This window comes from Uloborus diversus, unplaced genomic scaffold (assembly GCF_026930045.1).
Source record: "Uloborus diversus isolate 005 unplaced genomic scaffold, Udiv.v.3.1 scaffold_16, whole genome shotgun sequence".
In the NCBI taxonomy this organism is placed as follows: domain Eukaryota; kingdom Metazoa; phylum Arthropoda; class Arachnida; order Araneae; family Uloboridae; genus Uloborus; species Uloborus diversus.
Window position 1 is genome coordinate 811478 of NW_026558307.1, and position 60948 is coordinate 872425.

At 33.6% G+C, this 60948-nt stretch overlaps 1 protein-coding gene across 1 annotated transcript; it reads left to right on the forward strand.

Moving 5' to 3' along the window:
• Window positions 1–31370: 31370 nt before the first annotated feature.
• Window positions 31371–59211, forward strand: LOC129233085 (protein enabled homolog). The gene is made up of 12 exons (XM_054867150.1): window positions 31371–31388; window positions 32056–32122; window positions 36847–36915; window positions 38824–38865; window positions 40559–40627; window positions 42024–42092; window positions 43407–43454; window positions 46476–46568; window positions 49192–49344; window positions 52870–52923; window positions 54473–54523; window positions 58811–59211. The coding sequence occupies exons 1-12, from the start codon at window positions 31371–31373 to the stop codon at window positions 59209–59211; spliced, it is 1134 nt and encodes a 377-aa protein (XP_054723125.1).
• The last annotated feature ends 1737 nt before the right edge of the window (window positions 59212–60948 follow it).

The following is a 60948-nucleotide window of genomic DNA, read 5'->3' on the forward strand; positions in this document are numbered from 1 at the left end:
TTGGCATTCCAACTGTCCTCGAGTAAATTTAAAAATTAGTAAATATGAAAAGCTAATGAAAGTTCACAGTCCAGTCTGCACACCTCAAAATATACAGAAGCTGCATAGTGAAGGCTTCCACTTATCCCCTTTATAGCGAAAATTTACGGGGTAAGTAGGACCCCTCCTCTTAGACAGGTAATAATATTTTATTCAAAAATTCTTTTTGTATTATGCACTTCAGGTTAAACTATACATGAAGCATGGACGGAGTTAAGGAGGGGGGGGGGACTTACGGAGGGAAAGCCCCCTTGACAACTATCTAGCCGCCTTAATGAAAAAGTACAAACAAGGTTTAAAAGCTTCTTTCTACACAGTTTTTTTTTACAAAAAATAACTCTCCCAGCTATTTCAAAAGAATAAGATGACTAAAAATTACCTTTCTTGATATTACCAAGGAGAACTTTTAACATGTGTTATCAGGATTAGTGCTTTTAGAGCTTCAGAATCTACCGCCCCCGAAGACAGCTTTAGAATTGGATTTTTAGAGCCTCAAATTCCAAAAAACTTCTGGAGAGATCTCCTATCTCTGATCATGGTCCATTCCCTAAAAGTAAAGCTCTAGTCTTGGAATTCTGAATAGTAGCCAGTGACTACCTGAGTCACAAAAACTGGTAGCTACTTTTAACTTTTGGTAGCTTTTTTTTAATATATTCAGCGCAAGAAAATTACCTTAAGGGAATTTGTACGGATTTCCGTTGCTAAGGTGGAGTCAGCTAACATACTGAGCGTTTCAGGAATTTCCTAAACTACTTACATTTTTTGTATTGATACATTGCCTTTACAATGGGTGACAGACATCAAGAAGGTGTCATACTAGCCCATGTAGAAGAGAACATACGCCCTTCTTTTAGTACAGAAAAGATTTGTGCTTGGTTGCACAAACCGGGATTTGCATCGAATAGAGGAAGAATGATCTGGACGGGCAAAATAGTTTTCTGTAAACAATGTGACAGCAAGTCAAACGGAGTAGAAAGTCTGTTGGGAATAAGAGTGTATTGGAATGCTCATTCTTATCTCGCGGCAACTCAAAAAGATAGTCTTCATTCGCCATCTGATTTTAACTTTCTGACGGTGAAAATCTACTTAAATTTCAATCATGTTTAAATAGGGAACCGAACAAAACGTGCAGATCCATAACGTCCACGGACATAACATCCATGACCAAAACATCCGACGGACAAAAGGTCCAACGGACACAATGTCCGACGGACAAAAGGTCCAAGGACAGAACGTCCACATTTTTGGACAGCTAGGACATAACGTCCAGTTTTCTGAGCAGGCTGGACAAAACGTCCGGATTTTAAAGTTTTTCCTTTGTCTCAACCAATTTTGTTGAATACATTTGTGTTTGTGAGATACGTGATGCAATACGTGATGCAATCACCAGAAAAAAAAATACTAGTTTTTAATATAGAATGAGTCTGTATAGCCCCCCCCTCCCCCACACACTGACATGATGGAAAAACGAAGTTTATGTATTAGGTTCCCCCTTTTTTTCGTGAACTACATCGAAACCCATTAGAAAACCATTTCAAAAAGAACGAATGTTAATTTACTTGTGTATTGGACTTATGACTATTTTTAATGACCTCCGTTACATCGCGCTTTCGGATATATCGCTCTTTTTCTTTGTCCTCCGAAAAGCGCAAACTAACGAGGGGTTACTGTACGTGCAAAACCAACCAATCACTGTGAGGAACTATGATCAGTGTAAAAAAAAGTATAAAAACCATATGCATATTTCCGTTTTAGGGGGATGACCCACTTCCCCTAACCAACTCTATTAAAAATTAAAAAAATAAATGTAATTTGGAAAGTATCAAATTATTATTACTTGTCTAAATTGGTTTAATTTCATCTTTAAAAGCTAGGGGGGGGGGAAGCACACCCCCTTGCAACCCATTGCCGGCACTCAAGTTTATAAACGTGAGATCAATATTTTCAGAGGTTGTATTTTCTAAATTTCAAGTATTTTGTAGTTGATCGTTGTCAAATTTTATTTTTAAAAACCAAAGAGGTTTAAGCCACATCATTGCAACCCCTTACCGGCGCTCGTCATTATAAGCATGGGATTAATAATTTCAGGGATGTATATTGCGAATGTCGGATCAGTCATACCGTATGTATGTTTTTTTTTTTGTTTGTCCACTCATAGCGTCCCACCTAGTGAACCGATTTTGATGATTCTTTTTTTAATGGATAGAGGATGGCTCAACTTAGGTCCCATTACTTCGTTTGACCATATTTGTTCTTTAGAAAAAAAGTTATGGGCAAAAAACAGTAAATTTCCCTATTAAATGATTAAAATGATATTGTAGCGAAGTTCGCACTTTTCATCCGTGGATAACGGTGGCTCAGTGGTAGAATTCTCGTCTCCCACACGAGCGACCCGGGTTCAAATCTCGACTAGGACAAAGTGAATTTTACAAAAATTTCGTTTCTACTGTTTCCCGTATTTTCTCGAATGTTCTATTAATTTCTGTATTTTTTCAAGTCTGGAAAGTTCCAGCACTTTTTCAAGTTGTATATAAGGAGATGTAACGTTCATTCGTAGTTCTGAATAAAGATCTCGAGTTGAGACTAACGAGTATTCGCTTCATTTGGCTTTCACATTGTCTTCGCTATCTTCATCTACGCGGCAATATGAAACTCATTGTTATAAAAGTTTGGTGCCATATAACTGTAACATTAATAGTAATTGTAATGATAATTTTGAATAAAGGCTTTTCTAAAGCAATACAGTGATATAGAGCCGCACTTCTTACTAGGTAACTTCTTACTTTTACTGAAATATCTACATTTACACTAAAAAGAATGAAATAAAAAAATTTTGAAAAAAAAAATAGAACCGACTTCAAAATTGCTCTAAAAAGTGAAAAATAATTTTATTCTTTAAACACCATCGATAATACTTTTAAACATAATTTTTGAAGTTGGCGCAAAAACAAAAAGTAAAATCCATTGTAACCATGCTTCGTTCATATTTTTATCAAAAAATCATCCAAACTTAGGAACGGAACATTTATATCGTTACTCAAATATGCTGTCATCAATGCGTAATGCATGTGGTAGTGAAGAAACTGGACGTGGTTAAATTTATACTTGTAGTTGAGTTATGGCTGTGAATGATTTTATCAATCGTTTTTGCGCCAACTTCAAAAATTATGTTTAAAAGTATTATCGATGGTGTTTAAAGAATAAAATTATTTTTCACTTTTTAGAGCAATTTTGAAGTCGGTTCTATTTTTTTTCTCAATTTTTTTTAGCGATGTCAGCTTTTGCAGAAGCAGTCTCATTCAAAATGTGCAGAATACGCGCCTCAAATTTTTAATTTTCCCACTCATTCAGGTAGATTTGTCTTATCTGGACGTTTGAAAATTCCATGCAATCCGTGGTTGGACACAGGGTGGCGACATGTCAGGGAAATCAGGGAGATCAGGGAAAAGTCAGGGAAATTTATTAATCAGGGAAAAGTCAGGGAAATATCAGGGAATTTCGAAAAAATAACAAAAAATCAGGGAAATTTGATTTTATGAAGATTTTTTTTTTGCTTTACAAAATTAAGTATCTTAATTCCCTATGCATTTTGGGCCAATTATCTGTTCAAAAAAAAAGTTAAATTAATGAGGTGCGATTATACACTGCCGCATATTTGTGCATCTTTTTTCCTCAACGTCAAAGTATTGAATCTTACTTATTAACCACAGGATGAACTTCCTAAGATTGTTTTTGTGTCTGTTAGGTGGTTTATTTTGCCTAGCTTGAAATTTTCTTTCACGCTTTCAATGCAAGGTAAAATAAACAACCATACAGGCAAAGAGGAAGCCTTCATTAATGCCTTAGCTCCTTTGCCTTTATTCCACTGTCTCAAAGTACTGTAATCACAATTTCAAGAAAAAATCTTTGGTTTTTGAATTAATGCTGGTAAAAGCTTAAAAGTTTTTACTTCTTCGTTTTTTAAATTTAATCGCTGAAATTGAACTTTCAATCAAAAAAACTTCGTTTGAAATGGAGTTAACTTTTGTACTTAAGTAAATATATTTTTTATCGTTAAAATGCTGTATTCATTCATTAAAACCTTTGTTCTTGATTAGAGAAAAGCTCCCTATGAATGGATGTCAAAAAGTTTCATCTGTTTTGCATGAATATGTCAGTTATATTAGAATAACTACATTACTTCTATTCTTTCACTATTACTTGTTATTCTTGCAACAATAGGGAAGTTGCCACGTATTAAATGTTCATATTTTGGCTATTGGATATTGTTAATTGACCCTCAAAACTAAAAAATTCCCCATCGCCGAATTTTAAAACACCGTGGTTGATTTTTTAAAAATCCACGCGCAAAAGTGCGCGCTTCTGAAACGTCACTAGCCTACGTCACAGGGCGCAAATGGGCAGCCTTCCGCCGAAGATCCCTTGTTTTCGCCAGGGACATTTTGAGTGCGCTGATATTTTTATTTTTTAGAAATTCAATAATCCTTTTGAACACACTATGGAGACCGGATTCGTTAAAGCACAATCTAAATAATCTTCCTCATGTAACATCAATGAGGATATTCGAATATTTCCGAGAGGATGAGAGGTTTAATGTTCCAGAAACGCGAGGAGTTAAATGCGAGGAGATAAGCCTTTTACGTTTCGTCTGCGAAGTCGAATGCGTGACCTTCGGCTTCTGCCCTACCGGAAAGCGCATGTCGCCACTTCCTATGCCATCTGACGTCACAGGCGCTTGAACTTTAAAAATTAATTTAAAAAAAACTACTTATCGTATCGCAAAAATTTTTTCACCTATGATGTTCATACATGTTACTCTATCATATAAAAATAAAATTGAAAAATCGAAAACTTCCCTTTTATTATACTGTTTGAAAATTTGGTTCAAAATAATTTCAATTACTTTTCAGTTCTACCATAAATACACATATGTTTTTAAGAGTGATGTTAATAGTGTCTTAAAATTCTTATGCTAAGTGGTTTCTGGAAGTAAAGTATCTTTCCATGTAGAAAAATTTAATATACTGTTTTGTAGTTTTTTTTTTCGAAAAAAAAAAGTCTTTTTTGTTTTTTTGCCATTTTATGATAAAAGTAGCATCTTTTTTAAAATATATCTTTAGTTCATCAACTTTAACACAACTTAAAACGTTTAAAATACTACATTTTATACAAACATGCAATGGATTTCAAGTAAAGCAAAGAAAGGAAACCATTACCATTGGTAACGTAAATCAGGGAAATTTGGTGAACTTCATCAGGGAAAAGTCAGGGAACTTTTTTCATAGTTCCTGTCGCCACCCTGGGACAGCACTGAGACAAAGAACAACATTAATGAAGCAATAAAGGCATTACCAATGCAAGTTAAATTGGATACATTAAAACACATATCCAACAGTCATCGTTTTGGTCCTAAATTTGCAGTTCTTGAGCAAAAACCCAGCATAAAAAAAAAAAAATCTATTTCAGAAGGTGGTAAAGTTAATGCGGATCTTTTTCTAAATCTCCACAATTATATTTAATTTTAGTAATATCATAGCTGCCAACCTCAAGATACAAAAAATAGGAGCACTTAAGGGAAAAAATAGGAGCACTGAGGGCTAAAATAGGAGCATGAAATCGTGGCCTGCGCAAAACCTTCCTTCTTTACCATAAGTTTCCATAAATTCTAAGCACTTATAAAATGCTTTTCTAAATTTTCATGTTAGATTTTCAACAAAACTACAACCAAGTTTAAAACAAAATTATTTTACATTAAAAAAGCAACATTACATAGATACATATTGAAAAGTTCTAAAAAAACATGATTACTGTTTAATTTAATAAAACTGCAATCCTTTTTTAAAATATGCTTTTATACATATCCTACATGCATAAGAACATATTGAAGATTAAAAAAAAACAATTATTTCTTTTACTTGTAAGTAAAGCAACTTCATAGTAAAGGTCAAGACTCTGAAATTTTGAAAGTGGCCAGTGGCACTCGACTCCAAAAACTTAGTGGTCACCAATGTCATTAAGTTTTGAAATACAAACTGGAGAGGGGGAGGCAGTTTTTACAACTTCCCTTAAAAAAAAAAAAAGATAAAATTTCCCCTTCAAGAAAATTATTTAAAAAAAAACATAACTTTTTGCCTTCTGTTATTTTTAATAGTTTGTATTGAGACAAACAACTAATTCTGTTTTCGGGAACTTAGGCTATTAATAGTCTTGTCTACTTCATGTTGCAAATGACAAAACATGGGAACAACGCGAAAAAGTCAAGACAATAGATTTTTGAGTTTGTTGCATTAAAAGTAATTATAAATAATTATTGAGCCTTAAAAAAACTAAAATTTAGCGAAATAGCGAGTTTTTAGCACATTAGAGTCTAAACCAATGAGGATAGAATAATCTGAAGAAAAAATTTTGCATTTTTCAAGAAAAAAATTTAGAATTTTCCGAAAAAAAAAGCCTATTTTGCATTATTTTCAATAGTTTGCATTCCAATAAACAACTAATTCCAATTATGAAAACTTGGCCACTTAAGAGTCTTGTGTACTAAAATCTCGCAAATGACCAAATATGGCGACTAAGTCAAAAATTCAGATATAAAATTTTGAATTTATAGCATGAAAAACAATTATAAATAATTAATGACCCTTAAAAAACTAAAATTTAGACGAAATAGCGAGTTTTTAGCACATTAGTCTAAACCAATGAGGATAAAATAGTATTCTGAAGAAAAAATTTTGCATTTTTCAAGAAAAAAATTTAGAATTTTCCCAAAAAAAAAGCCTATTTTGCATTATTTTCAATAGTTTGCATTCCAATAAACAACTAATTCCAATTATGAAAACTTGGCCACTTAAGAGTCTTGTGTACTAAAATCTCGCAAATGACCAAATATGGCGACTAAGTCAAAAATTCAGATATAAAATTTTGAATTTATAGCATGAAAAACAATTATAAATAATTAATGACTCTTAAAAAACTAAAATTTAGACGAAATAGCGAGTTTTTAGCACATTAGTCTAAACCAATGAGGATAAAATAATATTCTGAAGGAAAAATTTTGCATTTTTCAAGAAAAAAATTTAGAATTTTCCGGGGAAAAAAAAACAGCCCATTTTGCATTATTTTCAATAGTTTGCATTGCAATAAACATCTAATTCCGATTTTGAAAACTTGGCCACTTAAGAGTCTTGTGTACTAAAATCTCGCAAGTGACCAAATATGGCGACTAAGTCAAACATTCAGATGTAAAATTTTGAATTTATAGCATGAAAATAATTCAAAAATAAAAAATCCCCATGAAACTACAATTTAATTGCGAATTTTTAGCACATTCGTGTCCAAAGCAATAAGGATAAAATGAAATTTTAAATGGTATAACTGTCTTCATATTTCTCAATAAAATTATTTAAAATAACCAAAAAAAAAAAAACATTTTGCAGCACATTTTGCTTATTTTCATTAGTTTGCAGTTAAAAGAAACACCCAATTCTGCTTTGTCTTTGAAAACGAAGGCGCTTAAGTATCGTCTGCTAACTTCCATCTTGTGAATGACCAAACATGGCGGCTACGGTATTACACGTAGCTGAAATGCTCGATGAAAAAACGACGATCTCCAATCGGCGCTCCCCCTCAGTGTTTATCCTGACACTAAGCTTCCAAAGCATCAAATTGTCTTCTCTTTTGTTGAGTTTGCGCACAATTCCTGCCTTAGAGGATAAGGAAATCTCTTCTTTTCCTCAAAAATCGAAAAGTGTACAAGCAAAGTAAAAAAAACGGAGTTTTTTGGAAAAAATCGGATTTTCGGAGTACGCAATAAAAATCGGAGAAACTCCGGGAAAAACGGAGCACTTGGCAGCTATGTAATATCAATTGCAGTGGAGCGAGCCACAGCACGTGTTTTCATCGTGCACATTATTTTTAGAGTAAAAATCCATTACCATCCCATACGAACGGGGTATTCAAGTAATAGAAACAGTCCTTCTTAAAAAGCACAACTTTTTCTCTCAGTCATAAAAAAATAATTTTTAGAAGAATCTCGTCGATCCCTGCATCCCGCGTTATTGATTGGAAACCCTAGTCCAAAACGTCCACGGACAGAACGCCCACGTCCGAAAGGTCCAACGGACATAAGATCCGAGTGGCAGAAGGTCTGGCGGACATAACGTCCAGCCAAGGCCCGATTAAGATAACAGGGGGCCCTAGGCCATATCCTTTTTCGGGACCCCTGTGTAGTCAACCCTTACAATTTTAGCCATTGGCGAAAACATTTTTAGCTTTTGGTTTACAAAAATAGCCACTTGAAGGGCACTAAAAAGTGGGGGGGGGGGGGGGGGCTAGGCCATGGCCTAGTAGACCTATTCTGTAATCAGGCCCTGCGTGCAGCAGACATAAGGTCCGACGGACAAGAGGTCCACGGACAAAAAGTCCACATTTTTAGACGGCTAGGACATAACGTCCAGTTTTGGAAGTTTATTTCTTAAACTCTTCGTGCTCAATTAATTACATGGTTTACCATTGAACAAAATGTTTTGCTGAAATAATATTCTTAGCGCAGGGGCGGACGCGGGCCAATGCACCCTCCCGCCTATGCGCCCTCACGAGCCCGAACACCTTTTTTTTTATTCAAAAAAAGTTTTTTTTTTAAATTTATTTATTGTTTTAGTATATTGGTGTAATTTCCTTTTTTTTCCGCTAACAAATTTGCGACTTGCCTTCGCTTTTTTCCTTTTCTTTAAACTCGTAAACCTGTGTACCATCGTTTTTTCTTTTTGTACCTTTTGTTGACGCCTTCTTGCGGATCCTAGTCGTGTGTGTGTGCGATGTGGGGAGCTGCTCCTAATCTTAAAGTGAACTGATTAAAAATTGTCTTATAAAATCATAGCTTTGAAATAACTTTTCATTACATATCGGATGGTTATGATCTATATGAGTAGTTTATAAGCATCCTCCCCCCTCCTTTTTTTTTTTTTCGTCGTCGTCGAATTAACCTTGTACTACTTGTTTCGGTGTCTCAAACTATCATTTCAACTTGCAGTTCTTGCAGCATTTTTAAGTTAGTCCTTTCTTAATTAACTAAATTTTATTTTAAAGGCCTGGACGTGAGAGCGCACTCTCATTCGTCTGTCATTGCTTAAAATAAAATAATTTTTCCGTTTATTTTTAAAAATTTATTTTTAATCCTTATTTTTTTATAGGTTTTTTTCAAAACAAAGGGGTGCAAGTGCACCCACCATGGCAAGTGATCCTTCCAACCACGGCTGTCCGCGATTGGCTGCCCTACGCAGATAGCCATGTTCCAACAATCTCAAAAAACACGTTTAGCGGTAATTCTGGAGTTGCGACTTCAAATTAGGATTTGACACTTGTCAAAGTCATACTAGTTCAGCTCAACGCTGGCATTGTCTGCGGAACTGGGTCACGATTCCATCGAATCCAGCAAAATGCCCTCTAGAGAATGTGTGGGACCCTTTGCTGATTAACGTTTACTTTTTACAACCCAAAAAGCATAGGATCGCGCTTTCTCCCTTTCATTTACAGGCTGCCCTCTGGGATTCCCAGTGTGAGCTCATTCAAGCTGACCGTCTCTGGATTTCCGGCGCCAGCATTTGAAAAAGGAAAATCTCATTTACAATCCATCCCATTCAACCTATGATCAGCATGTCATGGAAGCGGTTGCATTTGTAGAGGGCGCCGCTTTTGGCAACCACCTTGTTAGCACCGACTGACCAAGAAGGTGGCTTTTTTTTTGTTATAGATTTGTTTTATGAAAGGAAAGAAAATTCTGTTTGGGGCAAATCTGTGGAGGAGTGAAATGTAAGGTGGTTTGGAATTGGAAAAGTAGTAATAATTTTCTGAGGATGAAATGGGATACGGAAGAGAAAGAAGAAATATTACTATTTTGTTTTCTTGTGTTTGAAATAATGTTTTTAAGAAAATAATAAAGGGGATCCAGATAGAAGGTCCAAACTTTTGTTTCGCAAAGTGCTAGGCGCATAAATACATCTGCTTAAATTTCTTGGGGCGTATTTCCGATTCCCAATGCCTGAACTACACTGCTCACCAAAATTAAAATGCCCCGTGTCACCCAACTCAAAACATCAGCATAGACAGAAATGGAGGTGTGAAGCTTGCTTCAGAATCCTGACCTTTTGTCCGACCTACAGAGATCTGCCTGTGGACCTCTCGACTATGGAATGAATGTCGGACATAACGTCCAGGGTCCTCCCCTAAAAACGTAGTCGCTTGCTGTCCGTTTTACCGACTTCTTTTGTAAAATATGCAGCTATGTTGAAAAAAAAAAAGATTCTATTAGTCAATTTCAATCGTCAGCAAAATAAACGAGAAGGCATGAAATCCCACCTCCACAATTTTTGTCCAATTTTTTTTCCTGCCGGGAAGCATCACGCGAATCTGCCGCCCCCCCCCCCAAATTGCCGCCTAAGGCAAGAACCCCGGCTTGCCCCCCCCCCCCCCCCCGCCGTAGATCCAGCTCTGGGTAAAAGGCAGTGATGTTCCCGTCCATTTTTCTGAGTGTATACTCTCAGTAATCCATCGTACACAATGTGTCCAGAAATTCTAGAGGATAGTTTCGGCTTTTCCAGGGAGAGGAAAAAAAATTGGAAAATGAAAGCTTCATATTTTCCTCATGTTTCGAAAATTAACTTAAGTACCGCTGTAACGACTCATAACAGTGCAGCTGTAAGGGTCCTCTGGTAAAAATTGTTATCGGTAGCTAAATCATTTCGTTGCTTCAAGAATTTTTTTAAAATGCGATGATAGAATCTGAAAATTTGTGAAGCTTGAGGATATACGCTACATGTCTTGTTGGGAATTCCAAATAATATTATCAATTATTCACGTTTATTTTGATATACTTGGGTTTAACTAAATCCCTATTTTCTTTTATCTTGCAAAGTCACAAATGCTAATTTCAATGTTTGTAACGTATTTCCCGATCTTAGACCCGTGCGTGCCTTACGTCATGAAATGACGAAGTTCCTTTTCCATATTTGATTGTCCGCCGTTCTAACATCGGGAAATGCGCATTTCAAATGCATAACTTGAAATCCATGCAAATGACTCTGGTGACTATATATGTTGCTTCGGTAGCTCAGTTGCTCTCTTTTAAGGCGCCGTATTTTAGTTTCATGGTCAGCCAAGTCGGCTGTTTGCCGTCATGCTCTCGATTAGGCATTTTGTAGTTGTAAACTATGTCTGCAAACCTTGAGTTCAAATTACTGAAATCTGGATAACATAAATGATTCTTTATTAGTCATATTAAATTTATCAATAATGGTTTTGCATGTTTTCCTAAATTATCTATGCTTCGAGAGAACTTATTTTGCAATTTCATATTTCATATGTAAATAGCTCGCCAAGGATATCACTGTATTATATCACCATGGAGGAAATAAAAAGAAATAATTTCTACAACAGGTATTGTTTTCTGAAAAGGACTCCAATTACACTCTGCAATTCAAAAGGGCACTAATTAAATGAGTCATCTGTGCGATAACTTCGTTGGTAAAACTTCATTGCACAATATGTCTGAAGAATATTTGAGAGTATACGGCGCATGTGGAGGCAGAAAATGCGGGTACCCCCTTTGTGTTTACTTCATCTGTCGGCAATCGCTGATTGGATTTAGCAACCTTTTCCCGTATCAATCAACATGTGTGGCATTCATTGCTTTCTTGTTTACAAGTCTGACGACTCAGGGCAATAACAAAAGATAAAAGCTATGCTGACGATTTGTGTTTGGCGGCTCTTGAAAAGGAATTAGCTGTCCCATCAGCTAATGGCTGCACAGTTCCGCAAAACAGCGCTTTTAAAATGTTTTTTAAACCTCTCTCGTTTATTGTTTGACTGCACAGGCACGCAATTAGCGAATTTTTTCCATTTTTTTGGGCTCAGGGTCTTTAGTTCGCAAGTTCACGCAGCAATGGGGTTGTTACCTCCAGTCAAAAGTACTACTTTTTGTCACTGAAATTGATAGAACAAGCAAAAAAAAAATAAATAACATGGACCCAGAAAATACTTTCATTTTCCCAACAGTAATTTTATTATTTTTTTAAAATGTCCGATTTTTCGAACAAGGCGTGGTCTTGATGGCGTCCCAAATGATGCATTTTGGCGCATCTCTCTGCAGCGATTCCACGTTACGATAATCAAGAAGCGAATTAAAATGGCGCTCTACGCTTGCAATCAACCCTATCGTTGCCAATACACGTGAGTAAAGATACGAATTAAATATTTTGCTCCGTGTATGGCAACACTCAATGGCATTTCATCATTTGTGATGTCACTGGCAGAAGCGTGAACAATGAAAGCGCACTGATTTAAGTAATTTTTTTTTAAAAATATTAAACTCAAATAAATGATTTGAAAAATGGTCAGATCCTATCTTTTTTAAGCATGCTCTTTCAGAGAAAAAAATACTTTTAAAATTTTGAAACGACCCCCTTCCCTTTCAGGGTTACAAACCATTGATGACCAAGTTCAAAACATGAGATTAGCTATGAGCATGTGGAATCATCAGTGCATCACGCGCTTGAACGCGTACTAGCATTTTCTACATATATTAATGAACTGAACAATCATCATAATACAAATTAAAACACAAGCAATGAATCTGTTTCTAATGTTTGTGAAACATGAATACCCAAACACTTTTCGAAGAATAGAAATGTTAAAAATCAAAATATTTATCCGTAAAATGCCGAATTAGTTACTCATATGTATCAAACTAAGAACACGAATGAATAATTTGCCGATTATGAGTAGAAAACGTATTTATCAAAGTAAATGACATAAAAATTGAATGTACAAAAAATACATCGGGTGTCATTACAATTCTCTACTAATCCAAAAAGTAATTCATTTGTACTAGTAATGAAATCCACTATAATATTAAAATCTGTTCGCGTCCGTCTGTCTGTCTGAAGATCGATCTTCTCGAGAACCACTGCGAATCGGGAGTCAAACGAGATACCGGTCAATTCGAAATTTTCCAAAGAAAACAATAGGACCAATCTCATAATTGTACGACTTTAATTAGCGGAGATATTAATTAAAACGTTAATTAACATAACGCTATTCAGGAATTTTTATTTCTTTCCTGTTGCCATTTTGCATATGGTTGAGCAAATAAAATTTTAATAATTGTGTCAAAAGAGATTTTTTTGGCTGCTGTCCAAATCTTAAAACAACGTTTCCATCTAGAATTTCATTTTTAATTAGTTTAAAATTGGTTGCTCTATTCGGACATTTATCGTCTGTCCTTTCTTATTTTTTCACATTCAACGTTCTTAACTCTTTTCAGCATATGAAAAATGTTTCTTTAGAAATGTTTATTGATTGAAGTGTAAGTTTATCATTCACCGGCCTCATATTTGGGTACATTTAGGATGTGCGACTAATTATGTTTATTTTGTTGGACTTTTTTCCGTCACATGGCACATGGGTGAGTTTTCGAATTGTAATAAATCTCTTTTTCCTTCCTGTTTCGATTTTTGCAATACAGGTTGTATCGTCAAAAGAACACGTTAAATTAAGATTGTTTGGATTTCTTTAAGTGAAACAGAGTTGAACAAAAAAGATTGTTTTTAAGGATTTTAACTAAAGCTATCTTGGAATCTGATGGCTTGATATTAAATCAATGCTTATTGGTATTTAATAAGTCTTGGTGCTTTAGTTTCACGTAATCAACAAAAAAGTGTGTGTCATTTTATGTAAAAAGCTGATTGTAATTGTACATAAATATTTCAGATATATTCTATTAGATTTAATTCAGTTTAAAGTGAGTACATATTATAGTTGAGAATGCATATATTTTCATCTTTTGTGCTAATTGAAAATACTCATAACTTGTATTATTGATAAATATGATTAACGTTAAAGGGGTTTTTGCCAAAAATTTGCTCTACTGGTGTTTTGCAAACCTTGCATTACGCGTAATTATTTACTCTTTAGCGCTTTAGAAACTGATGTCAGAATAATACAAAAACATCAATTGAACAGCTCTTTCATTTTTTAAGTAGCCCGTGCAATGCCGGGCACGCAGGCTAGTATGTAATAAAATTTGTCATTATTTGTAGCTTGAATTTTGTAATTTTTTAACTTAAATTTTTGGCTGCTAGGATAATCCAGTGATGGATAATGGGAAGTACGGTGTGCGGAAATGAGCCCTTTTTGAAATGCAATCGTTGGAGTGGCTTCGAGAACTCGTTTTGCAAAATACATTTTTTAAATTATTATTTGGCTGTCTTATGTGAATATTGCACTTGTGACGGAATTTAGTTTTATGAAATGAGTTGATAATTTGATTTTATTCAAATAGATTCCAAGAAAGGGAAAGGCAAAGCTGATAAGAAGGAAGAGGTGAAAGTGAGTGCATCTTTTTTTAATACTAGTTAGTGTTGGTTGGGGGAAAACTGAAATACGGATATTGTGCTTTTGAACCGCTTTTACAGTGATCACGTTAAATTTCATCACAGTCATTCATTTTGGTGAAACATGGGTTTCACGTATTTTCTTTGTAGGTCATAGCATATATGCGTACAGTAAAACCTGTAAAGTTGACCACCCTTGTAAGTTGACCACCTGTCTATGTTGACCGCTTTTGTCGGGAACGGAATTAGTCCTATCTCATATAATGAAGGAAAACCTCTGTAAGTTGACCACCTCTCTATCTTGACCACTAATGTTCGCCAAATTTGGTCTGGAGTATTGTAAAAAACCCTTTGTAAGTTGACCACTTGGTTTATTTTTTTAACTTTCTTCAGCAAATTATTTTATTTTATTAGTTATTTTTTAAAATAATTATTTTTTTTCATAGCTTTCCAAGAATGTTTTTAATGCTTTGATGACAGAACAGCATTTTACTAACTAAACAGCAGCATAAAGCTGAATGCTGCTCTTTATTCTCCAAACTTGTTTTTCATTTGTTGTTCTATTTGAGATATAACTTTTTGTACTCTGTTCAATGAAAATAGATGTCAGTAGAAAAGTTCAAAGTCTTTCCTTTCCGTTGCAATATGTTGTGACACAGGAATTGTGCTAAAAAGAGCAGGCCTGATCTATACATTTTGATTCTCCTGCAACAAAATATGTAGGGGCCCTCCCTACTGGCCAGCAGTGTCTATTAGTAAAGTAAGCCTTAATGCTAGATTTTTTTTTCTATTTTTCTTCAATTTCTACTGCCGTTAGCCCCTTTTAGGACGCGGGCCCCTTGCACTGCGGGTACACAGATCTGGGCTGCTAATGAGTAAAGTTACATGTTTCTGGTGCAAGGGATTAAGAGATAGGACATTTTGATTTGGCCTGACAGTTACAGTAAAACCTGTAAAGTTGACCACCTTTGTAAGTTGACCACCTGTCTATGTTGACCGCTTTTGTCAGGAACGGAATTTGTCCTATCTTATATAATGAAGGAAAACCTGTGTAACTTGACCACCTCTCTACTTTGACCACCTGTCTATCTTGACCACTAATGAACACCAAATTTGGTTTGGAGTATTGTAAAAAACCCTTTGTAAGTTGACCACTTGGTTTATTTTTTTAAGTTTTATTTAGCAAATTTTTTTATTATTATTATTATTTTTTTATAGCTTTCCAAGAATATTTTTGATGTCAGAATAGCATTTTACCAACTAAATGAAACAGCACCATAACTAAACCTCCTTTTGAGTTTGAGTAGATCATCATGGGGTTATAAATGTATATGAGAAAAAAATAAAGCGGAAAATTTGTAATTTTTGATTAGGTATGAATTTTTAGGAACTATTAATATCAAATGAGTAACTTTTTATAAACAATGATTTTTTTTTAAAAATCAATTTACTGAAATTTTAAATTTGCATGACACATTATATGTCATTCTGTGAAAATAATCTCTAAAAATATTTAAATAACATTTTAAATTATTGTTTCAAAGTAATGCTCAACAATGAAAGTGAGTTGAACGGAAAGAATAAGTGTCAATTAGTCAAAAAATGAATATATGGTGCAAGAAATGATAAAGAAAAAAAAATCATTACCCCCTTTATAAGTTGACCACCTGTCTAAGTTGACCACCAAAGTACTGCACCGCAAGTGGTCAACTTACACAGGTTTCACTGTATATGTATGTCGCATAACTCAAGAACGGTATGTCCTAGAAAGTTGAAATTTGGTACTTATACTCCTAGTGGGGTTTAGTTGTGCACCTCCCTTTTTGGTTACATTCGGATGCTCCAAAGGGGATCTTTTGCCCCTTTTTGGCGGGAAATCATTGTTAATTTCGATGTAAACTCAAGTGGTGTTATAATTTGGCGATATATTGCCAGTCTTTTAGTCGCCAACTTGACGACAAATTTGGCGATTTTTTTTTTTTAAACAGGGTGGCGACAGATCAGGGAGATCAGGGAAAAATCAGGGAACTTTATTAATCAGGGAAAAGTCAGGGAAATATCAGGGAATTTTGAAAAAATTACAAAAAATCAGGGAAAATTAATTTTAAGAAGAAAAAAAATTTTTTTTTTGCTTTACAAAATTAAGTACTCTAATTCCCTACGTATTTCCCGCCAATTATATGTTCAAAAAAAAAAAAAAAATAAAATAAAATTAATGAGGAGCGATTATACACTGCCGCATATTTGTGCATCTTTTTTCCTCAACGTCAAAGTATTGAATCTTACTTATTAACCACAGGATGAACTTCCTAAGTTTGCTTCTGTGTCTGTTAGGTTGTTTATTTTACCTAGCTTGAAATTTCCTTTTACGCTTTCAATTCTACATAAAATAAACAACCATACAGGCAAAGAGGAAGCCTTCATTAATGCCTGAGCTCCTTTGCCTTTATTCCATTCTCTCGAAGTAATTAGCGTATTGTAATCACGATTTCAAGAAGAAATCTTTGGTTTTTGAATTAATGCTATAAAAGCTTAAAAGTCATTACTTCTTCGCTTTTTAATTTAATTGCTAAAATTGAACTTTCAATAAAAAAAACTTTGTATTTTTGCTGTTATACTATTTGTTGTCATCCGCAGATTATAAAGGTTTTTTTTTCTTCAGACTTAAGTGATTCTTTAATTTTATAACTGAGTTGTATTCTTCTTTTATATATTTTGACATTAACTAATTGCTTTTTTTTTTCTTTTTCCCCCCCATGCATTTCAAAGTTGTTTGTTACAAAAGCTATCTAAGATTTTTTTTCCGTTTCATAAATCATTTGAAATAGAGTTAACTTGTGTACTAAGGTAAATATCTTTATTTTTAATTGTTAAAATGCTGTATTCATTCATTAAAACCTATGTTCTTGATTAGAGAAAAGCTCCCTATGAACGGATGTCAATGGTTTCATCTGTTTTGCATAAATATGTCAATTAGTTATATAAGAATAACTACATTACTTCTATTCTTTCACTGTTACTAGTTATTCTTGCAACAATTATTATACTGTTTGAAAATTTAGTTCAAAATAATTTCAATTACTTTTTAGTTCTATCATAAATACGCATATGTTTTTAAGAGTAATTTTAATAGTTTCTTAAAATTCTTATGCTAAGTGGTTTCTGGAAGTAAAGTTTTTTTTTTTTTAAATTTTCTCTAATCTTTTCATATAGAAAAACTTAATATACTGTTTTGTAGGGATTTTTTTCCCAAAAAAATTGACTTGATATGTTTTTTTAACCATTTTATTAAAAAAGTAGCATCTTTTTAAAATATATCTTTCGTTCAACAACTTTACACAACTTAAAACGTTTAAAATACTGCATTTTATACAAACATACAATGGATTTAAAGTAGAGCAAAGAAAGGAAACCATTATTATTGGTAACGTAAATCAGGGAAATTTGGTGAACTAAATCAGGGAAAAGTCAGGGAACTTTTTTTCACAGTTCCTGTCGCCACACTGTTAAGTTTTTAAATGTGGTTTTAATTTGTCTACTGTTGGTGATATTTGGAAAGTAAACTATTGAACCACATTAAAAGTGATAATAATGAGAAAATGACATTAAATTGGAGTAAAATTAAGTCATGTGAACTCGTTTCCTATAGATGTGCACTAGCAAATAACTTTGTTTTCCTGGACGTAATCTTTTTTTCCTACTTTGAAGTTTTAATTTCTTGTGAAAACCGTTTCTTGTCAAATGTGCATGGTTAGATAGATATTTTTACTTTGTAACAACTACGCAAATAACTTGAAAATGCTAAAATCGCTTTTACCCCAAGAGCTATGGGATTTTTCTAGCTCGAGTATTCGAACATAGATGACAGCACTCCTCTGCCGAGTCTCGTGATAATCACATCTCGAGTTCTCGATTATCACATCTCGAAAATCACTTTCCGAGTCCTCGGACGATCAACTGCTCCAGTTCTCGCTCCTAGTGATGTTGAGTTCTCGATGTCTATCACTCAAGTGGTGGATTTCCCTGGGGCCTGGGGTTCTCACCTGGGGGGGGGGGGGGACATGGAGAAAACATGTTTGGGGAAGGGGGGTTGATGAGCACTTTCCCATTTTTAGCAGGGCTCTTTTGTTTTTTCTGGGGGGGGGGGGGTGTCTTCGCGATATTGAGAGATGTTTTCACCCTTGCTCTTAGGGGGTGGGTGGGCAGTTCTGTCTTTCTCGATCGATTTCATAATCGAATAAATGTTTCGATACTTGACTTCTGAAGCAGAGTTTGTTCATTTAAATAAGCTTGATTAAAGTCATGATTTAAATCAAATGATTTTTTAAAAAAATCATTGATTTAAATCAATTGACTTGAAGTAAGTGATTTATTTAACAAAATCATTAGTTAAAATCAGTTGATTATTTCTTTTATAAATTAATTGGCATTTTTAGAATGTGTTGCTCCAAAATTAATTTAGAACAAAATAAAAATTTGGAGTTTTATACACCCCCTTATGAAAATGGTCTATAGAATTCTATAAAAAAATTCTTTAGAAATACCTATATAGAGTCTTATAGAATTATGGCCCAATTTTCTATAGGCAGTTTTCTATAGAATTCTATAGTGAAAAATTCTATAGGTTTCTATAAAATTAGTGTTATATAATTTCTATATACTTATAGAATTCTATAGTTATTTTTATAGAATCCTATAGAAATGTCTTATATAAAATTGGGCCATAATTCTATAAAACTCTATACAGGTATTTCTTATAGAGCCTCTATAGATCTTGCTATACAGCCTCTAGATCTTATTAAGAGTCTCATAAAACACAATAACAATGCTTTACATAATTAATATACTTTTGACAAAACCAAATCATGCCTAAAAATATTAGGTGCAGCAATTTATTACAACGATTACACATTATTGTTAGATAAAGACACTTTATAACACTGAACAGCGGTACTATTTGGGAGTGCTAATTAAATATTAAAACCCCTATCAGTATAAAAAACAATGTTAACGCGTCCAAACTTTCGGTTATTGTTAATTACATATAAATTTACAACGCAAAAATCACTAGTAAATTAATGACATCACTCAGTCATGAGTTTTATTTATTTAGTAAAATCAAATGCTATTTCCGATGCATAATCAAGTTCATTTTGGATTTAAAATTCAAGTTTTGTTTTATAACTATACTATTTATAAGTTTTTTCATTCACAATTTGTTTAATATAACAATAAAAATATAAATATCACAAAAGAACACAAAAATAATTCGTACTTATATTTTATTTACTAAACAATGACAAATATTTATACCATTTCTCACTCACTTAGAATTAATTTCAATGTTTAGAAGTTTTATTTTTACTATGAAATAACTTAAACATTGTAAATAATAAATAATTTTTATCTTTTATGAGTATATTTTTTTATTTAATTAAATTTACTACATACTACAATCCTGGCCATTGTAATAAAAAATATGACCTTAACAAATAATTAATTGTTAAAATAATTATTCTTAAAATTAAATAGATTAATTAGGAAACCTCATCTTTAAGCAAAGCATGAAACAAAACCACATCTTATCTCAGCATTATAATGAATTTATAAATCTTAAAGTATTACTGTGAATAGTTAAGAGAATTCATCTTAATTTTAAAAGTAAGTTGAATGGATTCATCTATTGTATGAAATATATTATGTTTATAAATGTAAAATAATTTATATCAACATAATGTTTGAACATTTTAAAAAAGTCAAAAATCTGATTTAAATTTAAAAAAATCAGACTTATTTGATTAAAAAAAATGAAAAAAAAAAATCACCAACCCTATTCTGAAGTGGATTAGTTGCAGGGGCCGGTCTGTCGATTTAGGGGGTTACAGCACTCGCTTTGAAAAAAAAATGTTTTTACATGCGAATGGGCGTGGTTTTTGTTGTCCCCCCCGAAAAAATTTGCATTCTTCGACTCCTCCCTCAGAAAAATTTGAACTGACAGGCTGCGGTGAGGGCCCACAGGGGAAGGGGGTCATGATGCAGCGCGAAATTAAGAATTTCTACCCCTTTCACGTAAACTAAGCAGGGTTGCCAGGGGTTGAAAGGTGCCTGAAAATAAGTAATTTACCTTCATCTAGTTTCCGAAAATTGATATCATAATTGAAGAGTAAAAAAAGTGAAACGCTCGGGTAAGGTTACCTACCTTTTTCGATCAGAGTTGTCGGGGGCTAAAAGGTGCCCAAAGAGGGAAGTAATTCATCCCTCTTCGAGTTTCGGGAGATTGTTGCCATAAATGAAGAGTAAGAACTAGAAATAAAAATGCTAAAGCTAGGTTGTCTACCTTTTTCTGGTTCCTACTGCCTAATGAAGTTTGCCAGAGGCTGAAGAGTGACCAAAAATGAGTCATTTAACAATTTTGTAAATGAAATGAAGTTATCTTTATGAAGGTGACGGTGTTTCTTTCTTTGTTTCACTGTACCTGACAGACAGTAGGCCCCATAGCTCCTACAGCCCTGAAACTTAGCATAAAATTCAATCGTGCCCCGGGGTCTGCACCCCAAAGCCCAAATTCTAAGTTTCGAACCAGTTTTTATTCAATCAACTAATTAAGTTAAAATTTAACATATTTTCCTTGATTGTGAGGGGGGGATCCTCCCACTCCCTAGCATTCGACGTCAAACATGTTCATTCTAACTAATTCGAGGTAATAGTAAAGCGGGAATTGAAATGGAATGGTTCTAAAGACACGTCGGGTTAAAAATCAATCAACTGGTTACTGATTAATGTACTGCCTCGGGCAGCAGGAAGGGGGGTGGGGAAGTACATTGCCATAGGCGGGTTGCACTAGCCGTTGTAGGTGGCTAGACTCAAATTAATAAATATTGCAGTGTATGACTATTTCTGTCATGGCTAGTCCTGATGAACGACAGAAAATTGAGCATCGAACTAGGCATCCATAGATTCGTTATTTTCCTGGCTACATGTCTAGTTATGTGGCATATCTGTTAATTAGCGGTGATATCAATTAAAAACCTAACATTCTCTCCTATCAGTTCTATGTTCGGAAGTTTCCATTTCTTTTCCTCAAGGCCACGACATTCTGAGCTCATAGTTATGCTCATAGTTATTGAATCGTTCAGAATGGAATGATTCTAGAGCTGCTCCGCGAAAACAAAATAACACAAAAAAATAACAATTAACACAGCAGCGTTTATTAATGGGTGTACTGACCCTGGCAATGTGTCTGGCATACTTTTTACATTAATATTGTAATGACTTATAAAAATGTCGAACGAACTACAGCCAGCAAATTTTATTGATTTCAAAAGAAGTCCTCCTCCCGTCGTTGAAAAAAAAAGAAAATGTAAAAGTTTTCTTCCCTTATTGACCACTTTTGGGTTAGGAATGAGACTCATAGACTCTCCAATCCATTTTTTGAAAAACAGATAGAAATATGTACCCCCTCCCCTCCCCACCTCTAACTTCTCATAATTGAAGTTTCAAAAATGCTACGGAGGACAATTTTTGATGCTAGTACCGGACGGGGTGTTCTGGAGCTCTCCCCTGGAAAATTTTCGAAATTGAAGGCCTAAAAATGAAGTTCTTCTGCAATAATCCATGGTATTAAAAAAAAAAGGATTCTCCGGCTTAAATATTTCGAAGAAGATGGTTTGCCTTGTACATGGCCATCTCCAAAAACGGAACTTATGTTTTATGAATTTCAATTATAGCGTTGGCAAACTTTTTTCAGCATTTAATCATGGGTAAGGATGATGTTTATAGTTCTGAATTCTTGTACACGTGTCAAGTTATTAGATAAGTCTTCCAGGCAGCTAATCTAACCGCCTTGGAGACTAGTAAATGAGTGTTAAGTATTTAATTCTGTTTATTTAAATCAAAAGTTCTTAAAAATTTGAGAAAACTAAAGCGGGAGAAAGAATGGGGTTTTTGAATGGCTTTTTTTGTAAAAACCCATTGGGTTAAAAAGAGTCAACATTGCTCTTGTTCGCTCAAATTCTGATCATTCATGCATTTTACTTTCAGGATTTATTTGATGATGGCTGGAGAAAAAAGAGAGAGGATCAATGGAAAAGGTTTTTTGCCAAGGTAAGATGTTTTTATTTTCATCTGAAATTCTTTGATAAAACTTGGGGCTGTGGTGTCAATCCAATCCGCAGGCTCATAGCAGGGTATTGTTGATCTAAGGTCTTGACTTCCATGGCAGGTCACTCCAAAAATTTTCACGGGGAAGTGGCTAGTAGCCTACTCAGGGGTCTGTCCAGGATTTTTCGCAGGGTCCGTTTTTTGTGAAAAATCAAATAATTTTGTGAAAAATCAAATAATTTTGTGAAAAATCAAATAATTTTGTGAAAAATCGAGTAATTTTGCAAAAAAATTTTTTTTTTTTTTTTTTTGCAAAAACGAAAGTTTAGACTCTTGAGATGGTGGAAACTGCATCATTGACACTTAAAGTTGAGTGTTTTCCCTCTTTTCTGTTGAGAATATCATTCTTTAGTGCTTTTCTAGTATTTGGGGGGGGGAGGCATCGCTCACTGGGGGGGAGACGGGCACCCGTCAAGTATCAATATTTATCTACCATTCTACATCATGTTAAATTATACTAGAAATGTTATTTGTATAGTATTTAAAACAACTGTAAGAAAAAAAAATCAGTCCGGGGTTCAGCATTTAAATTTTTAACCCAAGACACTGTTTAAGAGCACAAAGTTTCGTTTAAAACTTATAAATTCCGTGATTTTTATTTGTTTACTTCTTAATATCAGATTCCCATAGCGGATGCAAAGAGATTGCAATCCTCAAAGTGAAGGCATCAAAAGTATAAAAACGGCTTTTAAAATAAATATTTTGGATAAAATTATTTTAGAATTGCATTTTAGAGCCCTATGATAAACATATCATTAATATCTGGACACAGTTGAAGCAAAAAAAAAAAAAAAAAAAAATAATAATAATAAATAAATAAAATAAAAAATAAATGATCGATTCAGCATTTTAATTATTGACTCATAAAAGAAAATGGAATTCTGCTTTAAAAACCTGAAATAAGCTTTGTTACAAAAGCTTAGCTTGAAAAAAGAATGAAATATGATTCTCATATTGGATGTAAAAGATTTGGTTTTTCAAAATGTAGGCATCTATAGAAAAAAAAGGTAAATAAAAGTTTATTTTAAGTTAATTATCCTTTTTAGCATCGAAAAATCAAACCCAAAATAAGTTTAACATCGCACTGCCAGACGCTGACGCTAAGTGGTGATTAATTTGAATTTGGTAACTCTATCTGAAGCAATCACATCCCCCCCCCTACTACCCTTTGCAGTTCTTCATTTCGCTGTATATTATTGACTAGACCCCACTAGAAGTCTACGTACCAAATTTCAACTTTCTAGGACATTTCGTTCTTGAGTTATGCGACATACATACACACATACGCACATACATACATACCTACATACAGACGTCACGAAAAAAGTCCTTGTAATTAACTCGAGGATTGTCAAAATGGATATTTCGGTTATCTGTACGTTCCTAGGCATATATCCACGTGTGTTGGGGTTGAAAAATAAACTCAACATTCATTCCGGGGTGAGCAAAGTGGAAATTAAGGCCGATTTTTGAGCGAAATTTTTTTCGCTAATATAATACTTTTTTTTTGTAAAAGGAAGTTAAAAAAAAAAAAACATGGAGCGAAAAAAACTTTTATTTTCCTAACGCTTACTCTTAAATTAATTTTTGAAGCGTCCGATTTTGAAAATAAGGCGTGGTCCTTATGACATCACAAATGATGTACTTGGGCGCATCCGTGTACCACGTTATATGGTCATCAGAGAAGCGAATTGAAATAGCGCTCTGCGCTTGCTACCAACCCCATCGTTGCCAGTACACGTGAGTCAGACTTAGATAAAATGAAAAGCTTTCTGCAAACACGAATCCTAACTGTAAAATTTTCTGCAAATAATTCTTTTGCCTAATTCATTCTTAATTTATATTAAAATCTGAAAAGAGCAAGGAGAAAAAACTTTTAAAATAATTTACATTTTTTTTTTGCAATAACATATAGTTAACATTTGCTTTTCACCAACTGAAGAAAACTGCCTTAACCATTCTTTCTTGCCCAATATCAATCACCAAACGCAGATAAAATGAAACGCTCTCTGTGAACACAAATCCTAACTAGAAAATTTTTGGAAATAGTTATTTTGCCCAATTCACCCTTGAATAAAGAATTAAATGCATATTTAAAAACGAAGAGAAAAAGAAAAGAGTGCTTCAAATCATTTTTTTTACAATAATTATATAGTTTGCTTATTTTCACCAACTGAAGAAAACTTCCAATACGATTATTTTTTTCACACATGTGCTTTAAAAGGCTGGTAGAAATAAACTAGGTTTTTTTAATTTTATTTCCTTTTTTTTTTTTAACTACTAATATTAGCAGATTAAAAAAATTTTCTGCAGAGCCAAAAATTTTCTGCAAACGCCGTTTGCGCGTTCGTCTATATTATGCAAGACTGACGTGAGTAAAGATGCGAATTAAATATTGAGCTCTGCGATCGGCATCAGTGAATGGCATTTCATTCATTTAACAATGTAAGTGCACCGATTAAAAATTTTTTTAAAAATATTAAACTTAGTCAAATTATTTAAAAAATGGTCAGATCCTAAGTTTTTAAGCGTGCTCTTTCAGAAAGAAATACTTTTAAAGTTTCGGAAACACGACCCCATCCTTCACTTTTTATAAAAAAGACTAGATTGCACAAAAAAATGTACACTATATAATTCGCAACCATTGGGCGAGAAAAACAACATACATACCAGGGTTGCCAGGCGAAAATTTAAGAAAAGAGCCAATTTTGGCATGAAATTAGCCAAAAATAGCCAACCTGCAAAAAACCACTCTCCCTTCTAGATACAGCGGCTCCCAAAAGTGTTCGTTCACTTACCATTTTCAATGAAATAGGCCCCTATCCATTAGTTAAATTAATATTGCCTCCCTAAATAAAACAAAAAAAGGAAAGAAAAAAAGCAAGCGCTGCCGGAAAAACACGTGGTTATCACGTCATAAAATGTGGACGTAAGCTAGAGTAAAAAAAAAAAAAAGATTCAACATTGCTTGCGATTAAGATTCCATCGTAATTATCGAATCGAAATCCAAGTAGTGACGTCACAAGCATAAAAGATTGAAGAACGCTTTTTTTCGACCGATGCGTGGAAAGACGTAATGTGTTCAGCATTAAAAAAATTGTAAAAAAAAAAAAAAACTATTACGTATTTTTAAGAACTTTTTTCTCCTCAAAGGGCGAAATGTTTTCACTATTACCAACTTAAAATTCTAGAAATGAGGCTTTGATACTTCTTGCAGGATGATATTAGAAAAAAATAAAACCCAGAAAAAAATGAAAATTAAAGGTTTTTTCAAAAATTCATAAAAATTACAAAAATTGCTCTATCTTCAAAATTTTTTCATTTATCGTATTTAAAATTAAATTTCCTACACTATAGTACAAAATATATTTGTGTGGTGCGATTGATTCGGGATCTCTGAGGTAAAAAGGACTGAAAAGTGCAAAAAAACACACAAAACATTAAATAACTTTTTTTTCAAACTAAAATATCAAAAATTGAAGCCCGAGGTGCACATCTTTCGGCAAAAACTGCACCTGTATACCAAATTTCATCCTTCAGGCCTTACCGTTTTCTCGGGAAGTGCGCCACACACACACAAACATCTTATTTTATTATATGTATAGATTATTAAATCATGAGTGGAGAGAAAAGTGCTTACTACGCCTATTCAGAGAATCTTGACGCTTTTTCAAAGAAGTTTACAACAACACCGCTGCATAAAACAGTGCCGATTTTTTTTTTCTTTTACGAAATTAGCCGAATTTGTATAGGTTGATTCCTCTAATTTAACTTTAAAAAAGGTTTCAGCCATTATCGTTTTTATACAGGAAATATGCTGTATTATTTTAATCTGAGATTTGCTCTTTCAATAAACAATTTGTGAAAGATCCGTTTTTTGTTTATCAAAATTTTGTGAAGGGTCCGTTTTGGTTGATCGGCATTTTGTGAAAGGTCCGTTTTGGTTGATTGGATTTTTGTGAAAGATCCGTTTTGGTTGATCGGATTTTTGTGAAGGGTCCGTTAACGGACCTAGATTTGCTCTGGCCAGAACCCTGCTACTAAGGCTCTTGTACCAAAAACCCCAATATAACTAACCAACAAAAAAAGCTATAAAAACTACAAAATACAAATCAAGTTGTTCTATGAGTTTCCGACGTACTGTCTCTAGGGCAGTCTCCTGTGAAAGGCATGTTTTTTTTTTTGTCTGAACATGAAAGAAATTTTTTAACAAAAATATTTGAAAATAAATAAATAAAAAAGTTGGAGCAGTTGTGAAATGGAGAGGAATAATAGGGGGAATAAATATTGCAGGGGGGAATTTTTGCGAAAAAAAATTGATATTTTGTGAGGGGGGTGTTAAGTCCATTCGGGTGCACTCCCTCCCTTCCCAGTGATGCTACTGAGTTTCATGAATTAAATATTACTTGAAACATTGGGGGGAGGGATTTTAGAATTGAAGTAATTATATTTTTCATCAACTCTTAGATCCATATGTGTTGCCCCTCAAAAGAGTGTCGCCCGACACAAATGGTTTTGTAGTGATGTTACCGAGTTTGTTAGATTAAATATAGTTTAAAATATAGTCTCTGAGCTCCCTTATGTCAATAAATATTACCTATAAAAGCATTTTTAAGGTTTCAATATCTAGACATTTTCTGCTGAAACCCCTACACCTTTTTTCCCCTTCGCATCTGCAAAGAAAATTTAAAATTGCGTTTTTAACACTAAGGCGATCTTGGTATACCTAGCAATTCGTAACTTCAACAAACTATAGGGGCACTGCAGCCGTCGTCTAATGGCGGATGAGAAATGTAAAACAAATGCATGCTGTAGCGTATAAAATGGTATTAAGCCTGGTAATTTTTGTTTTTATGCCTAGTTATTTTTTTTTTTGTTTCATTTTTTTAACGTAATTTTTTAAGTCTTGTGGATATTCTGCTCTACGTAGAAAGCAGCCATTTCCACGATGTTGAATTCCATATTTATCAATTCTTGATAGAAATACATTTTCACTGGGGCCATAAGACTGACAAGAATAACATTTAATGCTAGATAATTTAAATATATGACATTACAATTTATTATCAAAAGAGGACGACAATGCTTCTTTGTTTTGTTTGGCTAGCGCTAATTATTTAAGATTTGTAGCCGAGTTATTTCTCAAACTGCCAAATCATTTAATATTAATTTTCTCTCTTTCATATGTTTCTAATTTCTGTATTATGATATTATTCTATAATGCTATGCAAATCATCAATAAAATTCTCATGGAGATATGATGGTAGTTTTCTTATAAACTTATTGAATTCTGTTATCTTTCTATCGTTTTAATTCACACATCATGTAAACGGTTCAAAATAACTGCTGAATCTCGCTAAGGGTTTTTTGCTCGCACAATACTAAAACTATAACCCTAAAGAAATTGTTGGCGAGAATTATTCAGCCAATAATGTAGGCAATAAAGTTAAGTTAGCACACTATTTTAGCAATTAAAATTCAACTTTTGTTTTCACTAGTTCAAATTCTAAACGTTCTTTCTCAGTTAAACATTTTTCATTTCGTTATGCGATAATATTTTTAAGAAAATATTTTGCATACTATCCATTCTAACTAAATGCTGCAATAAAACATGGTTAGTTAGATTAATTGTTAATTTTAGTTAACTTTAGTTAGTAGATATCTTTAATTAAAGCTGAAATTCTTCATCCTGCCATGCCTAGTGCTACGAATATAATCCCTCACAAGATTTTCAGTCGTATAAGAATATGTGATCATAGAAACGCAGTAGATCCTCGTGTTATGCTCCACGGAAATGCCGCTTAAATTAAGACTGTAGTAGTATTGAATAGGATTTAGGTTCCGTAGATGACGTGAAAGTACAATTTTTCCAAAACTTTTGATGACTGAATTACTCAGATTTCAATAATAACAATAACTGTTTCATTTAGACTTAGATGATTATGACTCACCTTAATTTTAAACAGCATTTAGAAAGTAAGGAAAATGGTACTTTCCCTCTAAGTAAAAATATTCAATTAATCAGAACGTTCAAATAACTGAAATTTATTCAGTTTGCGATAGTATTTACTTTTCTTTCTCAAAAAAAAAAAAAAAAAAAAAAGCTGAAAATTTTCCAAGCGCATGAAGTACAGTTCTAAATATTAGTTTCATATATACAATTTTTTTCCTTTAAAAAACAAAGAAAACACAGTTAGAAAAACATTTCATCAGGTAATAATGCGATCTTACGAGAATTGTGCAAAGCTTTCGTGCCGGAAATGTATCTCCCTCACTTTTTCTTTTATTCAGACGTTTTCCTTACAATGTATGATTCTGGAAAATCAGAAATTTAGTTTTGAACTGCTAGGGATTCCTATTTTTTTCCCCTAATAAATTAACGCATTGTTTACAGTGATTTTACGTTCTGTTTGTTCAATGGTTGGACAATTTTTCTAGTCTTTTGTTTCATTGTTATCTACATTCGTTGAGTATGGTGTAAACTGTTACATTTGATAGTATTTTGCTGTACAAAAACCTTTTAACTATGCACTTCTTTTGTAATAGCATACATTTCATATCAGTCGATTTCATTTGAACGTGTGATACCAGAAGGTTCTTCAAAATCTTTCGTCTGTAACAACCCAAAACATCTAGTTTTTGAAATCGTGCAAATTGAGAATAAGCCTTCTGAAAAGAGAGAAAACAAATCGTAGCGAGTAGATTGTTCTGTTAGCGCAAATTGAGGAAGGGGGAGGGAGGGTCCCAAACGTCAATTATTATAAGTGTTGCAGCTGAATGCATAGCTCGTTTCGCCTATATTTTCATTCATATACTTGCCCAAATGGTTTTCAGTCCAAAATAGTGAATTTAGACCAATTTTCAGTATCCCAGGGACAGCTGTACTATTTGTACTTAATGTTTGATTTTTTTCTTTTCTCTTTTCAGAAAAGAACATTCGCTATTCTCTTCGCTTTCATTGAACTATTCAAAAAAGAAAAAAATCATGATTTTTTTTGTTATAAGATTTTGGAAGATAAGTTGTTACTATATGGATTCCTCTCAAAATGGGGAGCATTGCACTTTTTGCCTCCTCCCTATAAATCCACCCATGCTCTTCTGAACTATTCAAAAACAAAAAAAATATGATTTTTTTAAAAACATTTTTGGAAGATGTGTTGTTACTACATTAAGTCCTCCCAAAACTGGGGGGCATTGCCCCCCTCTGCCCCCCATAAATCCGCCCATGATAAGTCCATCTGGGTGATACCCCCTCCTCCCCTCCCAGTGACTCTACAGAGTTTCATGAATTAAATATAATGAAAAACATTGCGGGGGGGGGGGGGGTTGGAATTGAACTATTAATATTTTTTTATCAACTCTTAGATCCATATCATCATCAAAAGAGTGTCGCCCGGCACTAACACTCCGTAGTGATGTTACTGCGTTTGTTAAGTTAAATATTGTTAAAAATAATAGAAATTTTTCAAAAGTGAAGTATGTACTTTCCATTAAAACTCGAAAATTCATTTTGTGTGTCACCCTAAAGTGCGCTGTCTCCCCCAGGGCCAATTTTGATACATTAATTTTTAAGGAAAATTGCAAAAATAATTTTTTTCATACATTTTGGGTGTCACCCAGGGCGAACTGCCCCCCCATTAGCGGATGCCACTGCTGTAAAGATATTATTTATATAATCTCATTTTTAAAATTCTACTTAAAAAGCTTTCTTGGGGGGGGGGGTTCTGCACAAGTTTTTCAGTTAGTGGCTTTAGTGTAAAATGATTAGATACCAATTTATATGGGTTACATAGAAACCTTTATACGCCTTACTGTATTCAGGGGCAAATCCAGGATTTTTTTCTCGCTACCTATTTTTGTGAAAGTATTGTATCAATATTCTATTTTTGTGAAAGTTTTTTTTTATCAGCATTGATTTTGTGATCTTTTAAAGGCACATTCTAATTTTTGTCTCAGAAAATTAGAGCAGTTTAAACGTTAGTTTGAAAAGTGCAAATGTCATTAACTAATATTTCGAACGTTTTTTTTTTTGGGGGGGGGGGGGGCGTAAGAGATAGGAAAAATATCATTGTATCTTAGCTCAATAAGCTTTGTACTGTGTACAATTCAGGAGATCACCATCCCCTAAAACTGATGCTAAAAGATTGCTTAAAAGCAATTGGGCGAAAAACAGTGAAACTTGAGTTTAATACTATGAAAAAGTTGTTACCTAAGCGATTGTTCATATAAACCATCTTAGCATTTTACTTTATGAGTAAACTATGTTTTAAACGGAAAAAAAACATGTTTTCTATTTTAAAACACGGGTTTTTGTGAAACTTTCGTTTTTTTTTTATTATTGTTTCTAGAATGTGTCGATTTTCAAAGTTAGTTTTGTAAAGCTGCTGATTTTATAACTTGATTTCTGTGAAAGTACTGATTTTAAAATAAGATTTTTGTGAAAGTACCGAAAAGGTGTAGTAAAATCAATCTGTATTGGGCCCTGGTATTAATCTCCTAATGCTGAAAACGTGTAGAGCAGGGATTCTCAAACTTTTAGATATTGTGACCCCCTTTTCAGACTTGAGTATTTTGGCACCCCCGAAGTTATAATTCTGTCTAAATTCTAAAACAGTAACTAAAAACTAAACAAACGGTTAAGTTTTATCCTTAGAAACACAAGAAGCTAGTATAAGTTTGGATTTAAATAAGATTTTTAGGATGGTGAAACGGATGTTGCCGTGGTCCATGAATACGGTGCAACCAACTAGTGTTATCAGAGTGAATTTCATGAGCCAACTGATATTCATGAGGCAGTGGTGGAAGGTTATGAACAGCCACCACGAGGTCAGCCGGTGTTTCATGTCCATGAGGGTTCAGATGCCAAAATAAAGAACGTTTGCATACTTTGAAGAGAAAAATTGAATTTTGTCCATGACTCATCCTTCCCTCACCCTTCCTGTTGCTGGATGTCTCAGAATTGTCGGTGTCTGTTACTGGGGTCGGACCTTTTTTCGAAATTGAGCAACTAAAAATCAAATTAACTCATTCAGAGGATCCAGAAGCAGCCAAATGTTAGATGAGATGTAGTTGCATGAGACCCCGAGTTAGATCGATGTCTTAAGCATGTCTGTTACCTTAGCAGACTTAACTGATTTTAAAATGTTGCAGTAGTTTTATGAGAGTTATTGACCTTGAGCTCCTTCAAGTTCTATCATTGCAGGCAGGTACGAAAAACACAGAAACATATTAATTTTCTTTAAAATTTTCTTCCACATCTCGCAACCCCCTGAACATCCCCCCCCCCGAAGTTGCAACTCACCATTTAAGAAGCCCTGATGTGGAGGAATGAAATACATTTTGTGTGTGTGTGTGTTTGTATGAGGCAGCTGTACTGTACTATCAATTGTTGATGCTAGATATATTTTTTCTAGCATCAACAATTGATCTAATAAACAACAACCTAAAAATGGTTGTATTTTTCATGTTCTAGTATGGCCGCAAGTTCAAGAAGGACGATGTCATTGACCTTGAGACCATGACCATCGTCGAGGACCACGGTGAGAAAATTTTCCTTTTCATTACTTAAAATATTTAAAAATGTACATTACTTAAAAAGTTCAATGCCTTATTTGAAAGTACAAATTTCTCATTTTTAAAAGTACCTTCTATTTTTTTTTTTTTACTTTTCTGAAAGTAGATTTAGAAGCGTCTTTTTAGCACTTATACTCAGATCAATTTAGGGATACTTTATTTATACAAATACAAATGTGACGACCAGCAAATGGGTCTGGGCCCAGGTAGGCTGGTCCTAGTCAAGTTATTAATCCCCAATGGTCAACAATGCCCGCCACCTACTGGAGTAAGGGTTAAAATTTTTGACTATCAAAATATCACCTAACAGGTAATTGATTCGTTAAAATGTGGAAGAATAGAAGCAATTTTCACCTGTCAAATCGAACCTTGATGGGCGACTTCCTAGTCCAATAATAGTCCATATTTCACAAATATTTTTTATTATAAATTAAGAATAATTATTGGTGTAAAAATATAAAGTAATATTTTTTGCCGACAACATTCATATTTCATCAAAACGTTTCCACTATTCTATAGTTTCTTTTATCTTTGCCATTACAAAAAAAATAGCGCAGTCGATAATTGAATTAACACAAAGAAATATACACATTTTAGACGATAAGTTGATAAATATTTATTGTAAAACACAGCAGACAAGGAGGGGGGGGGGCAGAAATATATTCCGAAAAGACCTTGAGCAAGCAACCCGATGTAATAGAATTTTTCAAAAAATAATATGCTGAAGAAAGGTGCTAAAACTAAGATTTCATAACTCAAGTTTAAAGTTACTTATTATGATTTTATACACACTTGTAATATATATATTAATTATAAACTATCTTGTTAACTTAGCTTATTTTAGGAACTTTTTGCCAATAACATTAATTCATTTATATAGCTATTGCTTTATTATTATTACGAAGATAAATGTTGTCATTTTAGAAAGGTGAAGAAAATTTCCCCGCTTAATTGAATAATATTTCTTGGAACAGACAATATTCGATTAAGCGAGGCGGACAGTATTTTCAAGGATTTAGAGCACTTGAAAAATAAAATTGTTTTCAAGCGTGTTTTTTTTTATTCAAAGGAGGGAATCATGCATTTTTTTGGGAGTTGGTGGCCCTTAACAAAGCTAGGACCATTGCTTGTTTAGCTTTTAGGTAAATCCAACACTAAACATCTCATAAGGAAATTCAATTTTTATTAAAAAAAAAAGTGCCTTTTAATAGCAGGGTTGGCAACTACGGTAAGAACCACGGTAATTACCATGGTTTTTACCACCCTGTCCGAAAGTGTAAAAAGCTACATTTTCAGAGGAACTGTATTTTTTGAGAAAATATCAAAAACAGAACAAATTGTGTACGTGTTATGTTAAATATTGGTGAACATTCAAGAATAAATATGACTCATTGTACAGGTGATTCTAATCTAGTTACATAGAAGTTGAATTCTTCCTTAAAAATTTCAATTGTATGCATGAATTTTTTTTTCTATAATAGTAGTAATTTTTCTATAAATTTTTCGACTTTTATGCATGTGTGCAAATGAAAGTGTTTAAAATATAGTGCAATCATTGACTTAAATGTAATAAATGACAGTTTTTGAACTGAAGGAAAAAATACAAATGAGGCAAAATTAAATATGCTTAAAAATATTAGTATTTGAGACACTTGTGAAAGGAATAACAAATATATACTCTTAATTAAACAAGTTATTAAGCAGCATACAGTCACACAAGGTGTGTGACATGCCATGGAGGTGAGAATTCACATGTTGTCAACCAAAAGTGTACTAAAATAAAAATTATTATTAAAAAACTGTTGGCATTTTTAATAGATATATTTTTGATGAAATTAAAAAGCATTGTTATCCGATATATATATCAAAATATCGGATATTTTCGACATTTTCAAAAATATGATAGTTTTGAACCCTGTGTAGCATTGAGAGGACACAAGTTTGATTTTTAAAAACACCAATAATGCAATGATTGTGGGGAAAGGTAATGCCCATTAAGACGAAGTATTGTTGAACTTAATGATACATTAATCTTGTCGGCCAAGATTTATAAAAAGATGAAGCTCCGTACCGCCATGCTTGCTTTCTCTCTCTGGGATAGTTCATGTTTTCTTTTTTGAGCGTAAAAGTGCAAATGCCTTGCTTGATTTTCGTAATTTAGATGTTTACCAGAAATGTGACTGTAGCAGAAACTATGTATTTCAAACTGTTTGTCACTCAACCTTACATCTTTCTTTTAGGCCATATTCGAAGTAAGAAGCCGCGGGCCTTCGGAGCAGACCCGCCATCCTCACGAAGAGGAAAAAGGCCATCTTCTGGTAAGTTTTTTAATGATCTATTTTTTTTTTTTTAGAGAAAAAATATCCAATGAAATGATAAATACTGACGTCCCTTGTATAACACGGTTAATTTGTTTCATGTATTATCGAAACCGTGATATATGAGCCTTTCTTAAAAATGGTTTAACTTATTTTACACTAATTAATCAGTTGCATGGTAAAAATCATGTCTATGTGTCGTTTTGTATCGAAACCCTGTTATACGAGACTTAGAAATAATGTAAATCAAGGGATGCGTATCGTGTGATATCGAAACTGAGTTTCATAAAAACAAAGTAAAAACTCACTCGAGTTATCAAACATTAACAGAATGTATTAAACAAAAATAAAATTCCATCTTTTTTAAAGATAACTTTTGTGTTATATCAAAGCCATGAAGTATAAAATTTAAGTTTCGTACCATGAAAAATTGAAAATGTGCTGTAATAATCGCGTATTTGGCACTGTGTAATATCAAAACAGTGTTATGATAATCGCAAATTTGGTACTGTGTAATATTGAAACCGTTTTGTACCAGTACCGTGTTATACGAGGGACGCCTGTATAACAATGGTATGAAGCAATCTGGGCAAATCATAGTTTTCACCATTGTTTAAGTTTCAATAATTTCGTGAAAACTTGTGGTGTTATGGAGAAACTATTAGTAATTAATTCACTGGGAAGTTTTCTGTAGTTAGCAGGTGGGGAACGTAACATACACATAAAACTGTTCGCTATTTTGATGGTACCCGAATTCGTAAACAATCATCAATTGACAGTTACATTTTCCATTGAATAGCTAGTGACTTTGGAGGCGGGATGGGGTGGTTGGAACTATGGCATCTATCTAAATGTAAATTCGAAGAATGCGTGGGAGAAGTCCGGTTCGTGACCTTAGGATATGCATAGCTGCCAACTTGTACGATTTAGCCGTACATTGTAAGATTTTTGGCTGCTTTGTACGATTGTAAGGTCTTATGGCAGACTCGTACGATGTTTAGGTTTTTGTTTTTAATTTGTTAGGATTTGAAAATATTATAATACTATAAATTTTAATACTTTGCTTTATTATGGTCAAAAGAAGCGTAGAAATATAGCCACCGTGAACATTGTATGATTTTTCAAGTCGGCATGTTGGCAGCTATGGATATGTACTTGTTACACACTGGGCACTCATGCTACATTCCGGTTGGATGTCAAAAGCATCCTGGATGGCAATCATTGTATTGGGGGCAGGGAATAGTGAGCTATTTTGTGTTACCTTTGGCACGCTGTAATGGAAATGCCTGTGTTCGTTTCTCTTGTCTAAAGTTACAAGTTATTCAGGGGAGAGGGGGGTAATACTGAATTTATTTCTTGAGGGAGGGGGGATGGGTCGTGTCCCAGTCCTTAAGTATTATGCCCTTGACCCCCTCCAAATTCTTAAAGTGCCCTGCCCCCTTAATATGCCCTTTCCCCCTCAAATTTTTAAAGTGCCCCCCTTCCTCAAGCAAAAAGCCTGAAAGAAACACTGCCTTTTAGCCCCTGACAATCCTGATTAGGAATGCAAAATAGGTAGAGACCTCTACTTAGGTGTTTTATTTGCAACTCTTACTCTTCATTAATGATGGCAATTTTTAAAAACTCGATGAAGATCAAGTTGGATCTTAGACTACTAGTTGAATTGGTTAATGAGCTTTGCTTATGGACTATCATTGAGTGTGGTTCTCTCATTTACAACAAACATTTAATGACAATCATTATCTAGGAGCATAACTAACTAGCATCGTACCTAACAAAGTTTTTAAAACTATTGTTCATTACTTTTGTGCATTAACTTCAACATTATTAAAAATATTTGAAATTTGCTCTTTAAATTTTCATTTGTAGTAATTAATATGAAAACATACATTAATTTTTTTTCTTTATCTCCTTTCTCATTAAAATCTATTTTATATCAATAGTGCACCTTACAGAAGAAAAATTAAGCAATGTTTTAGTAGTGCAAAGCCTGTCTTTTTAAAACTAATTGCTAATGTTAATCATGTGTTCTCTTTTGTAAATCAACACTTGTTTTTTCTTTTTCTTGGATTCTCTTTCTTTTTTGTTAATAAAAGTAGATTAATTGCTGGTTAAGGTTTGAGAATATTGTAATGCTTGAAATTGTAATGGTTTGTTGTATGTTAGTTTAAATAGTACAGCTACGGCATGCATTATGAAATTTTCAAAGTTTACATGCCGGCAGGTATAGTTTTGCCATAACCTATAATGCACGAGAGCTTGTACTTTGACATGGAAAAGCTTTCATCTCGAATTTGCCAATATGCATTGCTTAATTTCTGAACAACTGCCCCTGCTGTGACTTACAATTCTTTTCTTTTATTTGCTTTCAGCTGCTGGCTCGAAGAAGCCAAAAACTGGTGGAAAAAGGAAGGCATCGGGGAGCAATGCGGGCGTATCAGGTATGTAAATAGCTAATTTGTTTAGCTATTGAGCATACTGTATGTGTACACATACTGCATAGCTAAGAATTGGTAGTGTTGTGAAAAGGAATTCACCTAATTAAAGGAATCATTTAAGGCCCTGAAACTGTACTGCATGTAATGTACAATCATGGAGGTGGACGTTTTTAAGTTTGGCGTGAAACGTCTTCAAAGTGCAGATAATATTGTAGGCTTTCACCAGCGTTCAAAAATATCATGATATTTTCGAAAATATTCGATATTTTGATATGTATGATGTTTTCAATCAAAGCACTGTTATGATATATCATATTATTCTCATAATATATCGTCATCTCAGAGCAACATTTGGTCATCTTAGTGTTATTTCTGGGATTAGATATCTTACTGTTCTGAGGCGACGATGTATGATAATTTCTTTCATTTTTTATATCTAAATTTATGTTTCATGTAAAAATTTGTGTACTTTAAATAGTATTTTTATTTAAATGATATTAACAATTTTTTGCAAAATCTGATAGTTTAATGTTAAAAAATAGATTTTTAAGTACAGTGAAATCCCGTTACAACGAACTTCAAGGGACCGCAAATTTTGCTCGTTGCATCGAGAATTTCGTTATAATGAAATTCAAGCAACGTACTAGAAATTAAATCGGGACTGAAATTTTATTTCGTTGAAACGAAAATTTCAATGTATTGGTATTCGTTGTAACGGGATTTCACTGTATAACTTATATTAGTTTTTGATGTTTGGATTTTTATTCATATGCCCTGTAAAACTAATTGCACGGTGCTATTAACTAACTTATGTGTTTCCTGTAAATGTCACAGAAAAACATCAAGGGCGGCCATATAGAAGGGCAAGGGGGGGGGGGGGGGGGTTAAGACCCCCTAGAAATCATCTAGCTTTTAGTGCTTTTTTTCTTTGCAAAAATGTATAAAAATTTCTTTTCCAGCCATTAATGAATTCCCACCCCACATATGGGCGCCCTTGAAAAACATCGTATCAGATACAATGTAAACATATTTATGATGGGTTAATATATCATGTATAGATATAGAATATTACTTGTTGGTCATTTGAAATAATAAATGAATACTATTAATATCATATAATTTTTGTATTGAAAATATCATTTAAGAAAAAATATCAAAAAACATTAAAATATGATATTTTGAAAAAAAAATATCAAACAGAGAAGTTCTCTTAAAAGCTGGACTAGTTATTTCCCATTTTTTAATTTTGGCATTTTTGTCCCTTTGCCACTGTTGATCACCAAAGTTGATCGCACTGTTTTGGCCATTTAACTAGTGCAGTGGAACGTAAAAAATCCGAATAAAATAAATTACTTGTTTTGAAAAGTCGTTTCAGCGAAAGCATATTGCTCTGCTGATTTGCAAAATAAAAAGTAGGGGTACAACAAGCTAGAAGGTCCTCCCGAAAGAATATTCATAATATTTTATATCAATAGTGCACCTTAGAGGGAGAATGTTAACAATGTTTTAGCAGTGCACAGCCTGTCTTTTAAACACTTATTGCAATCTTATGTTTTTCTTTTGTAAATCAACACTGCTATTGTTTTTTTTTTCTTTTTCATTTTCTTCGACTCTCTTTCTTTTTTACCGATAAAAAGTAGATTAATGGCAGGTTAAAGTTTGAGAATATTATGATGCTTTTAATTTTAACGGTTTGTCGTGTGTTGGTTTAAAACGTACAGCCACGGAATGCATTGTGAAATTTTCAATGGTCGCCTGTCGGCAGATGTTGTTTTGCGATAACCTATAATGGTCGGGAGCTTGTATTTTGACACGGTGAAGCTTAAAACTCTAATTTGCTAATGTACGTTGTTTAATTTCTAAACAACTCTAATAAAATATTTATATGTTATAATTCTTTTTTTCTTTCAGGCCCTGCCCCCAAAAGAAGGCAGATGGAGGAGGAAGCTCCAGGTATGTAAATATTTTCTTTTTTAAATGTATAGCCATTAGACGAGGTCTGCCAGTGTTTCATGTTAATTTGAATTAGATTGAAATTGAATTAGAATTGAATTAGAACCTTATTAAAGGTTCTAGATCTACAAAAAAAGAACTTTTGCATACCGTAAAAGCCAGGGACTTTGGTACAGTTTACATCCTGTTTGTAACAGTTTTCTCTGCATTTTTGCATGTTACTTTCACCTTCATATATAGATATAGATGCAGTATTCCAATGAGGGAGAATTATTTATTTTTATGCGCCATTCAACCCCTGGCAATCCAGGTTAAGGTATATTCTGAAAAAGGAACACCTTTACTATACTGTTTTATGTATGACTTTTACTCTTAATTTGACATTATTTATGGAAAATTTGATGGGGATAAATTACTCATTTTTGGGCACCTTTTACAACCTGGCAACCTTGATTAGGAATGCGAAACAGGTAGACACTCCTGCCTAACTGTTTTATTTGCAACTTTTGCACAATGCTTGTCCGTTCAACTTTGGTTTGTTTTAAACTGCGACAGAGAACATCTTAAATAAAATAATTCTTTTATTTACATTATTTACAATGCTGCTTCTTGGCCAGCAAACAACTGAAGAGAATAATTGAATCTTTGACTAAATATATAATTGCCTGAAGTTAAAGTTTAAATACAGAAGCATAGTCCTTTGATATTATCAACAATGCAAAGTTATTTTCCTGGTGTCTTCCCAGTCCATTGAACGAAGTATTATGTTGACTCGCTCCTAAACTAGACGTAGAATGGGCAATTGTGATCCAGCTAAAGGAATTGTGTGCTTGTAGCAGCTAAAATGGAATTCCTCGAAGCAGTCGACTCCACTTAGATAGACTGATGCATGAACGAACTGGCAACAACCTTACTCATAGCGAAACTCGTGCTTTTAACCAGTCTTTCCATTAATGATAGCAATTTTTAAAAACTTGATGCGGATCGAGTTAGACTACTAGTTTAATAGGTTAACCATCTCTGCTTATGGACAATGATTAAGTAATTCTCTCATGTACAACATTAAATGACAATCATATTATCTAGGAGCATAACTAATTAACTAGCATTATACCTAGCGAAGTTGACCGATTGATTGACTTGCTGTCGGCAAAAAGATGTTTAGACACTTAGGGGATTTTCGCTTGCCGAATACCTGTTACATTTAAAACGGGAATCCATTTCTAGGATAGTTTGAATCAACAAGTAAGTTTAAACATTTTGAAAACTTTCTAGCTTTTTATGAAATTGCTCCAAGAAAATGAAAAAAAATAGTCTTATGCTAACAATTTTTTATTCTTTATTTCTCACTCAGACCATGTAAAATCATAGCCTACTTACTTCTTTAGCGTATGCTTCAAAGGGATGGACTAAAATCGGGAAAATGTCTACGCTTTCGAGTGTTTTTTCCAAGAAAAGTATCGCCGAAATTTTTCAGAAATTCTGATCCGCTTTTAAGTCGACCCCCTAACTTTAAACATCATTTTTTGTAATAAACTGCTCTACTTATACGTGAGTATATAGGGTAATGGACAGGAGCTTGTATTTTGAAATGGCAAAAGCTTTAAACTCGAATTTGCCAATGTACGTTGCTTAACTTTTGAATTAATCTACCTGTTATGACTTATTCTTATTTTCTTTTATTTGCTTTCAGCCCCTGGCTCCAAGAAGCCAAAATCTGGTGGGAATAGGAAGGTATCAGAGAGCAATGGAGGTGCACCAGGTATGTAAATAGCAGATTTTTTTTTCAATGTGCAGCACATAGTTATTGGACACACTGTGTGTGTACACATACTGCATAGCTAAGAATTTGTAGTGTTGTGAAATGGAATTCACCTAACTAAAGGAATCATTTAAGGCCCTGAAACTGTACTGTATGTAATGTACAGCCATGGAAGTCTATGTTTTTTTAAGTTTGGCATAAAACATCTTCAGAGTGCAGATCCAATGGTGGGCTTTCACCAGGGTTCAAAAAAATCATATTTTCGAAAATATCCGATATTTTGATGTATTAGATATTAAGGTTAGAATTAGAAATTATTTTGACACATGTTATATCAGAATAGCAAGGTTACCAACTGCTCCGCATTTTGCGGAGTTGCTCCTCAAAAATAGCAAAACTCCGCAGCTCCACAAAGTAGTTATTTTGCACTGCATTTCCCGTTTGGTCTTAATTCTGACCAGGCTAACCACATAATTTTAATAAAATTAATTTTTTTAAAATTATATTTTGCTAGTTTATTTTGACAGGTATGCAAACATAAAAAATTAAAAATTCTAATACTCAAAGCTTGACAGTGCTTAAAGCCATTTTATTAATTTAAAAATAATTATTTTTATTCCCTTATGCCAGCGCTTAAAATGATTATTAAAGCTCAAAAACAATTTCGTATAAAAGGTTAAAATTTTTAATATCGATATGCAAATTACCAAACTGGTCCGCAAAATTTCACAATGCTCCTCAAAATCACCACAAATGCTCCTCAAGTAGTTCCTAGAAGGTTGGCGACAATGGAATAGCTTGTTTGATATTATTTTTTTAATAACTAAAAATTTAATTACTTTTGCTTTGTTTACATTATGCTTAATTTTGCAGTTTTGATTTTAATTATAATTTGCTAATTTTCAGTTATTAGATATTTTTTGAAAAGAAATTAAATTCAAGCAATTGAGCATCTAACATTTTAACTTAAAGTTTGTATTTTAAAAGTTGAATTACATAATTTTATAAGGTTTAATTTATAAGTGCATAATTTCCTTTCCTGCTGAAATAATTAAGGATTATTATGTTTTTGTTTTTCACTGGAAATCCAGTACTATTTATTATGCTTTCACTAGAATCGGGAAAATGTTTGAACGTTTTCGAGTGTTTTTGCTAAGCAAAATTTGGGCAAAAAATTTCGGAAATTCTGCCCCGTTTTTAAGTCCACCCTGTAATTTTAAACATTTTTTGTCATAAATTTCGTGACTTATATGCGTTTATATTGGATAATGGTCGGGAGATAGTATTTCGACATGGCAAAGCTTTAAACTCAGAATTTGCCAATAATGTTGCTTAATTTCTGAGCATCTCTACCTGCTATGCCTTACAATTCTTATTTTCTTTTATCTGCTTTCAGCTCCTGGCCCCAGAAAGCCCAAGTCTGGTGGGAAGAGGAAGACATTGGAGAGCAGTGGGGGTGCACCAGGTATGTAAAGAGCTGATTTTTTTTTTCAATGTGCAGCATATAGTCATTGGACACACTATGTGTACACGTACTGCATAGCTAAGAATGGGTATTGTTTCAAAGTCCTAGGGTAGGCTTTCACCAGGGTTCAAAAAGATATTTTCGAAAGGCAACGATATATAATTTCTTTATTTATGTCTATATTTCATGTAAAAATTTATTAATGTTAAAAAATAGATTGTAATGCATAACTTATATTGGCATTTGATGTTGGGATTTTTATTCATATGCTCTGTAAAACTATACATACTACTAACAACTAATTTACATGCTCCCTGTAAATATCACGGATAAACATCATTGTATCAGATATAATGTAAACATTTTATATTTATGATAGGTTAGTTAATACGTCATGTATAAGTATAGAATATTACTTGTTGGTCATTTGAAATAACAAATAAATGCTATTGATATGACTTAACATAATTTTTATATTGAAAATATCTTATTTACGAAGAAATATGGAAAATTTCAAGATATCATGGTATTTTTAAAGTAAATATTGTATATTATATATCAGCGAACTGCAAAAGTGTTAGTAGCACAAAATATAGCCTATAAACAGAAGTTCTCTTAAAATGAGACTAGTTATCTCCCATTTTTTTAAATTTTGGCATTTTCATCCCTTTGCCACTGACGATCACCAAAGTTGATCGTACCATTTTGGGCATTTACTAGTGCGGTAGAATGTCAAAAATCCAAATAAAATAAAATACTTGTTTTGAAAGATGCTTCAGCATAAGCATATTGTTATGTTATATTTGCAAAATAAGAAGTAGGGGTACAACAAGCTAGTAGGTCCTCCCAAAAGGATATTCATGATGTTTTACAGCCAATAGTGCACCTTAGAGAAAAATATTAAGCAATGTTTCAGCAGTGCACAGCCTGTCTTTTTAAAACTTATTTCTAATTATAATTCTATGTTTTCTTTTGTAAATCAACACGGCTAGTGTTTCCCCCTCCCCTTTTTTCAAGGACAATCTTTCTTTTTTGATGATAAAATTAGATTAATTGCAGGTTAAGGTTTGAGAATATTGTAATACTTTAATGATTTGTTGTGTGTTGGTTTAAAAAGTACAGCCACGGAATGCATTGTGAAATTTTCAATGTTCGAGTGTCGGCAGATGTGGTTTTGCGATAACCTGTTATGAATGGGAGCTTGTATTTTGACATGGCAAAGCTGTAAACTCTAATTTGCCAATATATAAGTTGCTTGATTTCTAAACAATTCTAATATAATATAATCCTATAATTCTGATTTTCTTCTTTCAGGCCCCGCCCCCAAAAGGAGGCATGTGGATGCGGAGGAGAACGCTCCAAGTATGTAAACAGTTATTTTATTTTTTAATGTGCAGCCATTAGATGAGGTCTGCTAGTGTTTCCTGCTCGCTTGAGTTTAATGAGGCTTTAGATCTAAAAATAAAGGCTCAGAAAATAGAGCTAATCTGAGAGCGATATCTCAAGCATGTCTGTTACTGGTGACAAAACCAGCTTTAAATTTTATTTTTAGTTAAGAGGCATAGAAGCACTTTGTCATGTTTCCCAACCAGAGCAAAACTTTACCCTCACACATACTGGGGGGAAAAAAAGATGTAATAGTTAATAATTTAGTAGCCAATAACAAAGCCAACACTTTCACACTGCGATTCCGTTTATGAAAATTTTCGTGTTGCGGGCGAGGAGTTAGTGTTAGGTCTAAAATTATTTACTGGGAGGAAAATAGCGTTATGGCCTTTTCCAGTAAGTCGGATCGCGCTTTTGCTCATGTTGACTGTAGTAGGGATCTTGTTACTTCATTTAAGAGAGCAAAGTGGCTGATTAGTTCTTAAAAGAAAATGAGACTGCAGTTTCCTTCTCAGTTAGGACATTTGCCGCCAGCTTGGTTTTCCACTATTCACAAGTTCGAAAATATCCAATATTTTGATATCTCTCCGATATTTTCAATCAGCACAAACTAAAGTCTTTCAAAATAGTAAATGCATCCTTAAATCACACTTTATTTTCTTATATTATTATTACAATTTGCAGACTTAAAATTGAGGTTTCTTTCATTATTTATATCTAATATACTTCATTTTACATTTGTATCAATTTTAAAGGAGTTAAATTTAGCATTAGCTGTTTTACTCATTTTTCTTACGTTAAGTACTTTTTACAGAGTCATATGATTCAGAAATAAAAAATATACATTAGTTGATGCAGCCATAAAACATTTTCTTTTATTCTGACCGACGTTTAATATTTAATGAGGCACTTTTAATATGAATCAAATTCAAAATTGTTACATTACTAATAGTTTTATAAAGATAAAATAAAAGAGAAACATTACATAACTTTGTTATATTAATGGTGTATTAATTTACATCACAAAAAGAAAGTACATAGCTTTTTGGCTAATTTTCATAATAAACAAACAATATCACTATGATTGATATAATTTTTATATTGAAAATACCGTAGAAAGAATAAATATGGAAAGTATTGTGATATTTTCAAAATAAATATCGGATATATATCGGCGAACTCTGGCTATTCGTGACATGGAAGCTCTAATAAGAACGAAACTGCAGTCTCAGGATGTAATAACCGGTCTGTCTGGTATATTGTATGTAGTTCTAGGGGCCTTAGCACTGGTTTAGGGGTGGTAACTTACTACTAAAAATACCCAATCTTTGCCTTCAACGTAAAAGTCGAAGCAGTGGGGGCTTAATTCAGCGGGTGGGCCCACAATAATAGTTATACGGGTAAAATGAAGAGGACTGTAGTTAGTAATGCTGAACAAGCAAATATAGTTCTTTTGCAGTTTATTTCAAGCTTCTCTTCAAGCGACGAAGTTGAATTTGGTGGTCTAATCCACTTGATTATTTTTTTTTAATTTCAAGGTAAACAATTTAAATTTAAAAACACCCTACCCATGCAACTAGAAAATAATAACACACAGCATTAATCAAGCTACTGTTACACTCTTGATAAATTGTGAATTAAAAATTTTTTTTTTTGTGAAAAATCAAATTGTTTTGTGAAATTTCAAAATGTTGCGTACTCATTAACGATTTAGTTCATGAAAAGTCAGATTTGGTCAATCGAAATTTTGTGAGGGGTCCTTTTGGTTAATCAGAATTTGCGAAGGGTCCCTTTGGTTAATCAGAATTTGCGAAGGGTCCCTTTGGTTAATCAGAATTTTGTGAAGGGTCCCTTTGGTTAATCAGAATTTTGTGAAGGGTCCTTTTTAACCAATCAGAATTTTGTAAAGGGTCCTTTTTAACCAATCAGAATTTTGTGAAGGGTCCTTAAAAGGGCCTACACTTCTTCTGACCTGACCCTTGGTTGATCACGCAGCAGCATTCATTTTGATTAGCCATGCTTCCTTGCATCGGATTACGAAATTGGCAACAATGTTTTTTTTTCTCGAAACGTAAACAGTTTCCTTAATTGCCAGTACACTCCTCTTCTTCAAAATTACAAAATAAAGTATAAAATCTTACAAAATTGAGATGTTTATGACTTTTCAAGTACCTAGCTGGAAATGCAATATGTTATTAATTTTTCTCCCAGTAGCTTGGGAAAAAAAAATTATTTCATACTTAAAAATGTTAGCATGATTTTTTTTTGTTCTTGCTTCAGAAATTGAGGTTACCAAAAAATAAATGTATTTGAAGGAGAAAAGAACGTTTTATGTAATTTGTTTTTTAACTATTATTTCTGGCCCTATATAGGTCTCGTTTGTACTGAACCAATTGTAAATTTGGATGGTAATTTTTATTTAGGTATTAGCAATTTCGTATAATTACTTATGAATGATTAATAACTATCCTAATTTTTTCCTGTTTATATTTATTTTTAACTATTTACCGTATGAAATTCATGTAAATGTAACTAATAGCATAAATTGTATCAACTATTTTTTGCATAAATACAAAGTTATAGCACTATAAAGCGTAATCCATTAATTGCCATAGTAAAAAAAGCTTCCAAAATACGAGAAAAAAAAAATTGTGGAAAATTTCTTTAATTGTTTAAAGGGATCTTATTTTTTATGAGGTAACTTCTTTTTATGTCTGAATCATAGAGCGGCGGCGGCGTTTAAGGGATTAAAACTGCATGGGACTCCATTTGGACTTTTAATTGTTTAAATGGATGTCTATTAATCTTAGTTTTATGAGGTGACTTCTTTTATGTCTGAATCATAGAGCGGCGTTTAAAGGATTAAAACTGCATGGGACTCCATTCAGACTTTAGGTGCTTTGGATTTTTCGCGTTCAGATCTACTGTGTAGATCTGACACCACCCTATTTGGTGGTTCTTTGGAAATGTTTTGAATCCTTTCCTTTTGACTTTCAGTGGAGGAGGAAACGCTCCTACCCAGGAGCAAACTGGAGGCAATCAGGGCTGAACTGAAACAGCTCCAGCGAGGCATAGCCTCCAACGACCAAGGTAAGTTGATCTCTCTCTCTCTCAAAGGCTAAATGCTTCATCTTCCTTTCTTTTTGGATCAACTGATGCATTAAACCTCGTTTATACGTCTCTTATTTGTGTCTTTTTCATAGTCCTGAATCATTCATTCATTTTAATGCATAGAACAGGCAGGCTGGTAACACAACCTGGAAATTCTCAGGGAAATTTTAATTTTTGGAGAAAATCAGGGAATTATCAGGGTATTTTAAGTTTTCTTAAAATATCAGGGAAAAATATAATTTTTGACTGCCAAACCTCTGAAGTTTTCCTCCCTGATGTTTCTTTACATTTTGATACGGAACACTTTTTTTTTTTCGCCGCACTCGAAAGTTCTGATGGTAGTGTCTGTCATTTTTAGTACTATTTTGATATTTTGTTTCATATACCTGATCTCAATATTTTTTCATCTGTATTTGGAGTTTTTTTTATTAATTTCCGATTATTAAGTTTTGTTAGAAGGCTTGTAAATAAAATGAGTTTATAACCTTTTGCTAAACCTCAATTCGGAAGTGTTTAATTGAAATTCTCTAACCATTTTGAGTGCGCGTTTTCAAATATCGCAAGTTAAGTGTTAAACTGGACAAAATTGAATTGAAAAAGCTTAGGTTCAGGTATTTTAATGTTAATCTTACAGTTTTCTGATTTAAAAATCTTGTTTTCCCTCATATTTTTCAAACTAAAATCTACTGCTTGCCACGATTGTAAAATCAGGGAAAATCGGAGAACTTTTTTCCAGGATTTTGTTGTCACCATGACAAATGCTCCAAAACTTTTTCGATAATTTTCTCGTGATTAAAGAAAAAGAAATTGATGATTAAACACTAACATTATAAAACTTGTGCTATTCTTTTTTTGATTTTTTAAAAAAAAATTTTTTACATTCTGTAACTAAAAAAAAATTGTAATTTATTGCAATAAGTCAATTATTGCACTGTGTTTTGAACACTTTCTTTTGCACACATGCATAAACGTCGAAAAATTTAGTTAATGGAAAAAAAAAAAACTCGTGCATGCAAATTTAAATTTGTAATGAAGGATTTCATTTTTATGTAACGAATTAACATCAGCCACATAAATTAATTACATAATATGATTTATACTTGAATGTTCACATTGAATAAATATATAAAAAAAATTGACCAATTTGTTCCGTTTTCGATATTTTCTCACAAAATATAGTTTCTCAAAAAATAGTTTTGGACACTTTCGAACAAGAGAGTTTTGAACAGGATGGTAAAAACCTTGCCATCCCTGCTACTATTATCAAAGAATAAAAAATAAATTAAACTCATGCAAGTTGCATACAAGTTAAAAATGGCTTGTTGATAACGCTTTATCATCAGTACTGTAAAATCCTATTTTACGGTAGGAAAAAAAAGAGCGTTGTGACTAGTAAAGAGTATTAGATATTCACAGCCTCAAGTCACAGTGTGTATAAATCAGAATTGCAATTGCTTACTTTTCCGGTAAGGAGAGTTTTTGAGTATCATGGCATAAAATAAAATATGCATTTATTTTTGAATAGCAATGAAAAATATGAATAGTACTTTGTTTCTTTTTACTTGGACAACCTGACATTCTTCTGAAAGGGCGATAACTACCGATCTCATCTTCTGTATGGCCCCTTGAAACTTTCAATATCTCCTCAAGTTTTGGTTGCACAAATGTAAAGTTCTTAGTGTTAGTAATATCTTTCAATGGAGATAATTTCCCTAAATATAAGTTAGGGGTCTTAGGGCCCGTATAAAAAGTTAAATTTTGCATTTTTTGACCCATTTTTATTTTTACGTCAAGCTTTAAATATCCTAAGTCTGCACCTCATTTCGAGCATTTTTGTAGTTGGAAGTAAGCGTTTTGGGCCGAAGAGTAGCGAAAAGGAAGGTCTTAAAGGTTGATCAGGAATGACTTGTGTATCACAATTCACAAACAAAAGTTACGATATGTATGAGGGTTCGCAAATATATATCAGTCGATATATATCATGATATATATCACAATATATATCAGATATTTATTTTGAAAATATGATATTTTGATATTTTCAATATTTATTTTTTCAACTATGGTATTTTCAATGTAAGCATTATATTAATCATACTAATGTTGTTCATTTATTATTAAAAATAACCAAAAGTTATGTACTGGGTCATTGGTCAGAAAAAAGGAAATGTCTTATGACTATGCAGAGACAGATGCATGTCTTTTATTTTTGAATCATATAACTGTATAAAAGCAGCTATTAGAAGAAAAAGGAGTAAAACAGCTAATGCTAAATGAACTCCATTAAAATTGATAGAAATGTAAAATGAAATATGGAATTTAAATAATAAAAGAAACCTTAATTTTAAGTCTAAATATTGTAATAATAATTAAATAGTGATTTTTGGATGCATTTACTATTTTAAAGACTTAAATTTGTGCTGATTGAAAATATCGGATATTTTGGAAAATATCATGATATTTTCGAACCCTGCGTACAAGCATGCTCCCTGTGCATAAGTGGATGTATAACTTGACCTGAATATGAGAAAAATATTATGTACGTTTTCCGGGGTCTGAAAACTTTCTTTCTTCTCGACAGTTCTCGCAGAACTGAATGCAGAGAGGGATGCTCTTCGGGCTCAGCTCGAAGAGCAAGAAAGGCACGAAGAAGAACGTCGTGAAAGACGAGAAAAGCGGGAACAAGAAAGGAAAGAAAGGCGGGAGGAAAAACTTAAAAACAGGCGGGAACACGAAAGGCAGGAGCCTGAACCTGGTAAGTTGCGACTAAAGCTTGACCGCAGATAGATGGCGGATGACCTTGAAGCAAGACATCATTTGTACCATTTGTAATAGGTAGAAGCTGGCAGAAAGTATCGAATAGTAAGCGTTATGGTCTCTCTAATCCTATCGATTCCAAAATTTTATCAGAAAACCTATTACAAATGATACGAATGTTTTTGCTTCAAGGTCATCCTCCTTTTCGTGGGCAAGCTATAACTCTTTGTTTTCATTAACATGTGAATGTACTCTGGTTTTTGTTTTGATGTTTATTTTTTATGCTTAATTTATTTTCCATGTATATATATATCAGGTTTGAGTTAAATCATGATATCAGTAATTGTAACAAAAGGTAAATAGATGTCACATTGTTCAAATTTTGTTTAAAAATATTTTTCTCACATAAGTAAAGTTTTTTCCGGAACAGGAAACTTATTCTAGATATGTTATAATTTTTATTTGAGTTTAACTGTAAGCTGTACGATTAATTGAAGTAATTAGTACAATAATTATTAGATAATATAAACTATGTGGTTTTTTTATTTTGTCATAGCAAAGTTATTCACAAAATGTGTGCTAAATTTACCTTGGAAAACGTCCCATACATAACTAGGTTCAAGTTGAAACTGAACAATATTCAACAACTTTTTGTTGGTGCCAAGTTCAACATTAAATAAATTATAGTCTTGTTTTCCGGAGAGTTTTTTGAAGTGGACCTGTTTGCTTTTGCACGGCACCTCCTCAATTGTCCTTTTTTCTTTGATGTTCGCTAAATGACATTTGTGTAGATAAACGTAGGGTAGCTCGATGCATGGGCCCCACTAGATGGAGCCGACTCTTTACGGGCCTTGACAATTTGACTTTTCTGTGCCAAACCGATCTTTCTTGTGATATGATCTGCTCTCGAAATTCTCGAAAAATGCAAACTTTCGGATGTCGCCCATTTTGACCGCAAGAGTAGCTGAACCCAATCCTGTGCATCCCCCAATCAATGACAACATAATGGAAAACAGGGATTGCAAGGAACCCTTTTGTTGCCACAGAGATGAGATTTTTCCTACTTTTTCTGTAGGCGTTTAAAGCTTTCCCCCCATTTTTTTTTTTGAACCTTTCAGGCCTCATAATGATCCTGATCTGAAAAGATTCCGATTTTTCCCAATTAATAGTTTTCAATAGAGATTTTTTCTCTAAATACAAGTCAGGGGGACCTAGCGCCCCTATAAAAAGTTAAATTTTGTATTTTCTGACTCATTTCTGTTTTTGCTTCAAATTTTCAATATCTTAACTCTGCATCTGATTTTGAACATTTGTGCAATTGGAAGTATGCATCTATGACTGCGAAAATAAAGGTCTTGCAGGTTAAAACAGAACACCCTGTATATCAGGATATATATCAGTAGATAATATTTAATTTTGAAAATATCATGATATTTTGATATTTTTAATTATTTTTTTTAAACTATGGTATAAAAAGTATATTAATCATAGTAATGTTGTTCATTTATTATTAAAAATAACCAAAAAAGTGATGTACTAAGTTTTTATGATGTATCATACATCATCAATATAACAAAGTAATATAATATATGTTCCATTTTTACTCGTATTTTATATTCATAAAATTATTAGAAATGTAACAATTTTAATTCATATTAAAAGTGCCGAATTAAATGTTAAACATTGCTCAGGAAATACAATATACTTAATATTATAAGATTAGTACAATCATAAATAAAATTTCTTATAACTAAAAAAGCACATAAATAAATAATAAAAATGAAGTATAATTTTTTTCTTTTGAACTTATGAACAGTTTTTTAAAGAATTTTTGAAAGCTATTAAGACAGCAACTTAAGAAAGCTTAATTTCCAGTCAGTCGTTTCAGCAAAAGCAGAAAGTATTAATTTGCAAAATAAAAAGTACAACAAGCTAGTGGGTTGGTTCTCCCAAAAGAATATGTTTTATATCAATAGTGCACCTTTGAGAAAAATATTAACAATGTTTTACTAATGCACAACCTGTCTTTTTAAAACGAATTGCTAATTGTAATCCTTTGATTTTTCTATTGTAAATCAACACTGTTGCTTTTTCTTGGATTCCAGGGTTCGTATGGGTCATAGAAATCCTGGAAAGTCACGGAAAAAATAAAGAAATTTTAGACCTGGAAAAGTCATGGAAAATTAATTTCATTATAAGTCATGGGAATTTATTTTAAGTCATGGAAAAATGTCTTGGGTAGTAAAAAAGTAATATAGCTGAAAGAGAGCTAGAAATATTGAGTGATTTAGTAATATTGCATATCAATTGAACGAACACGAAAACAAATCTTGAGTTTTGGAATCCAATTTCATCTGCTTCTGTAACAGCCGCTCGCCTCATTTTGTAATGTGATTTTACTACTGGGGCGTCCCTTATTTTGATTTCACCATTATTTTCAGCACTTCTTATGTTTTGTATTCTGTAGTAGTGGACTTGCACATTCTTGATTTTGCCACGCCCCCTCAAAAAGTGTAATTCAATTACATCCGAGTTAGTTTCAACTACTTGTAAAAAATTCAGTCTTAAATTTACCAGAGTTTATCTTAATATCTTGGATGCTTCAGAAAATGAAGACTTTAGTCAGGCAATAGAACATAGAAATAGGGAATTCTAATACTCTAAAACAGTTGTGCCCTACATACAGCTCGCAAAACTGATACTCGTGGCCAACTGAAATATCTGGTTTAGAAAAAGGAATTTACTGAAAAACGTGGCTTTATTTTAATGAACGCATATACTGTCAAGTTACATGGATGATTCAAAGCACTATTGACACCAAAGGAAAAAGTTATTCTGAATTAAATTTATTATTGGAAACTTAGTAATGACTCACTCAATTTTTATCCCATGCATTGCTATTCGGCCCTATTTATTAAATATTTGTTAGACATTTAAACATCAATGTATTGCATTCACTATATTTTTATTTTGCTTGACTTTGTATGATAAAGAAAATAAGAATAATTTATTAGTTTCCAGTGTGCACTGATATTTTTTCAGTCACAAGTAAATGCTCTAATGAGGTAGTGGCACTCGCGTAACAATTTTTCTAATGCCCGTTTCCGGAAATTGTCAAGTTTTACATTAAATAGTACTATTCTCTTCATGTAAATGGTCTTGGATAATTTTATGAAGGCCTGAAAAAGTCTTGAAAAAGTCATGGAATTTTTTTATCCAAATTGAGTATGAACCCTGGATTCTCTTTCTTTTTTTGCTGATAGAAGTAGAGTAATTGCTGGTTAAGGTTTGAAAATATTGTAATGGTTTGTTGAGTGTTGGTACAGCCACAGCATAAATTGTGAACTTTTCAAAGTTCACGTGTCTTCAGGTATGGTTTTGCGATAACCTATATTGGACGGGAGCTTGTATTTTGACGTGGTCAAAGCTCTAATTTCTAATTTGCCAATATACGTTGCTTAATTTCTGAACAACTGTGCCTGCTTGTGCCTTATGATGTTGATTTTCTTTTATCTGCTTTTAGCTCCCGTTTTGGAAAAGCTGCCCCGCAGTTTGAAGAGGTTGCTTTGGTACACAGGTATGTAAATAGCTAATTTTTTAAAAAATGTATAGCACATAGTACAGGGTGGTGACACATTGGGGAATTCAGGCAAATGTCAAGGAGCTTTATTTATCCGGGATAAATCAGGGAAATATCTGGGAATTTTGAAAAAATAACCAAAATTAAATATGATTAAATGAAGATTTTTTTTTTTTTGCAAAATTAAGAACCTGAATTTCCTACCCATTTTTAACGCCGGCACACAAAGCAAGGGGGGTATAAGTTGGAGGTGTGCAGTGCAAAACGTTAGACACGAAGCTTAAGGCACTGAAATAATATTTCATGTTTAAAGAATTTCGAGTTAAAAGATATGTATTATAATACACAGTTTATACTGTCCAGACCTTTGTGTGACTTCGCGTTAACAGATTTTTCCTGCTGAGCATTTTCGTGTTAAAAGTGTTTCTCTGGTTTATCTGTCTGTGTCCCTCTACCTCCTAAATGAATGGACAGATTTTGGAAAAAAAAAATTTTGTTTGAAAAGAGAGTTGATGAAGAGTCTTCTTAGCTATGTTGCGTCTTCGGATGACATTAATTAAAAAAGATATTTATTTAAAATCTCAAAAGTTTTTTCTATTTTTGTGGTGAAAACTAATATTGAAATAAAGTTTTTTCTGCATCTGAAAGAATGGGTTTGGAACTTTCATGTTACATAGAATTAAAATTATAACGTTTTTTAAAATCAGGGTTTTAAATACAGCTAAGCCTTCATTCGCGCAGAACGAAATTCTCTACTGGTGGACATGGAAATGAAAATTTTTTGGGATGGGGGGGGGGGGATTTAAAATTTTTATCTGTTACCAGTTTTTATTAGTTAAAAGAACATAAAATTAATGAGGTGTGAATATACTGTCACATATTTGTGAATCTTTTTTCCTCAACATAAAAATATTGAATATTAACTTATTAACCACAGGATGAACTTCCTAAGAATGCTTCTGTGTCTACTAGGTTTTTTTTAAAATGTATTTCCTTGTGTTTTCCTCCATGCTACATAAAACAAACAACCCTACACGCATAGAGGAAGCTGTTATTAATGCCTTAGTTTCCTTGCCTTTACTCTTTGTCTTGAAGTAATTACAGTACTGCAATCACAATTTCAAGAAGCATTATTTGTTTTTCAAATTATTACTGATAAAAACTTTTTTAATCAGTTGTTTTTAATAGTACATAAATATGTTTATTATTTATGTAAGTAAAACTACATTACTTCTATACTTTCGCTATTGGGGGCATTCTTCAAAAAGTGTAATTTTCAGTCACACGCCTTTTACAGTAAATACTTTAAAGGACAGTTCATTCATAATGTTTTTAATTTCATCAACAATATATCTATTTAAACCTGCCAGCAATTTTTTTAGCAATGCATTGTGAGAGTTTCAACGTCGACTTGTTGGCAGGCGATAACCTATATTGGATCGTTTTGAAAGGGCAAAGCTTTCAACTCTTAATTTGCCAACATTGGTTGCTTGATTTCTCTACCTGTTGCGACTTATAATTCTTATTTTCTTTTTTTTGCTTTCAGGTCCAGCTCCACAAAAGAAGCAGCGTACTGAAGAGGTTAAGATCCTTGCAGGTATGTAAATATTTATTTTCTTAAATGTGCAGTCAGGGTTCGAAAAATATCATGATATTTTCGAAAATATCAGATATTTTGATGTGCATAGGACATTTTGATATTCATCCAATATATTCATTCAGCACAAACTAAAGTCTTCAAAATAGTAAATACAACCTCAAATCACTCCTTAATTATTATTGCAATATGTACTACTTTTACATTTATATGATTCGGAAGTAAACCTAGTTGGTAGACAGCCATAAGGCATTTTTTTTCTACCAACTATTAATGTTTAATTAGGCACTTTAAATAAATATGAGTTAAAATTGTTACCTTTCTCATAATTTTATGAATATAAAATTAAAAGGAAATATCACATTACTTTGTTATATTAATGATGCAGTAATACATCATAAAAATATAGTACATACATTTTTGATTATGTTTAATAATAAATAAACAATATTACTATGATTTATATAAAATCGATATTGCAAATACCATAGTTGGAAAAATAGATATCGAAAATATCATGATATTTTCAAAATAATAAATATTGGATATATATCATGATATATATCGTTGAATATATATCGTGATATATATATATCGGCAAACCCTGTAGGTCACTGTCCCTTTTCTCAGCTTTCGCACTTATTCAGCAGAATTTTTCCGAAATAAATAAAAGATGGAATATTTGTCGGAAATATTTTCATCGACAGACAAATTTCTAATGTTCAGCTCAGTTCGGAACAAAAGGACCTATGGGAGTGTCTTCAATCTGTGGAATGCATTCCTAGTTCTCAGTTACGGAAAGATTCCGATTCAAACAAACTATTTTTGCTGAATTTCGTTTTTAGATATTAGAATTAAATCAAATGCTAAAAATATGTGCTTGACATACAGTCTCAGTCCCAAAGCAGAATGCTACTGAATCGTCGCAGAACAGATGCTTGAGCTGCAGAACAATTCTGTTCAAATGTGAGAGGAAAACTCTGAAGTTTTCTGTAGATTTCTGTGAAATATCTGCAGAAAAACTGCAGGTTTTTTGCAAATATCTTCCAACTTAAGACAGAAGTTTGCACAAATTCTGCAGATTGCTTCTTTAAATTGGAATTAAATCTAAAATTCTTGGAAATTACGATAATTTGGCAGGTAGCTCAGGAAAAATGTTGAATTTGATAAGCCGTTTGCAGGAACTTTAAACTTTGCTTTAAACTTTGAGAAATCTGGGGAATTTGTGCAAAATTCGATCTTGGGTTGGAAGATATTTGTAGCAAATCGGAAGTTTCTGCAGAAATTTCATATTCTAAATCTGAAAAGATTCTGATTTTTCTAGAGTTTTTATTTCCCACTTATCATTATTTTTCTGAATCGATCTTCATCCACTGCTATTTCCTCCATTATTTTTGAAACATGACAACATCGTAACACGTCCATTGTCGGAAATTGCGTGTCTTGTTCAATCCTTTTGCATCCTGAAAATATTTTAATTATTCCGAAGCTTTTGAAGTGTTTTGTTATACGCTACCGTAACTCGATTCATTTTATTTATTATTTTAGTCATTTATTTATTTATTAACATTATTTTAATTGCTCCTTCATGCCATGTAAAATTAACCAAAAAAAATGTAGTTTGACACCTAGGTTTGTATTTTCATAACATTTTGTATCTTTACTCTTTCTATGCCTTTTAGAATATGTATAAAATATTTTTGGAGAATCTCGATCGGTTTAGGTTCCACAGAAATACGTAGCAACAATGAAGCTTTAAGGACCCCCCCCCCTCCTGTATGAAACAATTTTGATTTAGGGCTCCCGATTTGTGCAAAAGGTCATGATGGTAAATCAAAAGCATGCACACTAGGGTGTCCCATAAAAAAATGAAAGTAGATTTTTCAAGTCAAAAACCCTCCGATATTTTTCCTCTTATGTCGAAGCAATTGCGAAAAAAAAAGTTTCATCCAATTTGAACGATGGCAACTTGTGTGCCGACCTGCGCCTGAAAGTGTAAGCAAGCACTTGTATGACGGGCCACATAAAAAAAAAAAAACTTTTTTAGTACATGGTTCATACGCATCTTTATAAGTCCTTACTTTTATATTTTGCCTTAGAAGTGCTTAAAAGTCCTTCTTTTAATGCCCCAAATCCTTATTTTTACCCTGCATTATTTAAAAAATATCAGATTCTCATTTTTCTAACATAGCACTTTCGACTCACGTTATCACCCAAACTGTGGAGGACAAGCAGCGGTATTTTAACGAACTTAATTTCCCCTCAGAGTCGATCTCTGGAGCTGCAGGGCAAGATTGCAGTTGCTGGTGGAATGTCAAGTGGTTGCAAGTGCTCTATTTTATTAACCCCAAACCACGTTCAGGGCACTCTTGCTGAATGAAGGGGGGGGGGGGGCAATGTGACCCCCATTGCCCCCCCTAGGAATCCACAACTACCAAATCTGATACGATGGGTCTGTTTAAAAAAAAGCTGATACGAAAACTGAACTGCAATAGCAGATCAATCGCTGTTAAAACCCAAATTTCTCGGTGCGTCCTTGATGAATTTATTAAATTGTCTGGGCCAGTTAATGACGTACAAATGACCAAAGAAATGAGGAACAAAGGAAAAGATTAAAACAAAATAATAAAACATTTTAGAGGAGGAAGTAAGTTTTTAAAAAGGAAGAAAATGTTTCTCCAAAAAGACGTAAAGGAAACCGATGCAAAAGCAAATCATTTGGCAGATGAGGCTCAAAAATCAAAGGACATTAACTTGCTCATTGAATCACGTGAACTATGGAAAACACTAACTCAAAAAGAAAAGAAATAAATTCCTTGGATGTATAATTAAAGGAAAAATGTTCAGAATTAGGGATATTTAATCTGATTGCTAGTTTTTGATTTTTTTCCCCCTTTGATTTTATTATGTCACATTTTTAGGGATTTTTGTTATTTTTATTGTATCTTTTATGTTCTATATTGTTCATTATCGTCTAATAGATTGAATTTAACAATATGTGCACCAATTTACTGAATTTTATTCAGAGATCCTTATGTTTTGGTCTATACAAGTCCTTAAAAGGCCTTACTTTTGTTTTAAAAAAGTGTGTATGAACCCTGTATTGATTACTACCCAATCACTTCAGAAATAATTAATATGGAAAGATATTCCTATTAGCTTTAAAACTACCACCACCTTTCATTTAAATAGCAACTCACAGGGGTAACGCCCCCCCCTGCAAGTTCAATAGCGTTAAATCAGCCCCCTGCTTAAATTTTCCTCAACCCTCTTTTCCTTTTTTATTTTTTAGCTCCACTTATTTTATTAGAAAAGTTTGGTTGCCAGTTGCATACACACATTTACACATACAAAATAAATGAATTGTAGATGGAATTAAATTAAAAAATACAAATGTGTTTCATGTGTATTTCTCTACATTAATCTCACTGACAAACTTTACGAACGATGGTTCACTCCGGCATTAGACTATCCATTTATACTGGTGTCGTATTTTTAGAACTGAAATCAAGGGAAATGTAATAATAATTTGAATTTTGACATGTTGAATTCAAATTATGTTTTTCGCAATCACGAGTGTGTGTATGTAGGCGTGTGTGTTTGTGTGTGTGTGTGGGGGGGGTACGTGTGTTGTGTGTAGGGGTATGTGTATGTGTGTGTAGGCATGTGTGTTTGTGTCTGTGTGCAGTCATACGTGTGGTGAGTAGTTGTGTGTATGAATATGTGTGCATGTCGGGGGGGGGGGATATGCGTATCTGTGTGTAGGCATGTGTGTTTGTGTCTGTGTGCAGGCATGAGTGTGTTGGTAGTTGTGTGTATGTTTTTGTGTGTATGTGTAGGTGTCTGTATGTATGCATGTATGTGTGTATGTTTTTATGTGTGTATGTGTGCAGGCATGAGTGGGTGGGTAGTTGTCTGTGTGTGTATGTGTGTGTTTATGTGTAAGTGTCTGTGTGTATGTGTGTGTATGTGTTTGTGTGTGTGCGTGTGTGTGTGTAGTTGTGTATGTATGCACTTGTGTGTAGAAAATGGAGGCAACACGGAGACGGCTTTCGCAAGAGGAGCCGCATCGGGAGGAGCCGGTCGACGGTGATGGTGCGGCGGGAGGCAGTGGGAAAATAAAATGATGGGACACCAAAACAGTCAAGTGAGAACAATAAGCAATCGTGATTGCTCAATAATTTGAGTTAAAAATAACACCAGTGACCACCAAAATCCCCCCCACCCAGCCTGACAGCTCAGCTGTCGTGGAAACTGAATTCTGATGATTTTCCTTCTCTCCCACAGATGATGCCCTGGATGCCCCCTCCTCATCAGCAATCCCCCAGACGGCACACCGCGGACGGCGGCCCTCTTCCTCATCCTCCTCCACCTCCTCCTTGGAGCCACAGGAGGACATCAACATGGATGCCGTCGACATAGACTTCACCGCCCAGGACAACGCACGCCCCTCGGACGTCATCCCCCCGCCTGCCACGAGTCGTCCTGTTGCGGCGAGTGATGGGGACGTGGCAGCGAAGCGGCGGCGCCGCACCGTATTGCCACCGGCGCCCTGCTTGCCTCCCCGGCGAGTGGTGCACCCGGTCGAGCGGTACGAGGCGCCGACCAATTCGCTGCCTCGCCCCCGTCGCCTGCCGCCCCCAAGCAGGCGTCCGCGACAGCGGGCTGCCACCTACCGCCGCCACTGAGCAGGTGAGTGACGTTCGCCCGCCTCACGGGGGATCCCTTCGATCGATCCGGTGACTCTTCCAGCATTTGGTCCGGACGGGGGAAAGGGGGGGCATTTGGTCTGATTGTGGGGACATTCGGTCCGGACGGGGGGGATGGGCTTTCCGGATCGACCCGGATCAAAAAATGTTGGCACACGCGCTAACGGTAGCATACGGATACTTTAGCACGCTATTGCAACTAAGGATTCCAATTTCGTACTTTAAAAAAATACATCGACATTCTCTCGATTTTCCGCCACGGGCTTGTTTTGTTTTGCAACGTGCTTTTGGAGGAGTGGCTTTTTAGACTCTCGCCGTTTGACTTTTTTTTAAGTGGTAAACTCTGTTATTTCTAACTCACTGCATTGCAGACCGTGGAGTTGCTCGCTATTCTGCCTGATTTTTCGAAATAATCGTCTCCAATTGAAATTTTAGCCTTTTCTCTTGCTATTTTTGATTATCCTTTCGTTTTTTTTTTTCATTAGCAGTTTTTTTTTTTTTGCAAACTTTACACGCATAAGTGAAAATTATCTACGCTCTTAAAATGTCTTCAAGTTGAATCTGAATCATCGATTTAAAGTGATTGCTGATGAGATGAAATGTTTACACCACAACAGAGGGCATGAAAAGGGAATTTTAGAAAGAATAGGGGTGAAATTTCAAGCTGGTTTGAAACATCGATGGGCAACCGTTCCTGCAGTTTTAACAATAGACTTGAGGAATTACAAAATTCCAATGTCATTCAATACAACATTCGCTAGAATGGAAATGGGGGGGGGGGGGGAGAGAAAGTAAACGAGAAAAATAACGGCAGCACGAGTTTGCGAAAAATCCTGCTGCTCGTGCAAAGAGGGTAAGTTCGCAAATTAACCCACGATATTTGAGGTCTTAAAACGTTTATATCTTGGACAATCTAAGAGGGGGGGGGGGGCTACTCAAGGGCTGCAGTATAAAATATTGAAAAACTGAATTGAAAACCATTTTTGAAGCTAGGAGTGCTTCAAGATTTCTCCTCCGCAAACTCTTAAAAATTTAAAAGTCAAATGTTTAGGCTGTCTTTAATGATGTAAAAGTGGGAAGGGGAAGGTTTAAAAAAATAGAAAACTGGAGTATTAAAAATACTAATTTAAGCAATTTTTGGTGAATTTATGAGAGATGGTTTTGGTGTTCTAACATGAAAATGTTGTGGCTGATGTGTTAAAAACTCTTTGAGACTATACTTAAATGGACCTAAGAGAAAGGGAATTTGGGACCCTCTCCCGAAAAGTGTTTGTAATTGAAGTCATAAAACTTTCAGGTTGTCTTTAGTAATGTCAAGAGGGGGGGGGGAGGCTCTCTTTAGGCGAAATTCTGAAAGTGGAGTCTTAAAAGTGCAACTTTAGACCGTCTTGAGGTTCGGAAATTCCCCGAAAATTATTCAAAGCTGAAGTATTCAGAACCATGGGCGCCCATATGCAAAATTTAAATGGCTTCTCAGATATTTTACCCATGGTTTAGCAGGATATTTTCCCCGTTATTAAAATTTGATATTTTTAATAACCTATTCATTATAGGCTGAAGAAGAAATGTTTTTCAGTTTTACAAAGAAAAAAGTACTAAAAGCAAGAAAGTTCTAATTTTAAAGGGGGGGGGGATTTGAGCCCCCACTTGCCCCCTGTTTGGGTGCCCTTGTTCAGAATTCAGCTTTAGGTCATCTTTGGAAGCCTTAATAAGGGG

Coding starts and splice junctions, on each gene's coding strand:
- LOC129233085 (XM_054867150.1), top strand. Junction 46,569..49,191: donor CATAGCCTCCAACGACCAAG/GTAAGTTGATCT, acceptor AACTGAATGCAG/AGAGGGATGCTCTTCGGGCT. Junction 52,924..54,472: donor GAGGTTGCTTTGGTACACAG/GTATGTAAATAG, acceptor TTTTGCTTTCAG/GTCCAGCTCCACAAAAGAAG.